The following is a 72,089-nucleotide window of genomic DNA, read 5'->3' on the forward strand; positions in this document are numbered from 1 at the left end:
ATAACCCATTTGCAATACCTTGGGTTGTCTTCTTTTGCAAATGGAATGACGTCATGGGGGTAATTCTCATTCTTGGGCTACCATACGCTCTCAAATGCAACATAACTAATCTGGCAAATTTCAATGAGAAAAAAATGGCCTTATATTTGACCCTGTAACTTTCAAGACCACTATACAACCTGTACATGGGGATTACTGTTATACTCGGAAGACTATGCTGAACACAAATATTAGTGTTTCAAAACAGTAAAACGTATCACAACAATGATATCATCAGTGAAAGTGCCGTTTGTGTGTAAAAAATGCAAAACACGTCACTTTCACTGAAAATATCATCGCTGTGATATGTTTTACTGTTTTGAAACACTAATTTTGTGTTCAGCGAAGACTACCAAGTAAAACAGTTGCCCCCATGTACAGGTTTTACGGTGTCTTGGAGAGTTACAGGGTTAAATATAATGCTAGCAAACTAAATTCTCTGTACTTTCGGCTTGGGTTTTTAGGCAGGTCACCCAAATTGCAATAAATAAAATTACTTAATTATGTAAAAATATTACAGAAATGTGCACGTAGAATTTAAATATATATACATATTTATATATTTGTAGTCTAGGTGTATATTTATGAAATGATTTATGTAATTTTGTATATGGACATATGTATATTTTGTATTATTTTTATTTATTTATATATGCATAGATCTATATATACAATTTCATTCTAAGTGTATTTTGATATAAATATATATATATATTAATATCAAAATACAGTTAGAATAAAATTTCATATACATATGTAAATTTTTATTTTTATTTTTACATTGTTTATTTAATTTAATTTACTTATTATTTGTATTTTATAATATATATATACAATATATATAGTTATTATATATATTATATATATATATATATACGTGTGTAATTTAATTCTAAGTGTATTTTTATATTAATATATGTATATATTAATATAAAAATACACTTAGTATGACATTATATATATATGATATATAGACATATATTATAAGTATATATATATATATATATACATATGTCTATATATCATATATATATACACACATATATAATTAAATATTTTTTATTAACATTAACCTTTATTTTTTTTATTTTACACTTGCAGGGAGACTGCCTGTCAGCACAGGCAGTCCCCCTGCAGGCAGACACTAGGACACCTATTGTGACCATGTGACCGCTCTGTTGAGCTATCACATGGCCCCTGGGGTCCTAATTCGCCTTGGGGAGACTGCCTGGGCTGCAGACGGTCTCCCCACACTGTGAGCACCGCCTATCGCCGCCGATCGCCGCCGGGGGAATGACGGCGATTGGGTAAGTACATAATACCCTTGTGCCGGTTCAGGATCGCCAGCGCTCGGCATCGCTAAAATGCTGATGACGGTCCTGAACCATCCGCAGTCGTTAAGGGGTTAAGCTTCTACAAATCTCGAACATGACAGGACATGCAGGCGTCCCATAATGCACTGAACCAGCCACATTTGCATTATGATTTCTAATACAACATGTGATATCACCGATTGTGTGATATGGGACATGAAGTCAAAATCCACCTGCTGAGTTATTATTTTAATGTCATATATAATTATTTCTACTACATTTAGAAATGTAAAGTTAATAAAAAAAAATTCTACATAACTGTATTGGTTAATTAAATACATTAGAACACGTGATTTTTGCAAGTGCAATAATAATAAAGAGGATAACATTTTAACGGAGCTCATATTACATGTCCAGTGCACAGATATTTAGTATTTTGCACTTGTTTTTGAGATACATAATAACTATCTTTGACATCAAAGAAAAATGACTAAGTTGCTACCAGTTCCACACCACTTCTTTGTCACAGCTCAGAAAACAATGGCGTGGGATCGTGTTGGTTTACTCTGAAAATATTTAAGGCATCCAGAGACTCAGATATTAATGAGTAATCCATGTAAAAGCTGGGATTTTCACAGCAAAGACATGTTCCGGGTGCTGTGTGATTACTGCAAATAGGAGAATGAATAGTGAATGCTTAGGTTGTGTAACTCACATAAACCAATGTCAAAACTTGCAAAACTTCAGAACAAAGCCTGTTTCCTTCAGTACTAAGGTAAGCCAAACAGTATGTAAATGTACTTTTATAGCTTTAGGGATAGTCAACCTTATTCCTCCCAGCTACTGTGAACTGCACCGGTTTTATGATTACATTGCATTTTTGTTTAGTTTAAAATAAATGAATTGTACGAGAATGTCTTTTACTGAACTAGAGGTGTGCCAGATATCAAAAATAGATATACTGTCATGGTTATCCACTAAACTGTGAATTGTTAGAGAATCAAAAGAAGTTCTTAGAGGGTTTTCACTACAGTGAGAATTGCTGTGTATTCAAAGCAAATTTCAAATTTGGTGTCAAATAGTCAAACTGGAACAGAATCTCCAAGTTAACTGTTTCCAGTCAGCCATTTGTTTTACTTAAATGTTCGATGCACTTTTAATTATGATCAATCCTTACTTTAAGGAATCATCCTTTAGATTTGAGGCCAAAAAAAGTGAAGTTTAAAAATATTAAAGTCAATTATGTGTTCGGTTTGTCTATTTTGGCTAAAGACTAAAATGTTTTTAAATGTATTTTTACTCACTTTGAATATATATATATATATATATATATATATATATATATATATATACGTAATAATTTGCTCAAAGTACTTTCAAAATCGATGTTTCACCCCGTAGGGTCATTATCCAGATTATATATATTTATACATAGAAACATAGAATGTGACGGCAGATAAGAACCATTAGGCCCATCTATTTCTAAATACTTTCATTAGTCCCTGTCCTTATCTTATAGCTAAGATAGCCTTATGCCTATCCCACACATGCTTTAACTCCTTCACTGTGTTAACCTCTACCACTTCAGCTGGAAAGCTATTCCATGCATATATATTTCCACTGGGATTATTGAAGCATCTAATTGCAAGTTATCATTATAGTCACGCATGTGTTCAATAAACAGTTAATTGACAAGTAAATTAAACTAGTAAAGTAATAACTGCCAAATTAGAAAAAAATAAAACATTTTCTTCTCAAGTAAGTTATTATTACTTTTTAAAATTTATTTTCTCAATTTTGGTCCTAAAAAGCGGTTAAGTTACCAATTAGGTAAATTAAGAGACGCACTTGAAATGATATTCCAAAATAGACACGTGGTAAATGTCTATATCTTACCTATCGTTCCAGTTTGGGTATTTTTGACCACATTCTAAATAACTGCATTTTAATTACCGAAAATCACTATCGGGTTTATTAAATTGTGTAACTGAACTGGGGTTTAATCAAAATAGCCACACTGAATAATTTCTCAAGCTCAGCTGAAAAAGTACCCAAATAGCGGAATGTTCAGCTATTTAAGGCTACGTGTTTCAATTTGTTTTTCATTTCAATTCAATTTAATGTTTGTAATCATTGTGTTTAGTCAATAACCCACAAAATGTATAATGTGTATTCTCTTTATACGTTGAAACATTACTTTTATCTGATTATTTTTTTTCTTGTTTAGGCCTATTATTTTTATTAGTAGTACTGGCAGGCTTAATTACTAAAGGGCAAATTGTCAGAATCGGAAAATGCCTGCAGGTCGGCTCTGTTGACCTAACATTTGAAATTCATTTTGAATTCTTGACAATTCTTACTATAGTAAGTAATCATATATGTTTGCTTCACGTTCACAATTCAATTGTGTGTTCTTCAGTTTTACCCCATTTTATTATTGAGATCATAACAAGTGTCGTCAATACCATAACTGATAGAAAGGAAAGCCTCTGTCTTGTAAAACATGCCAAGTAAATCAATGCAGCAACTCTGAAGTTTAACAGTGTTTTTTTTTCAGAGCACTGCTTGCTGTAGCGTGGAGTTGGGCAGAGCTCCAAAGGTGTAACATGAACACAAGTTCAGAGCAAGCTTAACTAGTTCATTCAACTTCCTCCTCCTGTGCTCATTACTGCTTTGTAGCAGTTACCATAGACCTGCATAAAGACACAGAACAGGGCTTTGCTTCATTTCTACAGATCATGGCTCCTTTCGGGAAAAAAAATTGTTGAAAACACAGCATAAGCCTAGGTAATACTCTATATTAATAGATGGGAAAGAGCACTTCTGCTATATAGCAGGTAGTGCTATTAAGTATCTTTCCGATATTTATCTACATGTATTTTTTTTGTACAGCTGACTGCAAACTGAATGTATGATTGAGTAGTAAGTAGTATGATGTATTATTTTTGTATTTAATATAGTGGGAATGTATTGGGGCAATTAGTTACACTTATTGTGATGGCAGATAATAGCCTGTGAATTATGATTTTCAAATGCCGCCTATTAGCTGAAGATTTATAATTTATTAGAGTAATATATATATACAATATTGGGTTCTGTGCTGGGTTTTTTAAAAATAGAAACGGAATCGTTGCCTGCATTGTTTTACGTGGGTAAATAATGCATACCTCTCTGGCTTTTACCCTTTAGCATGACTACAGATGGATAATATTCTTTCATTTGTAAAAAGTCTTGTGTACTGTTAGATATATTTCAAATTATGTTGATATTTTTGATATAAGATGATTTAAGTTGATGCCATATTATTTATATTTACTTTATTCCTATCATGCCGGTATTTGGAGTGTGTACTTGGGATGCCTACTGCACCAACACAATATTATTCAAAAATGAATTTAGGATTGTAGATAACTTGTTCTACTCATTTCAGTTGGAAAACTAAATTCACTGGAGTTACTGCCAATGTCAAATCATAGATAGAGCAAATAAACTAGAAAGTTTTCAGATGTGCTCAAGAAACCATGAAATCGAATTAAAATAATGCTTTCTGAGTTTGACTTTTGTACTATATTTTTGTCTAAGCCCACAGGTTGCTCAATGTACAAAAACTAGGAAAAATTCCTTAAGCAATCCTATTACATGGCAGCTTAAATTGTTTATTCTTGAGGAATTAACAACCCTCTACTAACCTGATGGCAGAGGAACATTAGGGAAAAAACTAATTAGACAAATAGTGTCTGCTGATAGCCAAACAATTTTTTAAAAAGCCATCATATTCTATTGTGCTATAACCAGGAATGATCTTAACAAAATGAACAGTTAGCCAGAAGGGACAACGGTAAAATCAGGAGGGACTCAACGAGTGACCCTTACTGCATATACTACCATAGTATAGAATGGAGGATGATATATATGTATATATATAGATATATATATATATAATAAAGTTAAATATAAACAATCATATATTTGGAATGTCCATTTTCCAATTTCTTATAGACTAGGTAGTGGTCACAGGCGACTGACTCTGATATTGCAAACATCGCATGTGAAAACAGATATGAAACAAACAAAAAAAATTGCCAATTTTTAATATTCTACTTGAAAATTGTGAAATGGTTCACAATGAAATAAAAATATGCTGAACAATATGATTTTATATGTCAAAAGGATTGCAACTAAATTCACTAATTAGTGCAGCATATGGTACTCCATAAGCATTGTGGTTTCAATGGCTCAACAAAAAGCCTTTTTACTGGTGTAAGTATTGTCTACTTAGGACCAGACTAACATAGCGGCGGGTGAAGCTCCAGTTTCAAGCCAATCCTGCTCTGATAGGCTCACACTACTGGATAACCTATCAATCTTGAAGTTAGGTCCTGCCTCTTCTCCAGATTAAGATCCAATAAGAGCGCTTTTAGGAATAAAGCTGAAGTGGGCATGCCGTTGCAGACTTCTTTGAGAAGGTGAGACATATATGCTGTAGTGATGCTGTAGTTGTTATGGTGCCCATTTTAAGCCTTTAAACCATTTTAGTTTGACTTCTTACTTGCGTCTGCTTTCACCACCACTACATCAGCCAGAGTGCCAAATTCCTCTGTCTGAGCTAAGCCCTGCACTGCAATCAGTGTTCTCAGTCAACGAGTTAACCCAGCACTGTAGGGTTTAGCTTAGGAGAGCAAATGGAAGCTCTTAAGCATGAGTCTGCGGCTTTCTTCCTGAGGTAGTGGAGGCCGGGAGCAGCACCTGGCAAACCCAGGTAAGAAGCCAAACTGTTGTTTGTCTACATACAATGAGGAGCACTAAGGTACTCCAGTCACCATAAGCACTATAGCTATTTACAATGGTTATAGTGCTTGGAGTGTTACTTTATATATTTATGCAACTGGGCCCATCAAAACTTTCAGTACCAGACCCATTATGCCCTTAATCTGGCACTGGGTCTAGTGAGACCAGGGGTTTGGTTTGGTTCCCCCACTTTGTTCCTACTAAAAATTTTAAATTAAGAACAACATATATTGTTTTTATTGTTTATTTTTATTATTAAGCTAATACAGATGCTTTTTTTCTTGGTGAAGCCTGGTTTCTTGCTATCTGTTGTTTGGGTGACAAATTGCTTTTTTCAATTGTTTAAAAATAGGTTGAATGGGCTTTTCATTAAAGGATCAGTGGGCTGTAGTGGTTATGGTGTTTGGAGTGTTCCTCCTGATGAACCCTTTGATGCATGATGCATAATATGCACAATGAGCAAGGCAACTTTGTAATAATGACCATCTAAACCGTGTTCCCTTGCATAGAAAAGTAGACTTGCTTGTTAGAGTTTGTATTATTATTATTATTATTATTATTATTATTATTATTATTATTATTATTATTATTATTATTAACTTTAGTTATAGTTTAAATTGGTTTATTTTTGTAATATAATCTAATTTAGCCATAGGATTTATGTAAATAAAGAAAGGTTTGCACTTAGTCTAGGCATCTTATGTTATAATTCCAGGTAATGCCATCCCATGGTAAATAGTACAACTATTTTTGAATTGTTTGACATGTACCTGGGTCCCTCAGATGCCCACAATCCAGCTTTCTTTTCTGGCATATCTAAACTAAAAGTTTGGATGGAATTAATTGAAAAAGAGCATCAGTTATCACTTTAGGACAATGAATCCAGAAATGGGCAGATTGGACTTCACTAATGTACCACTCTGTAGTGGTCATGGTGTCTAGACTGCCCCTTTAATAATATGTAGACATTTTCCGCTCATAGAAATATCATAAATATGCATATATAAAAGATAAACAAATACAACTGTTGATAAATGCAAATGTCTTTATAAACACCATATATTTTCCAGCAACTTTTCTAGCAATTAAGAAAACTCCTACAGAATCCAGTTATTTTTCATAATGTTAAGTCAGTTATATTCCATAAAAATAATACTCACAGAAAAAGCAATATACAAAGTTACTAACAAAATGCACGAAGGAAAATTCAATAGCAACATAATGACACGATATCATAGAGGGAGATTTAAGAATTCACCTTGTAACTTAATCGTTTGGTTTTAATGCATGCATGTTTCACTCTGTTCAGTTTAACACAATAATTTTTTTTCTCTGACTCACACCAAACTAACCAGTCAGGGGGCAGACTGTATAACTCATTGAAAATAAATCTTTTGTAGAAAATAATGAATGACATGAACCAATTGAAGCTAAATAATTGAGTTTCTCTCCAGCTCAGAGGATCATATTACAAAGATATCATTCCTTCATACGCAATAAGTTAATTGCAGCACAAGTACGTTTTCTTTAAATATGCCATGTCACTAGTTTTTGTTCTATAGTTTAATTTTTCTTATATTAAAGATTAAATTCAGTAAATAAATATCACAGGTAACATCGTTCAATTATGGAGACTACAGCTTAGAAATGTTAAGAATCACATATTCCATAATATTTTTTTCATGGCCTCTGGACAAAATCTAATCACCTAAATTGGTGTTTATATTGTTATTATTACTTATAAATATATCTAATATCATAAATATGATATTTTGTAAGGTCTAATTCATCTTGTGCCACTATCGCCCCCATTTTGTTATGCCACCCCCAAACAAAGAGATGTGCCATGTTGTTATCCCCTCCCCCAAAATAATATATATATATATATATATATTGGGGATAACAACATGGCACATCTCTGTACCGACACACATAATTAAAAACATGGGGAGGTGGAAATCATCCGCATACAACAGATATATTCCCAATCCAGAGAAAGAGATAAGGCTGGCTTTCTGTGATATGACTAAATGATGTACCGCTTAATAAACGCATTTTGTTTTTAATGGTTATTATTTTTGCCCTCTTTTACAGGCCTAACCTTACGTCAGTTTCGGCACACCTCAACTGACTTGCTATTAAGGAACTACTTATTTTAAACCCTGTTTTCCTTACGTCCTCGGAATGTGCCGTACACAAATAGAAGGCTTGGCCTGTAATTGTGGGAGGCACTTAATTTCCCTATTTAAACCCAGTGAGCCCCTGCTTACCTGTCTTCGACGATCTCGGAAGTGCCCCTCCCACCGCACCCTCAATTTTATCATTTTCCTAGGTGGGCCCTCTTTTACAGGCCTAACCTTACGTCAGTTTCGGCACACCTCAACTGACTTGCTATTAAGGAACTACTTATTTTAAACCCTGTTTTCCTTACGTCCTCGGAATGTGCCGTACACAAATATATTTCATATGATCTGTCTGTTGTTTAAAAGTGTTTATGTGTTTGATTGTATATATGTCTATGTAAGCGTGTCTATGTATAAGACTGTATGTGTAGTTTAATCTCTTTGTATGTTTGTGGTTATGTGTGATTACATGTCTATTTTTGCAGGTGATTCTTTGTTGTTGCATACATGTGACTCTCTGTGTGTGTGTGTGTTAGAGACTGTGATTGATTCAGTGTTGCTGTGTACATTTGACTGTAATTGTGGGTGTGTATATATGATTGTGTGATTGCATGTCTATGTATGTAACCAACTGTGTGTATATGTCTGTGTGTGTCTCTGTATGTATAAATGATAATTATATATAAATGTGCAAGGAGCATGTTGTCTGGCAGCAGAACAAGAATTCTCACCACCTTGCCATTCTCTTTCTTAATGATCATGCCTTTCCTACCCTTCAGACTTTCTTCCCGGCTACTGAACAAGAGGGAGCTGCGCTTCTCCTTTCCTCTTGCCCCACCACTTGCCCACTCGATCCTGTCACATCTCACCTTATCAGATCTCTCTCCCCCTCTTTTGTGCCTTCCTTAACACACATCTTCAACTGCTCTCTCTCTCTTCTGGTGTTGTCCTTGCTGACCTTAATCATGCCACTGTAGTACCTATCCTGACCTCTTGACCCGTCCTCCCCCTCTAACTACTGTCCCATATCCCTGCTGCCTTTTTCCCTCAAAGCTTCTGGAAAGACTTGTCTTTACCTGTATGTCTCACTTCCTCAATTCCAACTCTTTGCTTGGCCCTCTTCAATCTGGCTTCCGTCCTCTCCACTCTACTGAGACTGCACTTATCAAAGTTACTAACCGCAGCTAAATCTAAAGGCCACTATCAGGGCCGGACTGGGGATACAAAGCAGCCCTGGAAAAAAAAATCTATGCCAGCCCCATAAGTCATTGCGCCATATATTGTCACATGTAATATGTAGGGCTATGTCTTGCCACCCCAGATGATTGAGTTATATATATATATATATATATATATATATATATATATAAACAATTGATTCCTGCACTCACACTAATGCATCCCTTAATGACCGGGTGCCAGCCATACACAGCTAATGTATCCAAAAAATCCAAGTAGATGGCATGCACTCATGGTTTTGTAAAAGTCCAAAGTTTATTGTAGTAGCATAAAAATATCTGCGATCAACGTTTCAGTCCTTCCAGGAGGACTTTCATCAGGATCATGATGTCTGTCTGTGTCATGACTCCATGACCATGACACAGACAGACACACAGCATGACACAGACAGACACACACAGCATGACACACACACCATGACACAGACACACACACACACCATGACCCAGACAGACACACACAGCATGACACAGACAGACACACACACACACACACACCATGACCCAGACAGACACACACAGCATGACACAGACATACACACACACACACACCATGACACAGACAGACACACAGCATGACACAGACAGACACACACACACACACACACCATGACACAGACAGACACACAGCATGACACAGACAGACACACACAGCATGACACACATACCATGACACAGACACACACCATGACCCAGACAGACACACACAGCATGACACAGGACACACACACACTATGACACAGACAGACACACAGCATGACACAGACAGACACACACAGCATGACACACACACCATGACACAGACACACACACACACACCATGACCCAGACAGACACACACACACACACACACACCATGACCCAGACAGACACAGCATGACACAGACAGACACACACACACCATGACCCAGACAGACACACACAGCATGACACAGACAGACACACACACACACCATGACCCAGACAGACACACACAGCATGACACAGACATACACACACACACACACCATGACACAGACAGACACACAGCATGACACAGACAGACATACACACACACACACCATGACACAGACAGACACACAGCATGACACAGACATACACACACACACACACACACACCATGACCCAGAGAGACACACAGCATGACACAGACAGACACACAGCATGACACACACACACTCCCACTGACATACATAAGTTTTGGTACCTGTGGGTGGGCAGACTGATAGCTGTGCTGGCGGCCGCAGGGGAAGCTCTTCATGCGGCCGCTGGGGGAGCGGGCTGTTCTGTCTCTGCTCCCCCTCCCTCGCGTGCAGCTTAATGAGACCGGGGCCGGAATATGACGTCATATTCCGGCCCCGGTCTCTTTCTAGCGCGCGAGGGAGGGGGAGAAGAGACAGAACAGCCTGCTCCCCCAGCGGCCGCATGAAGAGCTTCCCCTGTGGCTGCCATCCAAGCTCTCCATGCGGCCACAGGTCACCCCGGCCCCAGGTGCCGACGGCCCACCGGGAAATTTCCCGGTATCCCGGTGGGCCAGTCCGGCCCTGGCCACTATTCAATACTAATTCTTCTTGACCTCTCTACTGCCTTTGACACCATTGATCATGCTCTCCTTCTTCAAACTCTTCAATTACTCAGTCTCTGTTACTCTGTCCTCTTGTGGTTTTCCTCTTATCTCTCCCAATGCTCATTCAGTGTCTCCTTTTCTAATGATACCTCTTCCCCTCGTCCTGTCTCTGTTGGAGTCCCCCAAGGCTCTGTCCTTGGTCCCCTTCTATTTTCTCTTTATACTAACTCTCTTGGCAAATGTATTACCTTATTTGGATTCCACTACCACCTGTACGCTGATGACACCCAGATATATCTCTCCTCCCCGGGCCTCTCCCCTGCCGTCCTGCAACGTGTCACTGCTTGCCTTTCTTCCATCTCTGACTGGATGTCCTCCCACTTTCTGAAACTCAATCTCCCACTTTCTGAAACTCAATCTCTCTTAAACTAAGCTCCCTGTCTTTCCTCCTCCTAATACTGATTCTCCTGTTTCGCTCTCCCTTCAGGGTAGTGGTACCTGCATCAGTACATCCTTGCAAGTGTCTTATCGTCATACTTGATTCTGGCCTCCCCTTTGAGCTTCACATCCAGTATGTTGCCAAATACTGTAGATTCCATCTTAAAAACATAGCCCGCATCCACCTCTTTCTTACACAAGATGCTACCGAGGAGCTTGTCCATGCTCTAGTAATTTCCCGCATTGATTATTGTAACCCTCTCCTAATTGGTCTTCCCAAAAGGTGTATTGACCCGCTACAGTCTGTAATGGATGCTGCCGGCAGACTGATTTTCCTCTCTAGTCACACCTCACCCCTCTGCCAGTCCTTACATTGGCTTCCTGTATCCTATAGAGTCAATTCAAAGTGCTAACCCATACCTATAAAGCACTGAACAATTCTAGCCCCTCCTATATCTCTTCACAGATACATAGGTGTGCCCCTTCTCGGTTTCTCTGCTCTGCCCGTGACCTTATCCTGTCCGCTGCTCGCACCCGTACTGCCAACTCACGCTTGGAGGACTTCTAGTGGGCGGCTTCCTTCCTATGGAATAGCCTGCCTACCACCATCAGCCTCTCACCTAGCCTTCAATCATTTAAGAAGTGCCTTAAAACCCATCTCTTTAGGAAAGCTTATGGCCTCCGAGAGAAACCTCTACCTCACATACCTGTCTCTTGCTCTCCTAAAGGGCAGCACTTTACTCTCTCCTCCAGCTCTGATTCACTCCCACCTTATTTGATTTTATACCCCACCTCCTATAGACTGTAAGCTTGTTTCAACCTATCGTTCCTGTAAGTTTTCTTGTAATCGTCCTATTTATAGTTAAATCCCCCCTCTCATAATATTGTAAAGCGTTATGGAATCTGTTGGTTCTATATAAATGGCAATAATAATAATAATAATAATAATAATAATAATAATAATAATAACTCCAGTTGTAGCAATACCAAGCAGTCTTGATTGCAATAACCTGCCTCTTTCAAAAAAGCTCATGGCAAAATCCATGCATGTCATTTGGGACACACACCTTATATGATCTTATGCTGTCAGGGAAAAACAAAAGCTCCCTAAAACAACAAATCAGAGTTGGAATGAGGCAAAAAGTTGCACCGTAAAAGTACCATAACCTGTGCACTAAGCATTTGTAGTTATTGTGCTTGGATTGTCCCTTAAAATGTGTAGTTACAAAGAATGCAGACATACCTTCTCTGCACTCTCATGTGTTTGCCCTTTAAACTAACAAAAGCAATACATAGAACTGCCGTGAATAATCTCTCATTCGTTTTCAGAATGTTTCCCAGAAAACATACCAAAAGGCAATGTTATATAAAACAGACGTTTGCAGTCATCAGTCCTAAAAAAAAACATTTTTTATTCCATGTCTGTGAACTTTATTCAAACTATTTTCAAAAAATGAAATAAATGACTCATCTCCAATATCAAAGTGTCAGGGCAAAAATAAAAGTAGCACATTTTGATGCATATTAAAACTATAACCATACTAAAAGATAACTAATTTGAAAAGGATATGCCTTTTATTCAGAGCCAAACATACTTAGTGATCATGGCAACAGAGGGATAGGCATGGCACAAATATGAGGAAGTAAAATAATAGAAATATTAAGCAAATACAGTTGAATTCCTTGGCAGACTTTTCTCAGGAGCTAGAATACATGAAATAGAGTTACATATGATTTATTCATAGTTTTTATTATGGAAGAAAATAGCAATGTACATTCAAGAATTTTTACCGCCCTTAAGCAAATTGATCCCTTTTCCATGCTTTAGCAAAATCAATGTTAAATATATATTCCAAGCTGGCAAATATAATAAAATGAATAAAGATTTTCCTGCCCTATAAAAACATAATAAAAGATAAAGCTTTTCAGTTCTTTTCAATAATCTGTGACATGACTATATAATATCCATTAAATAAATATAGCAGATTTTTCATTTGCTGATTATTATATGTTTAATGTAGAAATGTAAACCGTTTAAGGAGGGCAGAGAAGGCAGAGGGCAGATAGCTCCAAGTCTAACATCAAAAAGGAGTCTTTCACTATTATTTTGAGATAACCAACTTGACCTATTTAGTTTACAAAATTTGGGAGAAAATAATAGGGAAGAATTTAAAGTAAAATAAAGTTGGTGTCGCCTCCAGTACTGTAGCCATTGGTATTTACTTGCAAAAACCCTTTTAAAGTACAACTATCACCAAATGTGACGTTTTTTTATTCTTGTTTTAGTGATGTGTCTTTTTTAAAAAAAAAAAAATGATTTACATTTTTTTTTATCTAGTTGAGCAGCTATATTGGGTCAGATTCTACTGTTATCTGACCAGCTGCTGATAAGAAAAGTTGGGTTACCAAGTACATTACTTTTGCAAGGTAGAAAATGGTACCTTAAAGGACCACTATTGGCACCCAGACCACTTCAGCTTAATGAAGCGGTCTGGGTGCGAGGTCCACCTAGGATAAACACTTTCTGCTGTAAACATAGCAGTTTCAGAGAAACTGTTATGTTTACTTTAGGGTTAATCCAGCCTCTAGTGGCTGTCTAATTGACAGCCGCTAGAGGCGCTTCCGTGCTTCTCACTGTGACGCCAGCATCCATAGAAAAGCATTGAGAATGCTTTCCTATGAGACTGGCTGAATGTGCGCGCTCTTGCCGCATGCGCATTCAGCCGATGACGGGGAAAGCCCGGCACTGGAGAAAGGTAAGTGTTTAACCTCTTCCTCTCCATCCAGCCCGGCGGGAGTGGGACCCTGAGGGTGGGGGCACCCACAGGGCACTATAGTGCCAGGAAAATTAGTATGTTTTCCTGGCACTGTAGTGGTCCTTTAATGGAATCTTGGTATGCACAAAGCTTAAGTAGCTGAAAGATCAAAAGTAAGAAAAGCCCTTTTCAATGTTGGTATTTCAGCTGTGTTTAAGACACTGCACTCCCTAAATGCACCTCTAAGTCAACTAGTAGAATAATAATCATATAACTTTTTATTTTATTATTATTAATTTATTTTATTATTATTAATTTATTTTGTAATATTTTTAACTTTTTTATATATATATTTTTTAAATGTAAGTTTTTTTTAAAGTATATATATATATATATATTTATATATATATATATATATATATATACAACATAATTTAACTATTTTTAATTCTTTTATTTTTATTGAAAACTTTTAGATAATTTTGAGCTTCCATTTTCAGAACTCTTACAGACATTATATGAGTGAAAAGTGAGTTCAGGCAGAGAAATCAATTCCTCTACAGGGTAGTAATCATTCTTGAAGGTGAGAGAGGCTTTACGGACTATATTTCAATCTGCATAGGATAAAAAGAAAAAAATATTCCGCAGGTAAGAAGCAGTAAGGAGATCCGAGATACCACTGTGCTGATATCCTTTCGATGATTTAACTTGCTCAACCTATTTTGTCCGTAACGACTTCTTCAGGATATAGATGTTTACTCTTCCATGTCCAATGTTTAAATAAGCCGATTGACGTCTCTTCTGTGCGTCTTACCTGCGGAGTAAATTTTTCTGGTATTCAGAGGTACAGACTGCAATCTGGTATTACTGGGGACTGGAGACTAATTGTAGGCAGAAAACACTTTTGCACAATGAATGTTTTTAATTGTGCCAATATTGTTGTGAGTGTTCCTTGTATTGGCTTTTACCCACCATTGTAATTAAAGTTTGCACTACGATTCTCTTTATGTTTTTCTCTTTCATGTGAGGTTGCTGTGAAGAAATGACTCTTGCATTCAGTATTTCTTCCTGTTCCTGCTGTTTATTCATGTTTTCAGTCGGCAGATGGAACTGCCGAACAAAGACCACCCCTGGCTCACTTAACTTCAAAGCCGGCATCACTTAAACCCTCCACGTATGCGGCCAGCGTTCGTACTGCCGAACGTCACGTGGCAGAGAAAACCGCGGCCATCTTTTTTTCATTCAAACAAAGGCAGCGGGACTTGGTCGTCGAGTGTCTGGAACTAAAATCGGACACTCGACTTCCCGAACACCGGTCTCAATCATACGAACGCTGGAACTATATATACCGATTAGCTAGAAGAGCGCTATTTGGTACAATTGTGCATACGAATGAGGGGAACAATCGCTGCTAGGAGCCAGGGGAATCCATTTGGTACTTTTATTCGTTTTTCTAACTTTTCTAAAGTGACCGGCAAAACCACCCAAACTTGTGGAACTATTTTGGGCAGCCCACCCACGGTGACCCGGTCACAAAGGACTTCCATAGTTTTTGAGAACCCCTGAACCGATCTGGGTGAAATTTGAATATGTTGGTTACCCAGATCGGGGCTATCAGGGGATACCCCATGTATAAAGGGGTGTTCCAGAAATTGGGGAAACTAGTGATTTTTCTGCCTGGAGATAATTAGGTTGCTACTGTATCAGACCTGATTATCTCCAGGGCTAGGGGAGGGAATGACATGTTTGTGTTGGGTGTGTTTTATATTTTTACTGTACAGGATTGGATAAATGTTACTCCTCCCTGTGGGATGTCCCCTTGCATGGGGACCTGCATAAAAGGCTGTGTGTGTGTGTGAATAAAGCTCAGTTCTACTTGTATCCTGATCCTTGACTCTGGCTGTTATTTGGAATTTGTATGCTTTATTAAGGGAATTATCTTGTGAAGCTATTTGTATTTCGTATGGATTTCGTTCCTTGGAACTACCGAACGGAGGTCTATCTACACAAGACCCTGGCGCTTCGGGAGGAAACTACCGAAAGAGGTTTGACTATACTTGGTTTCCTTACAGTTGCATTTTCCTCTCCAAGGTGGTAACTATAATCTGCCTCACGTTTGTTATTGTGGCGCCCTTCACTGTATTTTAACTTTGGGTTTTGTACAGTTTAAAAAAAAAAAAGTGAAATTATTTCAAAATTTACCCTTTTTTAAATTTGTGAAAATTCACTCAATAGATTATTCTTTGAAATGTACAAATCCATCAGTGTGAACAGTAAGATAGTAACTGACCCTTGGTAGTCCTGCAGGTAAGTGATCACATACAAAGGAAGAGACCTGTATCAACCAAGAGAGAGCTTCAGGCTCCTTTAATTCCCACATAAATTGAGCATAGATTACATTCTCTCTAATTCACCTATAGACAGTCAGAAACCTAGTAATTGTTCATTAACCCTTCACTCTTCTAATATGTTTAAGGGAATAGGGCAACCATTTAGGATTTAAAATTATAAGTCCATAGTACATCCTTAATTCTTCAAACCACCAGCAGACACATTGAGAATGAAAGAAGAAATTATAAATTAATATGTCAAGGATCAGTTTAAAGGGAAACTCCAGTTCCAGGAAAACAATTCGTTTTCCTGGCACTGCAGGTCCCCTATCCCTCCCACCCCCCAATCCCCGGTTGCTGAAGGGGTGAAAACCCCTTCAGTAACATACCTGAGGCAGTGAGGATGTCCCACATCACTGCCTCTTCCTCCGCCACCGCTCCTCCTAGTGATTGCGTCGGCCGGTGGGCAAGACTGATCCCGCCCACCGGCCGGGGAGACCTAGTGCGCATGCACGGCAATGCATTTCAATGCTTTCCTATGGGGAAATGAGCGACGCTGGAGGTCCTCACACAGCGTGAGGATGTCCAGCGACGCTCTAGCACAGGTTTCTAGGAACCAGGAAGTGACCTCTAGTGGCTGTCTAGTAGACAGCCACTAGAGGTGGAGTTAACCCTGCAAGGTAATTATTGCAGTTTATGAAAAACTGCAATAATTGCACTTGCAGGGTTTAGTGTAGTGGGAGTTGGCACCCAGACCACTCCAATGGGCAGAAGTGGTCTGGGTGCCTGGAGTGTCCCTTTAAGGGAAACTTTGGTGAAGGAGTTAGTGGAAACTTGGTAACTCATAATCCTAGAAACTAGTTAAAATATTTAGGCCGAATGAAGAAGTGAAAGTTCCTCATTACCATGTTAGCAACAGAGGAAGTGGACTTTGGATTCTGGTTGCAAAAAGATTGCAAAGGGCAATAAGACTGCCTGTATTTAAAAAAAATAATTAACATCTAAACTTAGGCATGTCTGGTTTGTGAGTATTTCATTTGTACTGAAGAAATTATTAAAACCGTATTTAGGGATAAATATCCAGGAATATATTTTGGTCAATATTATTTTATGAAGGACTAATCGTGTCATATTAAATTGCACTCTATAGAATGGCAAGTCGCATATAGATCAGAATTTTTCAGTGCATATTTTCCAAAGAACCTGATACTGTGATACACAAAATGTTACTGTACAAATTGAAAGAGAGAGGTTTATAACATGTTGTGCTGTGATTGAAAACTATCTTAAGAATTGACTGCAAGGAGTTGTTAGGTTTCCCTCTTAACCAGCTGATATATGCTTTCACTGGTGAAATGGGAAAAAAAAGTCGAGAGAACCAAACATCATAGGCAATATTTGCTTTAGTGCTCAGTAACTTAAAAAGACAGGCTTTTATTCTGCCTAGCATAACATAAATTGTTACAACCATGGGACAGCCAAGGGTATCTGATATTATCACCCTTGGCTTCCCAAATGGTTCCCCTCTTTGAGCCCTGTCTGGATTCAATCTTCCTGTCCAGATTACTGCGCACATTGTGGCAAAACTAGCCACTTAATAGTATTCAAGACTGAGTTGGTTCGACTATTTGGGGTTCCGAACAGAAAGACATAATGTTCATCAGTTGAAAAACTACCGAATAGTAAGACCACCCAGGGGAGTAGTGTGCCTCCAAATGACTATGTTCATACCGAGGAACCGCAAGATTCTAAATGGTCGGATGGGTGGCCGTCATTCGTATGACCGAACATCTTTGTTCATGAACAGACAGCAGTGTGGTCTTCGAGCGCATGGAATTATAATTAGACACTCGACGGCGCAAACCATGCTGAACTTAACAAAACAAATTAACAAAACGAACGACCACAAGGCACACGACCACCTATTACATGAACAGTTGCATTCGTTATTGTAATGGTAAAAACTGAAAGAAGAACGGTCAAAGCATACAACCACCTGGAACTATTTTGGGGCTTCGCCTCGTGGTTGACAGGTCTAAACTGTACTCAAATGGCGTTCTTATTCTACCAAACAGATCTGAGCGCTTTTTTGACAGAGTTCAGATCACTGCTATTCGGTGAAGTATCTTTCGTGGAGTTTTGACTAATATTATATGAGTTATTATGGTTTGAAATATTGTTTATTGTTCTGTACTTGGGAGATAATCTAATTAAAGAATTGTCCTTACTCAATTATCTTCCAAGTACAGAGAAGGAGTCTGGGAAAGGTGACTTTGTTCCCTGTCCCCAACAAGGTCCACCAGGGGAAAACCCTTGGAATGTAATTACAGAAGCCCCTTGCATAGGGAATTGTATAAAAGCCAGCTGTGGCTCAATAAAAAACAGTTGACTCCCAAAGCTGTGTATCGTCCGGTTATTGGGGAAATTGGATAGGATTCTCTTGGATTTTGTACAAGTCTACCAGCAGAGATATTGATGTGAATATTGCAGCTCCGCTACACACATATATTTTTAGATTTGACTATCATATAACAATCATTGTTACACAGTTTATTTTAATTCATTTTGGTTGTATATCTTATATATCATTTTACCTGATGGTTTCTTAAAGAGGTCATGCTAGGTCAGAAAACTATCTGCCTCATCAATTAAAGTACTTCTACAATTGTTATTTTTTATATTTAATTTTACATCTTTTTTATTTTAAAATGTTATTTTAGTTTTCATAATTTTTTAAAACATTTTTAACAGCTTATTTCTTTGAATATACAAATATTTGTCTTTATGCCACATGTGTACAGTTTTTATCATATGTTAATGAATAAGGATGTTAATGTTTTGATTGTTACATATTGTAAAACATCTTGGTGACAATGAAATATACTTTTTTTTTAAATACTTTATTTTGTTTGTGCAGATAATAAACATGGAGTGTGCATTACCACAACAGCTGGTGCGAACATATTTGCAATCACATGTGTGTACATGGCATCAAAGACATTGCACATTTTTATGTATAGAGAGATAAACAAGAGTATAACGTAGGCTTCAAAATAAACGCACATAATCAGATGTGTGTCACGCTTACTAGCTTAATCTGCGCGGCTAGTGCGTGAGCTAGAGTGGACTTAACTATAAGTTCAGAGAGCTGTACTAAGTAGAACTAAATAGAAATGGTCCCAGAAAAGCACCCTGAGGGACACTACTTGCCACCTTGAAAATTTACCATTAATGACAACTCTTTGTACTCTATTTTTAAGCCAATGTTCTACCCAAGAACAAGCATTTTCATCTAGACCGATTTCCTTAAGTTTGAACACTAATCTATAGTGTGGAACTAATTCCTAGAAAATCACTTAAACCCTGCTATATGTATGAATTCTATTTGTGCAGATGTTAAATCCAAATTATTCTTCCAAATAATAGCAAAAATGTTAATATACTAAATGGTCGTGGTCTGTATTCACAAATCATCACCAATCAAATCAAAAGCTAACAAAAGTTTTTTTTTTTAAATACAGAAAGATATGGCTCATTTATTTGTCCATATAATGTTTGATCAGCTGTGGCATTGTGACCAATGCTGTGACATCAAATATAATGCAATAATGATATACTCTTTTTTTCTGTCAATCATTATTTTATCGAAATATACTTGAAACAAGATTAGCAATTTACAATAGAAATAAAGCACATAGAATGCATAACGTATGTTTCAACTGTAGTAAAGAGATTAGTAATACCTCATTTTTTTAAATATTCTCAACAAACTCATAAAAACCAAAAAACATGAAATAATAGTCTTTAAGGGAAAAGTATGATGAACTGCAGTGGAGAGAATGAGAGTTTGAAGTGACCTCTCTATCTCTCAAAAAAAAAAAAAGTAAACAGGAATTGTTATAAAATACATCTTAGTTCTAATTACTACCTCTTGCAAACATCATCAATTATTGTTAAATCTAATAATAATTCATTCATTTTTCCATTGTATCTACTTTTTTATCCTTAAGTATGATTGTCTTGTGGTCCAATCTGAGTTATTCACCAGAGCTATTTTAATCATGAACTCTTATTTTTTCTTTACTTCATTCAAAGTCTGCAAATGTTAGCTTTGGTTTGGTAGGAAAAGAAAATTAAACTCTCCACCCATGGAAAATAAAATCAATGATTTTAGCCTTACTGTACCAAATTGTTTAAAGTAGTTAGCACAGCACATAATTAGTACAAGTATTTTAGCCAATTACAGGTGTTTGTGAGGTTTAAAACTTGAGATAGTTCTGGCTTTGTAGATCATGTATATACAAGTAACTAAATACCATATGTTGGATCTATAGATCAGCAAATATCATATGTTTTTGTACTAAGGAGCCGAGGGTGATAGGTATACATATACCAAAAAGCAGGTAACTACAATGCAAAAAAAGAGAAAAACATAGGGCAATATAGCGGTGTCTAAAATATTTTTAAAATTGGTTGATAGGTGATAAGTGAGGGTGATAGGTACAATGGTTCGGAGCAGTGCTTAGAGCTGAGCGTGATAGGTACATTGACCAGAGCAGTGTTCAGGAGCTGAGGGTGATCGGTAAACTTGTTGTGAGCAGTGGTCGGGATATTTAGGCGAGATTTATACTAGTAAGGAGGTGTAAGACAGGAAATCTGGGTGATGGGTACAATGGTCAAATGCAGGGAATAATGAGTGAAGGTGGACGGTCAGATGAGCAAAACAGGAATTAAACTGAAATTAAGGAATTAAACAGAGATCAAGGACAGGTTTTTAACTATTAAAGGTAAAATATATATTATTTGTCAGTAGTTGACTTTTCGTTAGTTGTATTACAGTAGTGGATAGCTTGGAGGGAAATATATTGGAAACAGAAAGGAACAACCAGAACTGAGACATGGTATACACCTTATGGAATGGACATCAACCTAAATTAATCTACAGAAAATAAAACATTTGCTTAATTGCCCATTGTGAAAACATTATGACATTAAAAGAAAAATGACAGAAAAAAAATAAATCATATTTTTTTCCAGGAAAGTTATATAATATTTTATTAAATTATGACAGTAATTAAATAATAGTAATAAAAAAGCAAGGTACTGGATATTTTCTAAAGGCATGTAACTAAAACAATTTTAGTTACCTGCCAACATATATTTTATTAAACATAATTTAAAGAACAATCTCGATACTTTAAAGGACAACTTACACAAAGTAATAACCGAAGAATTTTGAATGAAGACAGGTTTTATGCATTGAGGTTCATGATTAAGTACATTGAGGCATGAAACTTGTCAGACTGGTGCCCTGCTTTTGAGAGTTTTCTTCCCTTGTGCTATCTGTTATAACATTTAAAATGGCCTAAAATAGAATTCATTTTTGCTCATGCCTTCTGTGATTAGAATTTTCCTTTTGGCAGTGGAAGCTAACATCTCACAATATCAATACCTTTCGTTATATCATGGCTTGTTTTGCTGAGAATTTTTTTTGTAGTCTAGTGTGTATGTTGTTGAAAATATCAAATACTATTTTTATGTTTTATACATAGTGTTTCTTTCCTTTGGCTAAGTAACTTACACATTTTTTTATTCTTTGGTATAGGTCATCAACTGAAGTTATGGAGCATGAAGAAAGACAAATTGTGGTTTGGACTGGTCAAGAGGAAAAAATTGTTTGTGGACTGACAAAGCGTACAACCTCTGCTGATGTAGTACAGGCTCTTCTTGACAATCATAAAGCTACAGCATCGAATAGCTCTTTTATTTTGGGTGACAAGCACAGAGAATACTGTATTGTTGAGAAATGGAGAGGGTTTGAGCGTATTTTGCCTCCATATACAAAAATATGGAAGCTTTGGAAAGCATGGGGAAAAGAAAAGGTAAACCTAACATTTGTTCTTGTGAAAGCAGATACCTTTCTTGGAATTCCAATTTGGAGAATGTCTGAAGCCAAAGTAATCCCATCCTCAGAAAAAAATAATCTTGACTATTGTTCTACCCATTATGTCAAATCCTTACCATTTGATAAACAAAAAAGAATTGTGAAAAAGGCATTTAGAAAATTAGCCAAAATCAAAAAGGAGATTGATTTTACAGATGCAAATAATGCGGAGACACTTATTCACATAATTGTTTCTCAAGACAACACTATTAAACAGCAAATATGGAGAATGCATGAAATAGATAAAGAAATCGAGGCATCTGAAGCTCATCCACATTTAAGAAAGGTAGAGGACAGTGGTATGAATGATGTCCACAATTGTGACTTAAAAACATTTGATTCTAGTACTACAAATTGTAGTCCCAAAAAAGTGTTTCCCCTGGAGAAGAAAACAAAACAGAAAAAACTAGAGCTAGACGAACAATTAATATACCATCAAAAGCTTATTGACAGACTCTCTGCTGAAATTGAAGAAGAGATATCATCTCTATGCAAGAAACAAAACGGTGATGGAATTATTTTCTCTAAAGAGGGTAGGAAGAAATTGGATGAATTTAACTTGGAAAGTGTGAAAGATGAACTCGAAGATAGTTTGCAAGTTGGTTTAAAATTACATACCATGTTTAACAGTGTTCAGAAAGATATTAAATATAATGACTCTTTGCTTCTCAGCAAACAGAAGGAGTACAAGCACTTAGAAGAAGACTTGAAATCATTATCTATCACGGTTGAAACCAGTCCTTTACATTTTACACCTTACCTAGCAGAAAGAGATCACATGGTTCATAGCAGTAAGGCAAAAAATGATTTTACCATGAAATTGTCAAGTTTGAAAACACATGATACTGACTCAGACACCGGCATAAGTTCCACTCATAGCCAAGATTGAGTGTGTTTTCTGATAAGTGATGCTATTTTGCACATTAGAATTTCTGGTTAAAATGTATCAATAAATATTTTTACTGTAAGAAGATAATTATTACTAATATAAAATAAAAATCTTCCCATCTTGATTTTTTTTCTTATCATTTGAACACCATGCCTACTATAAAAAAAAAATAACAAGTCATAAAAAAGCAATTTATTTTATAGATTCATGTTCAGAGGTACATGAAAAATTTTAATTCTATCTTTTTATTCAGTTTTAAGTTTTGATTTATTCATTGATCATTTATGCAAATATTAAAGTGGAGAATTTGTTAAAAATAATATCGAAACCTCTATATATGTTTTGTTTTTAAGACCCCTAACACCTTTCATTGATCATACCTGTCACATTTACTTAGAACATAGTATTTACCATCATTACTGTGAATTCTCTTCTCTCTTGATTGGATTTCTTATATCTTTATAACAGTAATTTATTACTGCTATATGACTCAAACAAGAGAAGTGGAAGGATAGATAATGCATTTTCCAGGAGGCATGATGTAACCCATTTAAAATTAATACCAAAACAAAAACACAGTTCTATATGTTTTATTGATTACAATTTTTGGTTCATGACGGGTTCCTTTTTAACTAATTTTAAGAAATCTGTATTTATGACTGCCCATACCAGAAAAGATTGCACACAGTTATTATGTGTTTATCTACATTTTAATGTAAACTATATTTTAATGAGGAGTGAACTCATGGTTCATAAAGTTCATAATTTACACAGCCAAATATTTCAAAACGTTTTACATAGTTCGTTTCATATATAATAATGTTTTACATAACAAGAGAGTCCAATTTCACAAGGTCTTTCGCAAGTGACAATTTTTGTTGAATGCTAATTGGTTTTGTTGCTTTTTTATATTTCAAGATTTGTATATTTATGGAAGAAATGCTGTAATAACTAGCTATAACCTATTCGGCAAAGCTTCTAATGTAATATTTGAGATGGTTGTCATTTTTTCCATTTTTACTTTTCTTTATTATATTTTTATTAAGATTCAACAAAGATACTAGACAATGCTACGATTGCAGTGTAAAAAACATGGTCACATATATCTGGTCTTTCAAACTCAGTCTCAATGTTAACCAAAGTTTAGATCTAAATCAGTTATGACTCATCAGGAGAACTGACAATGGATCTGGTCATTGGCAATGAACGTGAACGGTCAGGGAGTCGCAGAATAAGACCACTTGGAAGGGAGGCAGAAATGCCTTTGGGTGTACAATAATATGCATTCATTTACTCCACCATAAATTTTGTAAGTATAATTTTGCTGCAACATGACTTTCAATTCCTCTAGCTCTCGAATCTCATTGACACTGGACACCTAATTCGACATTGTTGGTGGGAAGGGTTGTTTCTGCATATTAGGAATCAATGACTTAGCAGACATAAGTTAGGGCAAATAATATATATTAAGAATAGTGATGTCGCGAACATGAAATTTCCGTTCGCAAACAGCGAACGAGAACTTCCGCAAATGTTCGCGAACGAGCGAACCGCCATAGACTTCAATAGGCAGGCAAATTTTAAAACCCACAGAGACTCTTTCTGGCCACAATAGTGATGGAAAAGTTGTTTCAAGGGGACTAACACCTGGACTGTGGCATGCCGGAGGGGGATCCATGGCAAAACTCCTATGGAAAATTACATAGTTGATGCAGAGTCTGGTTTTAATCCATAAAGAGCATAAATCACCTAACATTCCTAAATTGTTTGGAATAACGTGCTTTAAAACATCAGGTATGATGTTGTATCGATCAGGTAGTGTAAGGGTTACGCCCGCTTCACAGTGACAGACCAAACTTCCCGTTTAACGCACCGCAAACAACCGCAAACAGTCCATTTGCACAACCGCAAACTCCCCATTTGCACAAGGTTGGATACCAAGCTAGCCATGTCCCGTTCCTTGTCCTCACTGATGTCATTGAAGGTCTCTTCCTCCACCCAGCCACGTACAACACCAAGGGTGCCCGAAAGGTGACAACAAGCCCCTGTATTTTTTTTTTAAATGTACACTACTGTTGCACCAGATATGAGTTGCACTGGTGTGACACTGTGCCCTGGCAGGCCCTGAAATGCACATGTGTGAAGGAAACTGACTGCTATTATTTCACAGTAAAATGTCTAGTTTTTTTTTTTAATGTACACTACTGTTACACCGGATATGAGTTGAACTGGTGTGACACTGTGCCCTGGCAGGCCCTGAAACGCACACGTGTGAAGGAAACTGACTGCTATTATATTACAGTCAAAAAAGTTTTTTTTTTAAAATGCAAGCTATTGTGACACCAGATATGAGTGGTGGCACTGGGCAAGTGGGCACAATATACGCTGGGAGCCTGACACACACGCTGGCAGGCAGGCAACTGCAATTAGATTACACAGGAAAAAAAAGCAGACTGATGTTCTAGCCCTAAAAAGGGCTTTTTGGGTGCTGTCCTTACAGCAGAGATCAGATGAGTCCTTCAGGACTGTAGGGGACACTGAATACACTAGCCTAGCTATCAATTTCCCTAATAAATAAGCAGCAGCTACACTGTCCCTCCTCTCACTAAGAATGCAGCTTCAGAATGAACCTAAAATGGATGCTGTCTAGGAGGTGGGAGGGTCTGGGAGGGAGGGCCTGCTGCTGATTGGCCGGAATGTGTCTGCTGACTGTGAGGTACACGGTCAAAGTTTACTCAATGATGACGAATAGGGGGCGGACCGAACATCGCATATGTTCGCCATCCGTGGTGAACGCGAACACGCTATGTTCGCCAGGAACTACTCACCAGCGAACCGTTCGGACCATCACTAATTAAGAATATAACCTGTTTCTTGGCTTATCACCAGCAAATAGGGGAAATGCTGTGGTCAATTGCATGAAGACTGTGGTGTATAATACCATGTTGATAGAGATGTGTTATTACATTACCTATATCTACTGTTACTTTTTAAATAACTTACAACACAGTAGAGATGCCTGCTAGGGGTTCCACAGTGAGACAGTAACAATATCTTCCTCCACTGTGACAGAGTGAGAGAATTATTGATGTCTGATTCCTATTTAGGTACGAAAAATGAAGGGGACAAGAAATCAGTAGAAATCAAAAGGCTATACATGGTGGAAAAAAAATAAAGTGGGAAGGTCGATGCAGCACAGAGAGTTTCAAACTATCAAAGGGGGGGCATTGCGAGTGTAATGGTTGGTCAAAGCAATTATATAATGGTTCATCTGCATGTACTGAAACTGATCAAACATAGTCAGAGACAAGAGTGTCAAAGGGAATTGGAGTACCCTTTTGGGGTTGACGTTCATTTAATACATTTATTCAATGTAAGGGTTAATTATAATTGAAACGTTTATGGTTTTAATGTTTTGCACCTCTGTGATCTTTATTCTGTTTTATTTCATTTTAAAACTACACACTGGTTAAAAATGCATTTAAATACCTTAAATAAAGCTTTGACTAAATTGTACAGTTAACATATATGTAATCAAATATTTTTCGCAGTACGTGAGCCAAACCATACCATTCGTCCACTTTTTGAACTGTTAGTTTGAAAAGATGTGTATTCATTTTAAAATTATGTTATCAAAAGATTTCTGATTATGCTTCCTGTTATAAATTGTGTATTTGATGTAGAATAATGTTAAATGTATGTAATAAAATATATATTATTTTTTCCATATCCATAAATGAAAGTCGGTGCATAGCTTAAATTAATAAACAAAAATATATTTTGGAACAAAGAAGTTGTTTCAAGTTGACAACCAACCTGAAAAATTTAAATGAAAAAAAAAAAAAAAAGGAATTGAATAACACAACCCAGAACTTGCTGAGTTAACCTTAATAAAATATGATGTCAGTGAAAAACAGATGCCTTTGAATACACCACATGGCTGCATTAGGGCATCAACTACATGAAAATACTCCAAATATTAGTGGATATTAATCTAACATCTCACAGCACCTCACAGAACCACAGCCACTTAGTACTTATTGTAAGTAGTGAAGCCATATACATGAATTTATTTCATGAAAAATGTAAAAATATCTGTATATAAGATTTGTTAATTACAATACAATATTACAGCAGTTGTGCCAACAATGTTTCCTAGCATACAGTACATAAAAGAAAATAATTCTTGTCTAAACATGACAACATTTATTTGTGCACCCCTGCACATTTACAGTAAATAGTACAGGAAAGACATAAATTTGATCATCATAACATATAGTCTATGTCCCTATCGTCAGGTGTCACATTGCACATCTATTTTAAACATTGCATCACAAGGTTTCTGATAACAAAAGAATACTTGTGGTGTTCCCATTTAATGCACTTGTGACTGAAATTGTATAGCCTGTACTGAACATATATATGAAATTATTTCACAGAAAACCCACTTCTCTCACATTAAAGATCTTTCCTTTGAGCTAAAAGTAAAGTGGACAAAGTGACTTATAGAAAGCAGGTCTGCTTTGATGTTGCTCTGTGAGCTTACACTTTAATGGCCATTACAATGGAGCTAAAAATCAGTTGTATAAGAAAAAGTACAGTTTTGGGTTAAATGTAGGCAGCTTTTTTTGGTTGGATTAGGGCGGAATACCCTAGCCAATGTAGCATTTGCAGCTCTTTTATACAAACTATTAAAGTAGATGGCTAGTCAGTGTACAATCTAAAAGTTATGAAGGGGACTTGAGACAGATGTTTGAAATATGATGGTACTAGACAGGGAGCCATGTAGAGAATTTGCACAGACTGCTATGATGTGATTGAGGAGATAATTGGAGAAGATTCCTTTCACTGGGAAGACATGATAGAAAGTAAACACAGAGCAAGGTGGGTGGGATAGTGCTTCGTTAAAATGAAGATTGATGCTTGTAGTGCATATATGGTGTGTGAGGCCTGTAGATGGTGTAGAATTAACGATAACAGATGGAAGTATGTTCTGCTAGGAGGGAGCAGGGTAAACCCATAGGAAGAGAAAGCGGAAACAAACATGCATTGTCTAAAATATAAAACTTTTCCAAATATATTCTATCGTCCAAAAAATATAAATCACAAGTACAGAATATGGATAGACTGGGGGTCAATTATAAGGGCAACCTGATTGCAGAGGAGGGGGCGGGCGGCGTGAGGTCCCGATCCCCGTCGGGATCCTCAGCCTCTCGGCTGTCAGTTGCGGTGCGGGGGGCCTCTGCCGTCCTGCCTAAAATGTTTAAAGATACAGCCAGGGCTACAGAGAGCCCAGAAGAGCCAGAAATGGAGATGGGAGCTGACATGCTTCAAACATTTACATATTCAGCACTACCACAAAGAGCCAAATATGATGCCAGAACAAATATGGCTGCTACTGTAGAAACTGTTACTGCCACCTCCAATATGGCCACCACTGCACCTAAAGCTGCAACATATAACCTCACTATGCCACCTGAAATGACTGAGGATTTTCCACCACCAGCTGGCATGTTAATTGAACTTATCCAAAACTTAAGAGTGGACCTAAAAAAATACTTTAAAAAAGATTTTAAGACAATTTATGAAGTTGTGGAAGGAATTAACCAGCGCACAGAGGAAGTGGAAAATAGATTGCATTTCAAAGAAGAATCTTATTTGGATTTGGTAGACACAGGAAAGGCGCTTCAAAAGCAGGTGAACCAGCAGGCGGAGAAATTGGCGTATGCTGAGGATAGAAGGAGATGCAATAGTTTAAGGATCGGGGGGATCCCTGATAATATTGACACTGCGGAACTACCAAACTACTTTCAGACTATGGTGAGGGCAGTTAAACCGACTGCCACTAACTCAGAATTATTGCTGGATCATATCCATAGGCTCCCCAAGGAAGTAATAGTGCGATTTTCATATAAAAGAGACATTCTTGGGTGCAGTGCACATGTCTGGCCTCCCTTGGGACTATAATAAAATGAAGGTCTTCCAGGACTTTTCAGCCCACATGATGAGACGGCGTAGGGAGTTCCAATCTTTTACATCAGAGTTGCGTCGAAGAGGGATAAGGTACAGATGGGGATTCCTGGTTAAGGTATCTTTCCGCATATATAGGTAAAGTTTCATCATCACGTCGCCCGAAGAGGGAATAGAAGTTCTTAACTCTATGAGCAGATGTTCATTACCATCTCATAGGCTCTCACCCTTGACCTCTGTGCTGGCCAGCAAGTGGAGTAAACCAGATGCTTCATAAAGACCAACGCAGTTCCTGAGTTTCTAATTTAAGAGTTCCAGTCTTCGGAGTCCTAATCTTTGAAATTACTGTTCACACGCCGCTTGACGGATTGCTTTAAGGTGTGGCATATTTCATCGGCTCTATTTTTGTTGCTTTTGCTTTTATTCTTATTTTTTTTATGAGTTTTTTTATTTTATTTTTATTTTGTGTTACTCCAAGAAAACTTTATCTTCGAACCATGCTACGGATTCCTGCTCCAGTCTTGGAATATGTCGGGATTACTTGAAAATTTGCTTTATTTTTTCTTTTGTGATTGACTTCTGGGATTGAATAAATGTTGTTCCTTGTTGTGTGCCACAACTGTTTATCCCAGAATTTGACTTCACTATTTAAAACTTTTTTTTACTTTGAATTAACTATTCTCTCTTAAACAATGGTTTAAGATTGATTTTTTGCATACAATGGTTCCCTTTGTCCCCAGTAAACTTCCCTCCCCCCAACCTAGGCCTAACACCCTGAGATGGAGAACGTTTTTTTATTCTCCATAATGGCTTTTTTTAAGATTGTTTTTTTTCTCTAATAGGGGTAAACACACAAGTTTTTTATTCCCTTTTTTATTTTTTTTGTCCATCCAGTTTTTTGATGCATATGAAAAGTTTCATATAATGGAATCTACTTTAATAGAAAGCATACAGTTCAACTTGCTTAACTCAATATGGTTCTTAATATTTGAATTGGTTTACAACTACCTTATCTCTGTTTACACTTGTAAGAAATCTGATTTCTGTGTTATAGAAATATTGGACTTGCTGATTCCCCCTTGGTTCGTCAGTGTTCGGTCTCTCACATTTCTATTTTCTTTTTTTTTTCTTATTTCTACAGTAATTACTGTGGAATGTGGTTCTGACATTTTTATCCCTTAATGTGAGGGGTCTGAACACTGTGCACAAGAGGAGATTATTATTCAAAGAGATTAAGAAATGCAAGTCTGATGTTGTATGTGTACAAGAGACGCATTTTAAGGCAGATAAAGAATAAAAGCTAATGACAAAGCTCTTCCCATCCCAATTCCATACTGTGTATAAAACAAAATCTAGAGGTGTATTGATTTTTTTTTAATAGAAATGTGGCCTGCTCAACAGACAAGGTGGTAACAGACAATGATGAGAGATATGTGCTATGGATAGGCAAAATTAATAATATAGAGTATACTATAGTTGATGTACCGTATATACTCGAGTATAAGCCGACCCGAATATAAGCCGAGGCCCCTAATTTTACCCCAAAAAACTAGGAAAACTTATTGACTCGAGTATAAGACTAGGGTGGGAAATGCAGCAGCTACTGGTAAATTTCTAAATAAAATTAGATCCTAAAAAAAATTATATTAATTGAATATTTATTTCCAGTGTGTGTATATAATGAATGCAGTGTGTGCGTATGAGTGCAGTGCGTGTATGAGTGCAGTGCGTGTATGAGTGCAGTGCGAGTGCAGTGTGTGTGTATGAGTGCAGTGTGTGTGCGTATATATTAATTGAATATTTATTTCCAGTGTGTGTATATAATGAGTGCAGTGTGTATGAGTGCAGTGTGTATGAGTGCAGTGTGTATGAGTGCAGTGTGTGTGAGTGAGTGCAGTGTGTGTGAGTGCAGTGTGTGTGAGTGCAGTGTGTGTATATGAATGAAGTGTGTGTGTGTGTGTGAGTGCAGTGTGTGTGTGTGTGAGTGCAGTGTGTGTGAGTGCAGTGTGTGTGAGTGCAGTGTGTGTGAGTGCAGTGTGTGTATATGAATGAAGTGTGTGTGTATGAGTGCAGTGTGTGTGTATGAGTGCAGTGTGTGTGTATGAGTGCAGTGTGTGTATATAAATGAAGTGTGAGTGTGTGTGATGCAGTGTGTGTTTGTGTATGTGTTGGTGGGGGTGGGCATTTAATATATTATTAATTATTATTATTTTTTATATTATTATTATTTTTTTAATTATTATTTAATTGTTATTTTTTTTATATTATTATTATTTTTTTTTAATTATTATTTATTATTTAATTATATTTGTTTTTTTTAATTATATTTTTTTTTCATTCCCCCTCCCTGCTTGATACATAGCAGGGAGGGGGGCTCCTTCCCTGGTGGTCCAGTGTCATTGGCAGTTCAGTGGGGGGGAGAGGGGTGCTGGCAGAGCTGTACTTACATTTCCTGCAGCTCCTGTCAGCTCTCTCCTCCTCCATGCGGTCTGTGCAGCTCCCTCTGTCAGCTCCCAGTGTAAGTCTCGCGAGAGCCGCGGCTCTCGCGAGACTTACACTGGGAGCTGACCAAGGTGCTGAACGGACGGCGCGGAGGAGGAGAGAGCTGACAGGAGCTGCAGGAAAGGTAAGTACAGCTCTGCCAGCACCCCTCTCCCCCCAGTCTGTATTATGGCAATGTAAATTGCCATAATACAGACTATGACTCGAGTATAAGCCGAGTTGGGGTTTTTCAGCACAAAAAATGTGATGAAAAACTCGGCTTATACTCGAGTATATACGGTATATTTCCAAACACCGGTCAGTTACCTTTTTCTAGAAAAATAATGGACTTAGTGAATGAGAATGTATGTGGACACTTGATAATGTGTGGTAATACAAATTTTGTTATGGATGGTGATCTTGACAATGTTAGGGAAGATTCCACTCAGTCTTGCAGAAGGGATGGTGACAAACTGGCAGAATTTTTTTCCAGATATATGATTGTATGTGGTTGGTATGACTCGTGGAGACTTATGCACGACGGAGAGAGAGACTTTACATATTATTCTGTTTAAAAAAATATGTATTCACAGATAGACAGGTTTATGGTTCAGAGTGCTCTGATCCCGCGCATCTTGAGATGCGATATCAACTGGTGGGACTATGCTCCCATTATATTGCATGTAGATGAGATTAGAGCTTCAATCCTGAATTGAACATGGAAATTAAGTGGCTACTTGTTGAGTGATGAGGAAAATAGGAAATTAGCAGAAAGGACTTTGAATGATTATTTTTCTGACAATGTTCTATCTGAAGTTCCTGGTGAGGTAGCTTGGAATCCACATAAGGCTGTGTTGCGAGGTCATTTCATCTCGAAGGCGTCTCACCTGAAGAAAGTTAACAACAAAGATTTGAGAACTTTAGAAAAATAAATATATGATTTAAATCAGGCAAACAAATCTGGTCCATCCACTTCCATATCAGCAATGATAGGGGATATCAAGTCAAAAATTACCTCATGGTGAAACGCCTTAGGAAAACATTTTATTTAAAGGGCAATAAGGCCTCAACCCTTCTGGCGTCTAAACTACGCCATGTGAACGCTCAATCCAAAATAGCATATTTGATAAATGAACAGGGGGAACAAGTTTATCATCCAACAAAAATTACCCCCTGGTCTTATATTATAAAATCTTCCCTGAAATGTTAATCTCCCATATGGTAAATTTATCTAATTCCTATAAGACCGGGGGGTAGATGCCAGACTTGTGTGCATAGATAGTTGCCTTACCAAAACCGGGTAAAACTCAGATAGATGTCTAAATTTCAGACCCATCTCTCTTATCAATAATGATTCAAATATATATTCTAAGGTTTAGCAAATAGATTGGCTGGATTTAATCAGTTCATTACTAATAAGGATTAAGTAGGTTTTGTACAGGGTAGACAAGCACCAGACGGTTTATCAATTTGATTCAACATGTTAATTCATTGAGGACACCATCTTTGCTTTTATCTTTAGATGCAAAGAAGACGTTCAACAGAATTCACTGGGGTTACTTGTGGAAGATGCTAAGCAAATTTAATGTTCCCTCATCCTTTATAAATGCAATAGCGGCACTATATATATAGCAACCCCACAGCTCATGTAACTGCTTCTGGTTTCAGGTCTGAGACTTTTTCTTTAACCAACTGAACCAGACAGGGGTGCACTTTATACCTACTTTTATTTGTCCTTGCTATTGAACCCTTGGCTGATCTAATCAGACAAAATTCAGAAATAGAAGGTATAGGGATTGGTGAATCAATTAACAAGATAAGATTGTTTGCAGACGATATAATCTTAGCAATAAAAAACCCGAAACTATCCTTAAGACACTTGAATAATACTGCATTAGTTTGGAGAGGTATTATTTTACAAACTCAACGAAGCTAGTTTATGTAAAAATGTTACAAAAATGCATACACATAATTTAAACAAGGCATGGCCCAATTTACAGAAGGAATTGGAGAGATGAAGTGCGATGGAGCTCTCATGGTTGGGTAGGATTGCGTCTATTAAGTTGACAGTCTTCCCAATTTTTTTTTTACAGTTTTAGGACCATACCCCTGTCTATCCCGTTATCGTTTTTTTCAAAAATAAATTCAGTAATTTTAAAGTTTATTTGGAACAAGAAGCCATGTAGAATCAAAATGACAACCTTACAACATAGTAAATCCAACGGTGGTATTGGTATTCCTGATATTCATAAATATAATTTTGCTACCAATGCTGCCGTTGCTGTTAGTTTTAATAAGAACATTAATAAGCCAAGATGGCTAGAAATTGAGGAGGCTAAAGTTTTCCCATTTATACTCAAAGAGGCTCTCTTGGTATGTCTGGAAAAGAGACCTAAAACTACCAAATTATTTTTCTCAACTAAAACAACGATTAAGGTTTGGGACCTTATTTTTAAAAACAATAAGCATGCCAGAGGTTTATACAGAGTGATGACAATCACATTGCTGAAAGAATATGTACCATCTTTAGACATAGACTTGTGCTTTTTCCATAACAAATCTAGATAACTTTTTTCATGGCAATGCCATACTGTCTTTTGAAACAATTAAAACTGTGGCCCCCACCCATCACTCAGGGGTGGGGGGCGGGGATGAGGACATGCTGCTCACTGTTTACTAGACACGCCCCTACTCGCGGTATAGCGAGTAGGGGCTGAATTTACTAATACTAAGTAATCTTTACTTAGTATTAGTAAATGTGGCTGAAAGACCAATTTAGGTCTTTCTGCCTTTTGGTAGATAGCTCCCTAATACCATGGGAATTAGGGAGTTATCTACTAAGCGGCTGCTTATTTTATGTATTTTATGTTATTTTAAGTGATTTCCCTATCCACATTTGTTTGCATGGCACTTGTCCTACTCTTACCCCCATTTTACTTCCTTTTGCAGCCCTCTAGCCCTTTCCAGGACTTTTTTGAGCCATTTTTGTGCCCAAAAGTTCCGATCCCCATTGACTTCAATGGGGTTTGGGTTCGGGGTCAAGTTCGATCCCGAACCTGGACTTTTTTTCGAAGTTCGGCCAAACCCACCGGACCTGAACATCCAGGTGTCCACTCAACTCTATTTATAACTACTGTTTTGTACAATATTTCATGTGTTTACTAATATGGATGGATCCCCTTTCCTATTTTCAAGTTTACCTTTCCTTTCCTACCCCGAATAGTATGTTTGACTATCCGTTATTATTTGTTGTAAAAACATTATAACTTTAATAAAAATTATTTGAAAAGAAAACTAATAGACTGCATGTACAGAATACAAAAAAGAAAAATAAGCAATAGTAAACAAAGTAAAACTGGAAGAAAAAAAAAAGAATAAGATACATAGCCAAAAAGGAAATGGATATTGGTAATTTAGTGTCTTCAACGCTGCCTTCAGTACCTCAGAGCTTGCAAGAAGTTGCCAGTGAAAATGGAGGAATATGGAGTTTGTAGTGGACAGACCTCAAGCTGGGATAGAATATAGGCATGTATATGTGTGACTATGTATGCTCCTGGAGACCCTGTTTGCAGCAGTGGTGCTGTATATGTGTGTTTACTTTTCCCTGTTACTGTGTCTCTAATTGTATTTGGGTGGCTCTCTAGCTGTGTGTGTAGATGTGCAAATATAATAGCACTTGGGACCAATTTTAGAGACAATATGAAATAAAAAAAGGTTTAGATAAATGTCAGGACATCTGGAGCAATGTTGAGCCCATATGTCAAAACATTAGGCAAAGAGAGTGGATAATAAGATGACATATTGAGCAATATGGAGCAAATTTTGATGTTACTCTGTAGAACATGCCATTGTTTATGCACCATGTGTTTTCACATATCATGTCCGTAAAGTGTGGTGACAAAATTAATTATATCAGAATTCTTTTGGTCCTACCTGTATTTAGGTTTCAACAAGTCCTCTCTTTCAAGGGCCTGTACCTTCATGACTGTCTGCTCAAGCATTTTGGTTTCATGGCCCCAGGTGCAGATATCCTGGAGCAGTTTTTTTTATTAAAATGTGAGGAAGGAAAGATTCTGCATGTAGGAGAGCCACCTTATCGGTAACTGTTAGAAAAAAGATCAAAAGCAAAATGCATTATTCACAATACTTGCCTCTACAGCTAAAAAGTGAATTGATTTCAGATTTGCTAAAGCTAAAGTTGTTTATAAAACCATATAAATCTTCCTTAAATCATAAGAAAGTGTCCAGATCATCATGTCACAGGAAGAAAATATAGACTATGTTCCCGTCGGTCCATAGAGGACTACAAGAAATAAATGGCTAGTGTTATAGTAGTGTGATGTATGAATTATGTTTCTTTTTTTTCACTTTTCAGTTTTATATTATACTCTTTATTTTGTATTTCTTATTGTACATTTTTAATTGGTTTTATTTTTTTATTATTTCTATACTTTGCTTTCTTTTTCTTTTTCTGTGGCTTTTACCGAATTTTTATTATGATTTTATTATATTTGTGCATTTGCTTTTTTTAAATATGTAATTTCTTTATGATTTTTCATTGCTGCACTTATCTGTTTGTTTTTAGTTCTTGTATTGTCTATTTAAAAATTAAAGATATTTAAAGCTAATAGTTAAGCAGTTGGTGGTAGCAACAGAGGAGGGTTATCCTGCACTCTTAGTTTTTGTTTTGAAAGCCAATGGGAGGCAAGTTACTAAGATCCATAAGATCACTTGTTGAAGACTTTTTTCAATACAAATCAACAATAACCAGAGAGGTAGAGGCCCTACATCCACCTACTCTGCTAAATATTTGTGATTATTGAGTATGTGTAATATTTTCCTAAAAAAATAAAGGTTTGTATACCCTGGCAGAAATTGTGAAATTTTGGCGTTGATTTTCAAAATATGACTGATCATGCAAAAAAATGTCCTTTATTGAAGAATTGTGATCATATGAAGCCATTTATTATCACACAGTTGTTTGGCTCTTTTTGAAATCATAATGATAATAGAAATCACCGAAATGGCCATGAAAATCAAAATCGAAAATCAAAAGTTTACATACCCTTGAATGTTTGACTTTGTTACAGACACACCAAGGTGACACACACAGGTTAAAATGGCAATTCAAGGTTAATTTCCCACACCTATGGCTTTCTATTCTGTTTCATATTCAGTGTTACCATCTGGATGTCCATGTTATTGTCATCTTCAGTTTAATAAAACATGATATCTTTGGGGGGAGAAAAAAACATATATACAGGAAAAATAAATATCAACTTAAAAAAATATATATACATTTTAACTGCTTCTAGACTGGTTTCAGGGCTTCCTTTCAACTACTAAGGTGTCCTGATGATGCATACAATTATATGTACGGTAGGCAATAATTTGCATAAATAACTTAGATCACACAATAAACACAGACACAGTTTATTTTATTTCAATGGGCTTGGCCGTGGTGTTTATTAAAGCTTGAACAGGGGGCATACTTGATAACGGTAACATATTCACATAAACTTTTCACTTTCACCATCACTTAATTGCTTGTCAGTCATAGCTAACCTGACCGCCTTTTATATACTACCATTTAACACAAATCTTTCCTTAGAACTTGAACCTGAGGATGACTTTGCCCCAAGCTTCCAACACCACAACATTACTTACAAAGAAAGTTCGAAAATAGGGGGAGGGAGGGAGGGTGGGGGTCTCCTGTCCAGTAGAAAAACAGCTGACAGGGATTGCCTAGTGCTGTCACCTTTTTATGCTTATCTGGGTTCCCACTTTTTTGCTGGCTCACTGCCAGCAACCAATCCTCAGCCAGCTCTTGTCCCCAGCAACAGCTGTGTCACCTAATCTGCCCAGCTACTTGTCCCCACTCTGCCCAACAACCTGATCAGGGTCATGAACTTACACTGAACTTTTCCTATAGTATTAACTGGACCTATTAACCCTCTATTGCCACCATACATATATGCCACAGTGCTTAATGCCTGTGGCCTCTTTTTTATCCACACTCCTCTATTTAGTGGGTGTTGTGCAGGTTCATCACTGCAAGCAATGAGGGCAAAGTTATGAAAACCTTTCATCTACAACACTTTACAAACACACAACCACCCATCATGGTGTAGGGAAAGGGGGGGGATAATTTATCTTTGCCCCTCCCTTCCTGAAAAAAGCCCAGGCAAATTGCAGATGTTTTTCTTTATTTACATGGAAAATCTTAAAGGGAAAAACCCAATTAAGTGCTTTAAAGGTCTATAATGTTCCTTTAAGGATAAGGTTAAAGAGTATAGATGATCCATATTGTAAAAGAACACACACCTAGGTCTATGTGTTAATTTTTTGTAATTACAGACAGACAATTAGATAGATTGATAGATAGATAGATAGATAGATAGATAGAGAGACAGACAAACAGACAGACAGACAGACAGATAGTTAGACAGACAGACAGACAGACAGACATATAGATAGATAGATAGATAGATAGATAGATAGATAGATAGATAGATAGATAGATAGATAGATAGATAGATAGATATCAAACCTTACAAGTAAAGCATAAGGAAACAGATGGAACAAATGTCTGTTGTTCTCTGAGAGATGTCCCTATGGGGATGAAAATGTATTTCTTTCCTGCTGATCTCTTGTGCTTCTGCAAATCTTTTTAGTCTCTGTTCATTTTGAAATCTTTTATGCTTAGATTCACTTTAGTTTGTTGAGCCAATTTGGAACAACAGAGTAAAGAAATCCATGACCCTGCTGCTCTGCTTTGCTTAGCCAAGAAAGAAGTATTTTCTCCTTTAAAAGCGACTTACACAAAGTCATTTATAAAACATTCATTAGTTAAATGTTCAGTTGAGAACCAAAAGGCAAAAAAGAAAAAATAATAATGAAAGCAATACAGACAGTGACATATTCAAAGAAAGTTGAAAGGGCTAAAATAGAAGCAAGATCTGAGATCTGAGATGACCATGTATGTGTCTGCATCTTGACGGAAATGATAAATGTATAAAATACGAAAAACACATTTACAAATAAAAATGTAATTATTTAACGCCTTAAGGGTCACTGCTCTTTTGAAATGTGATGCGTTTCTGACCAGGCCTTTTTTGCACTTTCACAATGCATTAATTCTACCACAATATCACCCTTTATGTTTAAGGGCACACGTACATACGAGGTCTGTCCAAAAAGTATCCATCCATGTAATATGAAAAATAGAGACAATTAAGAGACATTTAAGATACAAGATATAAGAAACATTGTACATAGGACAATGACGCCTCGGTCCCCTTCAAGGTGTTCACCTTGGGATCTCACATAGTTCTCCCGCATTCTCCCCACTGTTAAAAACATTCTGAAAAATCCTTTGTTGGTATCGCCATCAGCTGCCTCCTCGTATTTACCTGAATCTCATCGACGATCTGAAATCTCTTACCTTTCAAAGGTCATTTTAGTTTTGGGAAAAGACAGAAGTCACAGGGTGTCAAACCTGGACTTTAAGGGGGTGCTGTCACCTGGGTGATTTTATTTGCATTGCAATCATTGCATCATCCCCGAAAGCCTTCTGAATCATCCATATAGTTTCTGTGGAAGAATGTTTGAGCTTAAAAACTGAAGCAGATTTGTTGCTCTACTCACTCAGTCATTTTTAAAGCGACAGCCACACAGTACACATGCTCTCTCAATGGCGTATAGAGCCATCACTGACTAGTAAAAGGAAGTCATCATTGTTCACACCTGCGCATTCCAGTCCACTCTCCTTGGCTGCCAGGTTACATTGATGTTGTGTAAACCATTCTCGTTATATTAACAATGACTGAATACCGGCCTTTATAGAAACCTGTAGCTGCAAGCTAGTAGATGATGTAGTTATGGTACTTTGAGTGCCCCTTTTTGGTAATATATGCTCTTAAAAAAAGCAAATAATACATTTTTGTACTTTTATTTTTTTGTATTTGCAACTCATTTTCTGAGAAATGCGAATAACTCTTTGACCAATGACATGCAATAAGAACTGAAGAAATTAAGTTGCTAAATTATATGCTTGTAAACCAAAATAGACATGTTATGCATTCAATGATAAAACAATTGCATTGATTTTCCTTTATACTTTAAACATGCCAATGTGTGTTACAAGCTATTTTAGTATTGACAGTTTTCAAAAACTTTACCATTTCAGATGGGTTTTCTCAGTAATATGTTCTTGGCAAATTTGGCTTGGCATTAACATGCATCTCTGCTATTCTGTTAAACAAGCTATGTTTGCTCAAATTCTCATGAAATGAATTAGTATGCAAAGGAAATCTCTATAAATAATGTGCGTTTTATGAATGATTGTGACGATGACTGAAGACACATTTCCATTGATGCAAGGTAGAAATGTATTTGCTTTGTTCTCAGCTAAAACACAATGATATTGTAATACATATAAAATTACAGAAAAATGGGATTTCTCCATTTGGAACTCAAAAGTGTACTTCAACCACCATGACCAATTTTGCTTTTAGAAGTGGTTATGGTGGTAATAGTCTAAATGTGCAGCATTTCTGCTTGAAACAAACCACATACAGAGATATTTGTATATTTATACCGTTACTCCCCAAGCCCACGTGACTTAGGCAGCCTAATGCCTAATAAAAATAATGTGCAAAGCTTCATAACCTGATGCCTGCATTCATCTAGGAGCATTTTAGAGTCAATATAGTTGGATCAGACTCATCTGCTCTACATTTGTGAGTGGGAATGTTTTCAAACACACATATTATTGAATGTTACACTATATTTTCTTTTTTTGTTTCTCTCTTTTTTTATGCATAAATCTTATGAACTCATTTGATCACATGCTGAGATATTCCATTGAATGATCTGATAAAAGGTGGTATCCTGTAAGTTCACTAACAGTGTGATTATAAAAGGACAGCTCAGTATGTACTTAAAATTGCACTTTGCACTTTTGTGTATATGTAAGAGTTTTGTGCCAGCACTAGTGCCATATTGAGTTTTTGCACTTTATTAAGGCATTTGCACTTTTGCACAACAAGTTTAGTTTGCATCATATATTTGGTCTTAAAGACACAGAAAAACACTTTTATTTGTTGGGTTCACACTTTAATGGTGCAGCTTTTTGTTTAAGAGTAATTTGAGATAATGTTTGGCACCATTCTTTACACTTGTTTTAGATTTAAGATAGCTTTGTTCCTGTCTCTTCTCTTTTTACCCCATTCTTCTATACTTTATGTTCATACTTAACTAGTTCCTTCCTTTTGTCTTCCCTTTTCTGTCTACCCTATGGAACTTTTTATGATGTGCAAATAACTAACTGAGATTTGTTTTTTGTCCTTGTCACTACTATTTTTCCTGGTTATACTTTATTTAATATATGATTAAAATCTGAACAAAATAAAAAAATATATAACTTCCTTGATTCCTAGAGGCTGGCAAATTTCATCAGAGTTTAGTTCTGTAACATCTAAAGTACCATTTGCCTGTTTGCTAACTCAACGCTAAACACTTAGTATCTTTCCAATTCTACTTGAGACAAGAAATGAAAAACTCTCTATCAGGGATGAATGCACAACATATTAAATGCCAATTTATTTTAGAATACATACTTCAATGTAATAGCTCTTTCATGAAAACATCTGCTATATTTTCATGCATGGTGGTATGATCTCGGTGCATATTGAAGGCATTAGCAGCTTTCATACTTTATTATATTTGCATTCCTTTTAGAATATTATTATCAAACAAAATGGTTATCATCTTTGCATTATTGTCAACGTAGCCAACAGAATAAGTGAATTTGCCGAGAACAAAATTATTCTCACAAAAATGAATCAGATGCTTTAAATGCAATTAAAATGATAAATGGTTAGTGTAAAGGGTCTTTAAAATGCTATATTATCACTAACATTACATATTATACAGCTCAGGAATAGCCTGCTACTATTAATTTGCAGAAGTGGATACAAATATGAAATAATCTCAGCAGAAGGCCAGTAGTACCTAAGTAACTATTTCAATAAGGTTGTTGGACCTTTCAAGTTGCATTTGTCATAACTATAAATATTTTCATTTCCCTGAAAAGCAAAGAGTAAATTGATAGATTTATTTCAAATTTAGTCAGTGGTTTTCTGACCATTAAAAAATAGCATTTGAGTTTGAGTCACTTTTGTCCATGAAGTCCTATTTACTGGCTCCATCTGTTTGATTTTTGAAAGACGTGAGGTGTGCATTTCCCTGCCATACAGTCTATTCCAGTCAATCTTCAGTCATCTTGTAGCCATCTGTTTGAAGAAAATGCTTTTGAAAGAGCTCAGGGTTTCAAATGCTTTCTCTGATTGATGAACCTTAGTGCAATAAGTGCCTGGAGAATGGCCCTCGCTTGCAGTATCCTCTCATCTTTAAAACTTACTCTTCTTTTTGCAGATCACAAAGAAAATTTAAGTAAACCTTATCACGTATTAGCTGAGGATGGTCAAAAAAATATTATTTTTCATTCAGGTAACTTTCATGAAAAGGTGACCAAATCCCTCTGTTAGGTAGTGACTGTGTAATAAGCTGCTTTGAGTAGTAGTTGCCTGAAAGATTTTAAGCAGAAAATACTGTACAACTGGAGTGCAAAAACATAATTGCATAAAGCAGTGGATTATTCCATTTTCTATAGGTCATACGTAACAATAGAAAGGACAGTGACAGAACGCACAAGAAATGCAGGTAATTAGGAGATCTGGGTATATAGCCCGATTATCGCTACATTGTGTCTTCTGGCTATTATGATATAATAATCGGTAACTTTTCTCTCCTTTCTACTCTGATCTGCTCTAGAACTGAATAAGGATATCACGCGCACTTAAAGGGATCCTATAGTGCCAGGAAAACAAACCTGTTTTCCTGGCACTATAGGTGCTTACAGTGCACTCCTCCCTTGTGACTCTCCTCCCTCAGGGCTGAAGGGGTTGAAACCCCTTCAGCCACTTACCTGAATCCTGCGCAGATGTCCCTCAGTGCTGGGTCAAGCTCCGCCCACACTCCCTGACGTTGGTGGGGGAGACCTAATGCACAAGCATGGCATTAGACCTACCCATAGGAAAGCATTAATCAACGTCCAGCGCCAGATAATGGACCAGAAGTCAGTTTGGATTCCTGATGCGCACCCAGTGGCTGTCTGGTAGACTGCCACTGAGGGCAGACTTAGAGCTGCAATGTAAACATTGCAGTTCTCTGGAACGGCAATATTTTACATTGCAGTACTAAGTACAATAGGGAAACAGCATCCAGACCACTTCAATTAGCTGAAGTGGTCTGGGTGCCTACTGTCCCTTTAATATTTAGCTGCAGTTGATGGGTGGAAGGTAAAGGTAATGCAACGGACGTGAAGAGACTACCTACCACATTTGACTCCTATGCCTATATCAATAATGGTACACTAAATGCAAGTGGCCTCATTGAGCTATTCAGGTTGTCCATAACTGTTTAAACAGTCTGTTTTTTACATTTAGTTTTTATAGTTGCAGTAGTTGCAGTTAGAGTTTTATTTTGTTTTTGTAGGTACCAGTGGTACCTGTACCACTGGTGAAAAATAAGAACATGTAAGACTAATTTGATTATACTGGACTAATATAAGTACACAAAAGTATTTTATTTCAGCTGTATTTGTAGGGAAGAATTATGAGTCACCCCCCATGGGCTGAGATATAATATTTTCACATGGAAGTTTAGAAGGTATTTACACTGTTTTTGATTTATTTTGTTTGTTTGTTTTTTAGGAGAACTAATTGATCTGATGGACATCATCTCTGGTATTCTCGCTTGAAGGAAAGTAGGTAGCCAGATGTGATGGACCTATGGATTGAGGAGCAGGAATTATATGGCAAAATACAGCACATCTTTGTATTTTATTTTTATTTTTTTTAGAATTAACCCACCAATCTCCTATGGTTTGGGGGTGTACAGAATAGTCTTAAAATGATTAGTATCAGTTTTACTTGAGGTGCTATAATTACATGATTATTTTAATATTTTATTGCTTTCTAGTTATCTAATGATGCCAGTGGAATTAGACGAGAACATCATGAGTATCCAATCTAAAAGATCACAGTTTTTCTAACCTGTCATTAACCAAGCTAAACAAGTGCTTGGCTGTGTTAAAAAAGAACTGACTCATACTTATTAAATGAGTGATTTGAATAATTTCACTAATTCCATTTGATATTGTACAAACTAGTTACAATATTAGAACAAATCAGACTTTTGTGAATACACCCCATGCTTCTTCTATGACGATGAAAAACAATGAACATTAATTGTTTTGATTCTAATTCAAAAGTGTAAGCCACTCGCACTGATTCATTCTTTGGCATATTTTAAAGCGTTTTATTTTTGTCTCTGACATGTAAACAGAACTTGGCTCAGTTTATTTTATATTGAATGGAAATTAAGAGATATCACTGATTTCTATTACTTTGATAACATTATTTGAAATCAGAAATGCGAAGGTAGCCTTCTGATAAACATTGGTAATTAATATAGGTCTATTTATTTTGGCATTTCATATACATTAAAACATTTTTTTTAGCAATAAATAAGCAAAATCAAATGTGTTTTATTGTCTAGATTATTATTCAAGACTATTCATACAAATATAAAAGGGAAAAAAATCAGTTATATATTTTGCTTTAAAACATCTCAGGCCGTTCAAATAAAATATTAATTGTGGATTTCTGTGCAGATACATTTGAAAAGTTACATGTATTTCTCTGGGTTCAGGTGTTAAAGTGAGTTCTTTTGTTCAGAGGAAGATGAATTTGTTGTGTTATGACAGTTATTTTTAGCAGAACTCAATTTACAGCTTTTTATATATCAATTTGTGAGTGGTTCCAGCGACTTTATCTTACACTCTAGAGGTATGGGTACTCCTCATCAAAGAAAACATACATCAGAAAGGTTTTTGTATCAGAGCTGGTTTCCTTCGTTTTAACAGTAATTTACTCTTATGGTGTCTATATCATTTTTTTCAAGGGGGTTAACCAGTAAAATGTTATTGTTGTATAGCAACTTAAAATTTAGTTTTGTTTTTTTACAAACAAAATGCATTGTGATCTGCAAGTGACCAAATTACAAAAAAAAAGTTTACTGAAAAATGATTTCTGATACACAGGTATAATCTTAAATAAGAAAGGTAGACCACATTTTGCTCAATAGAGTGCGGATGAAGGTTTTAATTACTTCCAGGACACATAAATAATAATTACATAAATTATGCGAATTCTACTTCTACACCTGAGTTTTGTCTATTTAATGTTATTCTAGTTCAACTTAAAAAGCTTCTCAGGACACTTGACAAACATGAACGTAAAGCATCACCCATAGCATATACTGTTTAATAATGATTATGACATATCAATAAAATAATTTAAAAAATTGTGCACAGTAAAATATATGGTTTATTTGAATCGTGTTATCCGGAAAAAAAAAATGTATTGTGCGATTTGGAATTTGTCTATATTCCATCTCATCAATGCAATCATTTTGGGAAAAACTATTTGGATGAATCAAAATGGCGTGTAATTTGGCCAATCAGTAAACTAAAAAATATTAATATTATATATATTGCAGTATACTGACAGGTACATTTTTGCCCATTTGGTTCACTGATCAAATGATTACCAGTAACCAATAGAGGAAAAATGAGGAGGGGCAGTAAAAAAAAATCTATATTTATATGTGTATTAAATATATAGCATATACAGTTGCAATCAAAATGATTAAATTCCAGTTGAAAATCAGGTTTATTGTCAAAATTTACAGACTTTCAGCTTGAAACTCATAATGACTTCTCCAGTCTCAAAATTATTCCACACACTGAACAGCAAAATTATTCCACACCTCACAACAGCACACATACGCAAAACATGTATTGTCTTAAGCACAACCGATGCAACTGATCAAGGCCTTCATTAGTTTCACCAGGTGTGCTTGAACTGGAACACTTGAACTACCTGTACTGGCTATGGGTTTGTTGAGTGTCACGTTTGACTGCATGTAAAAATATGACTAAGTTAAAAGAATTGTCCACAATGTTAAGAGAAGAGATCATCGCCCTTCACAAACAAGGAACAGTACAAAAAAGATAGTGAAGGCACTGAAGATTCCTAGAGACACACAGTTGGAAGCATAGTTCACAAGTTCAAAGTTGAAGGAACAGTGGTTACACTACCTGGATGGTGCAGAAAAGGGAAGCTATCAATGACTGCAACCACATTTCGGGGAAGGCAGGTTGCAAAAAACACTTGGAGTGAGTGCAAAATACCTGGAACAAGACTTGGTGGCAAAAGGCACTGAGGTTTCAGTAAGCACAGTAAAGCGCGTACTAAACGCAAGTTGTTTCTATGCCAGAACTCCAAGACATGCACAACTACTAACCCATAAGCCACAGAAGTTTTGGGATTTTGTTCTGTAGAGCGATTAAACACAACTTGAACTTTTCAGCCCCATGGATCAGTGGTATATCTGGAGAAATATGCTGAAAAGAACACTGCCTACAGTTAGGCATGGTGGTGACTCAGTGATGTTGTGGGCTGTGTTGTATCCTCTGGCATTGGAAACCTGCAGTGTGTGGAAGGCAAGATGGATTCATTGAAGTATCAGGAAATCCTTGGAGAAAATGTCATGACATCAGTGAGGAAGCTCAAACCTGGGAGTCAGTGGACCTTTCAACAAGACAATGATTACAAACATACCTCAAATTCCACCAAGGCTTGTTTGCAGAAGAAGTCCTGGAAAATTCTACAGTGGCCATCACAGTCACCTGACTTGAACCCCATTGAAATTCTCTGGTGGGATTTGAAGAAGGCCAGGCAAACACAAGAATATTAATGTACTGGAGGCTATTGCTCATGAGCAATGGGCTAAGATTCCTCAGGAGCGCTGCCAGAATCTGAGTCTGGTTTTGTATCTCATTTGCAGCAGGTTTTAAATGCAAAAGGGTGCTCTACTATGTACTTAAGATGCTTGCAATGAAGGGGTTGAATAATTGTGAGACTGCATTTGCAGTTGAATTTGGAGAAAACACTTGAAGCATCTGTTGTTTTGAGGGTTGAAAAATGAGGTTGAATAATTTTGATTACATCTGTACAAATATAAATGTTTCTTTTTTTGACTTTAAACTACGGATAAAACCCTCTAAATTCACCCCCAACCAGAAAAACTGACCTGACCCTACCTGGCAAACGAGATAGCAATGGGCAGGAAAAGCAAAAAACAAAAACCTGACCCACCACGACCTGGCACAAGCATTGGGGACCTATGGCGACGAGCACATGGCGCCCTGGAGCCTGAAACGGCCGCTTACTTGGACGACTTCGACTCCGAGGATCAACTCTCGGAACCCGAGGATGCTGTCCTACCCACAGCCCAGGCTCCAGCGCCACCCGCACCGCAACCGGACTCGGCCCCGGTCACGAAAGCGGTCATGCAGGAACTGCTGGCGGACCTGCACCGGAACATAAAGGCTGACGTGGCAGACATGCGAAAGGACATCCAGGGCCTGGCAAGCCGCACTGAAACCCTGGAACAAGACTCTCGCAGCCACACACGGCAGCTATCCGCTGTACAACAACAACTAAAATCACTGCAACAGCAGCACCTACTTATGGAGTACAAAATGGCAGCACTGGAGGACTCGCGGCGCGCTCAGAATCTTAAAGTGAAGGGCATAGCGGAAGCGGTCCCAGACACCGAACTGCCTCACCTCATGAGGTGCCTGGTGAGCTCAATAATCCCACCGAAGCAGGCCAAGGGAGTGTGCCTGGATGGCATGTTTAGGATCCCCAAGCCGATGACGGCCCCAGCAGATGCCCCGCGGGACCTAATAGTTAAATTTCAGAAAATACAAGATAAGGAAGCTGTGACAACAGCCGTCAGAGGCAGCACACCGTACGCCTTTGAGGGCATGGCCCTTACGTTTTATGCAGACCTCTCTAGAGGGACTATGGCAAGGCGCACAGCCCTGAGACCATTCACCACCCTGCTCCGCGCACACAACATCAAATACCAATGGCGCTCATCATTCAAGCTCCACGTAACCCACGGAGGCACTACGTACTCAATAGCAGACCTGCAGGAGGCGAGGGGACACCTCTCAGCCTTAGGCCTACCGCCAGACTCTTTGCAGCAATCCCGCTTATCCTCTAGGCCCCATGTGTGGAACCCAGCTACCTCCGAGACATTTGTCCCAAGGGGGCCCACCCACGCCTCTCAGAATGAGGCCCCGGCCTGAGCACCACTTATGGTCCTGCAGGGCCAAGCCACCCATGCTTACCGCTGCTTTGGTGCCGTTCAAAAATGACTATGTGTTATGGTTAATGTTCTCACTTTCTTTATGTTTTTTTTTTTCTCTCTCATTATGATGGCATCTGCATTAATACAGCTTACAAGCACCAGATGTGACGCCCCGGTAACTGACCAGCTATAGTAAAGATGTCGGTTTATCTATGTCCTCACCTCCCTCACACAGCCCCCATACCCTACTAGGGATACCTCAGCTATCAGACGACACCGAGCCACACACACTTCCCGCGCAACTACTCATGCATATGAAGTCTGGGCGGCACAGCCTCCTATCCCACCCATACCCAGGGACGACAGCCCTAACTGCTGTAACTCACCCCAATACCGGGGAATGTACCAGGCCACAAGTGGTAATAGTCATCCACACAATGGGACGCAAAACCCAGGTTTGCGTTACACACGACCGGGAGAAATCACCCCTTCCCCGCCTAACCGCAAGCTACGATCAGCATCCCTCGCGATCGCCCCTCTCACACGCCGACCGCATCAAATGGCCCAAGCTTTCCCACACTGGTGTCCCTTACTAAAACCACTCGGGGTATCATGCCCTCAAGCCAAAACCTAAGGTATGCCCGCCTTGTACAAATGTGTACCCGACCAGAACACCTCCTTTAATCCCTACTAGGTGAGGACAACGTTTAAACAAAGTTAAGCTTAATAAGGGATAGACCAAAAGTAATTATTCACTCAATGCAATTACTCCTTCACTCATGTTAGCGACACCCTAAAACACATGGGCAGACTCTATCACCAGCCCTAAACTGTTAAGCTCAGTGCCCAATTTGATACCTTTAACTAATACCTACCATCGTTATTGACTTATATTATGTTACGAAAATACCTCTGCAAAGTTATTCTGTACTGTTTCATAACCATATAAAAAAAAAAATGTGCCTGACATACCAAGTACCTATTAACCAAACTGTGTTATTGCGCTAGGGGATTACCTTTGGGGTACCTCATAAGCGACTGTTGTAAACCTGTGCACTTCAAAAATAAAGAATTAAAAAAAAATAATATTTCCATTGTACTTATGCTTTTACTTATTACATGAAGTGCTAATCTTGGACACATGGTTTCACATATTATTAGGAACTAATTGTTTCTTTTCATTTGGAAATGCAGTGATTTAGGGAAAAGGACATTGGGTTTTTTACATTTACATAACTTTACTTGCTGTTCGATCAAACATTAGAAAGTGGAAAATACCTAAGTTACTTTGGTAATGGCAATGGTAAAAATAGTGTTACCAGAAGCAGTGATTCTAGCATCCACTGAAGAATCTAATCTTTTGGGATTATATAACCTGCCTGGAAAAGGAGCAGGCAGTAATAATGAATATCAATAGTATAAACTGGTCTTTGCCAACCATATAAAATGTGGTACATTGAAGAAGGGGCTTCAGGCACTCACAGGGTCAGAGATAAAGCAGATTTATTGAATAAAAAAATACAACTGAGCAACTATTTCAACCTAAACAAAGATGGTTGTCCTTGACCTTTCTTTCATTTGAAGCGTTCCTCAGTTGGCATATATTAGTTTAGTGGTTAGCTAGCAGAGCTCAATGGCCAATAGAAAATAAAGGCAAATGAAAAAAAAGAGATTAAAAAGTAAAAAGCCTACCATATTCCGTACTCCAGAGAAACTTCTCTATGCATGCGTGTAATTCAGAGCTGCAAAACAAATAAATATGATAAGGAACATGAATCCACATCCTAAACCTACAACAGCAACCACACGTGCACCCAAATGCATGAGTACATATTAATAACAAGTAGAATTACAAACTTTATACCTTTGCATTTGCCTCCAAAGCTAAATAATGGATGTAGAAAGCAGTAACGCTATAGAAAAAAACAAAAACTCAATACATCTATTGTTCTATTGTTCTACTCAAATGATTCATAAAGAGGGCTTGCATAAAATATATTATTAATATTTTACATTCTTCCAAAATGAACATTAAATAATTAATTACAAAAGGATACAAGAATGTATAGAATGATACTTGAAATGAATGTGCGAATTGTTATATAAAACCACATCACTCTTGAGATGCTTTAAAAAATGAAGCGATTGCTCATTTTCTGACATAAACTGGAGCGATATCTATGTTTTCTTTTCCACTACATTTATTGTTTATCTATTCCTTTCAGTGACTCTGTATTATGAAGTGACACATATTTGATATAAAAGAAATCCCACAAGTATTGTTTTCTCGACAAGGGTATATTGAATTCACATAAACATTCTGTACACATTACAGAATTGATTCATTGTTTCTGTTTCAAATACGTAGTAAACACAGCATTCCATGAAACCAGTACCCAGTGACTCATATGTAGTTGATTCAATAACATTCATAATATCATCAGTGATTGTGACGAATGGAGACTCATGTAAGTTCAGCTATTTATTTCTATATCATCGAACGCTCCATTAAAGTATCCGTAGTATTGTTGTTGGGCCCCACCAGCAACAGAAAATTAATGCTGCCACCTTTATTATTTATGTCACCATCATCAGCATTTACAGTCACATAATCCAAGAGCAAAATTTTAATATTTTCTTATATATTTATTTGCACATATATGATAAAGTCACACTTACTAAGTGCTATAATTGATATTTCTCAAAAAAAAATTGTAAAGTGCAAAGGATAGGATTTGAAATAGATAACTACAATATGTTTAATTTATCAGTACTTTGCTAAATTAATTGATCCAGTACTAGACAAGAGAGTCTTCAAAAATTCAACACATAGAATATTTAAAAAATATTATTTAGGCCATCTTAATCTAGTGATAGGTGTGAACATTCTCAACCTGTCACCCGCAGCCAATCCAAGACTTGGTCATTCATCGCCAGAAAAAGAGGTACCATGCTGATGCGTGCCATGTACTCAAATTTAGGACTTACCAATACATAAATTGCTTAACTTCTTAAGGTGAGACAGTGTCTCAGAACCACCAGGCACCATAACAACTTTATTGTTATTAAGTTTGTATGGTACGCGGAGTACTCCTCGGCAATCTGTACTCGGGTGATCCCTAAAACAATCTTTAAGTGTATGAAGTAGACAGCAACTATGTATTAACTAGTTTAACTATTGGCAAATAAGGACAGCTATGAATGCTAACCATATCATAGTATATATATGAACATATATATATATATATATATATATAAGGTGAGTTATCAAAAATACATCAATTGGACATGTTAACTGTGTACCAATAAAGCTCCTTTATGTACTAAGATACCTGTGAGCAATTATTTTCTGATGGTCCCATGCATGGTCATTTATTGTTTGTCTATTTCTTGATGCGTAGTCAGTTTGATGCTTTTTGATTGAGTTTGTCCTTATGTATATCCCAATAAATATCTTAGCCCAATATCGTAAGTAAGATAATGCCTGGTATCTACTTACCTATCTGTCTTTTGTGAAACTGAATTTTAGCACAACATCTCTCAGTTTTTCTCCATCCACTTTTTAAATTATATTGTAGCTGCAAGGGACTTCAATAAATGTTTTGAGTTAAAAACGTTTAATGATGGGGGCGTGTCCTGACATCCGATGTGAGCGGTCGCAAGTGCTGTGAGCTCCCGGTCGGCGGCAATAAAACTGGCATAAACAACTGAAAATATCTACTTAATGGGCAACAAAAGGAAACAGACTCAGCCCTCACACACCCAAGAATCAGGCACGCCAAGAAACTCGAACGGTCTCGATAAGTATTTCCGAGATACAGTGAAAGTGCTCGGTGGAGGCCTAACTGACAACATGGCGACGCCATCTTGCCCGCGCAAAACGCCCGACCCCAACACGACAGGAGAAGAGATCTCCCCAACTACCAGCATTGCAGATGGGCTAGCAAACATAAGGGAAACCCTCGCACATTTACCTTCCAGGGACGAGCTGGCTAGCATGATAGCGAAGCTAGAATCCTCAGTGCAAGATCAAGTCTCCGCCATTTCTGCAGACATCAGGCAAGTAAACACGAGGGTGGGAGACCTGGAAGAGGACAGAGACCAAATTTTAGACAGACTCCTCACCCTAGAACATCAACAAAAAAACAGAGACACCAGAACCCACTACATTATGAGAAACACTGAAGACCTCGACAATAGAGGCAGAAGAAACAACATTAGGATAAGAGGGATCCCAGAATCACAGGAAAATCCTGAAAACCTCCATAATATACTACAGTCTTTGTTTAACAAGATTCTACAGAGGCCAGAAGACACCCCAATTCTACTAGATAGAGCACACAGGGCTTTAAGACCCAAAGGCCTCCCACAAGACTCCCCCAGGGACATTATATGCAGAGTTCACTATTATACCGTAAAAGAGGACATTATGAGAACCGCCAGAGACTCTTCAGACATACTGTTTAACAATGCGAAAATACTGATCCTCCCTGACCTGGCATGGCTGACCCTGAGGGGCAGACGGGCGCTGAGACCATTAACATTAGCCCTGCAACAAGCCAATATAAAATATAGATGGGGATTCCCCTTTGCTCTCACGGCCTCCCACCAAGGAATACAAGCCACCTTAACTTCAGCAGATGAAGTAGAAGCTTTCACCCAACGCCTAGGCATTCCTAACATAGAGATACCAGACTGGTACGACATCTCAGAACCTGAAAAGACCAAACCACAAACCACGAGACAGACGGGACAAGCGATGGACACGCGAAAAAGAACGTCATGGAAGACCCCGCCAGCCTCACCATTCTTAAGATCAAGGAAAAATCAAATGACTCCTAGGAAAATAAACTGAAACGTGCCCAAGAAGCGAAGAAGAAACAACTTCTAACACTTAAAGAGACATATCATTGACTAAAGTAATATTGAACTTACTCACCCGCCTAATCACCGACTAAGGGAAGGGTAACTATACTCTGTAAATGCCGAATAGTATTGTGATAAATCAAAGTATATAATAACTATGCCTACCCGTTACACATGATTATGTATGTAACGACATTATGATCAAATAGATAGCTGATGACTCACAAGTACACAGACTAAAACGCATACAATAGACATGATGTTATTACGTTGAAGAATTGTTTAATGCTATCAAACAGAAGGTACAAAACACCATACCACTTTTAATACCTGTCACAGGCATACCTATTTAAGATGCCCACCCAATCTACAAATGTTCATAGCCAGTTAAAGACGACAAGCGTCAAATGGCCGCCTACCGGAGAGTTTACTCAGCTACGGAGGCACAGAATTAGAAGCACTATACACAGTAATATAGTGCTCCAGTTCACTTAGGACACAACCCACGGCCTTAACGGCCAAGAGCGGTACAAACACCTACTTCATCCCTCCATCGCAAATCTATGCATCATCTGGGCTAGCCCCTAGCGCTAGACGAACCCAGAGGAGAGTACCGTCTCCTATCTAGAGATCTACCCATAATCATTCCTCACATTTTCACGCAACCCACCGAAAGGTAGATTTCTATACCCACACGAAGGGTCCAAAGTTCGTCCAGAACCCCCCATTCGTGATACTCCTTACCTACAACTTTATCGAAAGATACCTGTAAATAGTTAATGTTATATTGTTTAATCGTTTATGTACTTGATTTGTATGCCTATATACTAGCAGTGTTACATTCCCACACAAGCATCCACAAACCATTAATCCACCTCCCGATCATACCCAACGTACTTACACAGTACTAAACTCCCAAAAAGTCACCCCACCTATCAAACAGATAAAATATAAATAATAATACACTCCGTAATGGGCTCACTGAAAATATGTTCCATTAATGTAAGGGGGCTGAACACACCAGAGAAGAGGAAGATGGTTCTAACGGACTTAGCAAAAAACAAAGCAGACATAGTATTTCTGGAAGAAACACATCTGAAAGGTGCAGAAGCCCCAAAACTCAAACATCATCAATTCCCCCATGTATATTACAATAACTATAATCAGAGCAAGTCACGAGGCGTAGCAATATTAATAGGGAAACAAGTCCCATTCACGTACTCGACACATCTCACGGACGAATCAGGCAGATTCATTATTCTACAGGGCACAGTGGGGTCGGAACCTATTACCCTAGTAGCAATATACTTACCCAATAAACATCAATGCGGGGCAATGAGGAAGATAATGGCAAAAATAAAGCAAAATACTAAAGGCATTCTCATAATAGGAGGAGCTTTTAATGTATCACTAGACGCCACTAGAGACAGCACTTCAACACATAGTACTCACCTTAACGCCACCAGAATCCAAATGCAACACATCATCAAAACCCACCAACTATCAGACTGCTGGAGAGTATTCCACCCGACGACAAAAGATTATACTCACTACTCCATCCCAAACAAATCATATTCCAGAATTGATTTTTTCCTCATAGAACACAGAGACTTAGGTCTGATATCAGACACTTCGATAGGCCCAATGACATGGTCTGACCACTCGCCAATATATCTTACAATATCCATCCCCTCACTCCCACGTCCTAAAGGAACGTGGAAATTAAACCCCTTCTTATTACAGACACCAAAAGTGAAGGACTCAATAGAAAAATCGATAAAACATTACTTCCATGAAAATAAAACCCCAGACACCTCCGCCTTTACACAATGGGAAGCCCACAAAGCAGTAATTAGAGGGGAACTGATCAAGTGGGGCGCCCAACTCAAAAGGGAAAAAAACAAAAAAATCAATGATCTACATAAAGAAATCTCACAACTAGAGGAAGAGCACAAACTATACATGACAGACAAAGCCTATTGCAAACTTCTAGCCCTTAGAGCCGACCTAAAATCACTCCTCCAAGACAAAGCGAAAAAAGCGATTCTGTGGACAAAACAGCTCCACTACGCTCAAGGAGACAGAAGTGGAAAATTTCTAGCACAAGCCTTAAAACAAAAACAGATGCTCACATACATCCCCAAAATCAAACGCTCAGATGAGACCTACGCACACACCACAGAAGACATAGCTGACACTTTTCATAGCTATTATACATCTCTTTATAACCTAAAAGACAAGGAAGGCAATGCAGAAGAAATTAAATCATACCTAGAAACCAAATTCGACATTATCCTCCCAACAGCTGCCACGAGGTCCATAGAAGAACCATTCACTATAGACGAAATTAACATAGCTATAAAACAGACCCCACATAATAAAAGTCCAGGCCCAGATGGGTTCTCAGCCTCTTATTATAAACTGTTCCAAACGGAACTAACCCCACACCTACTAGAAGCAATCAACTCTATCCCACAAAAAGAACATATTCCAAGACAGGCCTTAGAGGCAACAATAACCCTCATACCCAAACCAGGGAAAGACATTGAGAAATGCACCAGCTATAGACCAATATCCCTAATCAACGTGGACATAAAAATTTTCACCAAAATGTTAGCGACTAGACTCAAACCATTCCTACAAAACCTCATTCACCCAGACCAAGCAGGCTTCGTCCCAACTAGAGAAGCAAAAGATAATACATCAAAAATCATAAACTTAATACATAACACGAAATACGCCAAAAATCCAACCCTGCTCCTAGCAATCGATGCTGAAAAAGCATTCGATCGAGTTGATTGGTCCTTCATGTTCAATACTCTAGAAATGCTGGGATTTGGGCAAAGATGGATGAAATGGATTAAGGCAATTTATTCCGTCCCAACAGCCAGACTAAAGGTGAATGGACAACTTTCCAGACCATTCACGATAAGCAATGGCACACGCCAGGGGTGCCCGTTATCCCCATTACTATTCATCCTGACATTAGAACCTCTTCTACAAGCGGTAAGAAACCACCCCGACATTAAAGGTATCACAGTTCAACAAACTGAATATAAAGTATCTGCGTTTGCAGATGATTTACTCTTCACCATTGAACACCCCGTCAGCAGCCTTCCCAAATTAATCCAAATTATAGAAGACTACAGTACACACTCAAATTTCAAAATCAACACAGACAAGTGTGAAATCCTCAATATCACCACACCTCTAGATCAAACAAAGAAACTAAAACAAAGATTCCCCTTCCAATGGGCCAACCACTCCATCAAATACCTAGGGATCAAAGTCACCAATACCCATAAAACCTTATATAAAGCGAATTTCCCAGACCTATTAGCTGCAATCCAAAAAGATTTACAAAGATGGGACAAACCACACTTCAGATGGATGGGCCGGATTGGCATTATTTCGATGAATGTCCTCCCACGCATCCTATACCTCCTGAACACCATCCCCATACACATCCCAGGGATTTTCTTCAGGAATGTACAATCGCTGCTCACCAAATTCATATGGGCCCATAAACGGCCGAGAATTGCATTCAACCTACTGACCAAACCTAAAGAGGGCGGTGGGCTGGGATGCCCCAATATACATAGATACCACAAAGCAATACACCTGGGAAGGGTTTTAGAGTGGTCACGAGAGGGGAAAGCTAGGAAGGCTTGGGTGCACATTGAACAAGCACAAGTGCAAACTCCACTACGATCACTCCCCTGGTCTCTACCCATAGACAAAGAGACCTCAACAAAAGACCTACCAACCATCACAACCACCCTGCAAGTCTGGAAAAACATTTGCACGAACGAAGACTTTGTCCCGACACCTTCACCCTTCTTTCCAATATCCCACAATCACAGATTCCCCCCAGGCAGGAATAATACACTATTAAATAAACTTCAAATCAGACCTGCAAACAGGGAAGTTATGTTAAAAGATATAGTCACAACAGAAGGACTCCTACCACTAACTGACATTACTGGGGTACACCAGCCTACGCTATCACAAGCGTTCCAATATCACCAACTTACTCACTTTCTATCCAAGGAAGGCTTGCTACACTGGCAACCCAGAGAGGCCACTAGATTTGAGAAACTGTTCACACGCCCACCAAAAACTAAAACTATTTCCATATGTTACAAGTTACTACAAGACAACACAAATGGCGCACTCCCTTGGTACACAATCAGAAACAACTCATGGTTTCCCTCCCCAGTGGAGGAAAAGACCTGGAGGGTGATCTTTATGAAAATGTTAAAAGCCCACTCTAGCGTAACCATCCAAGAAATAAATTATAAATTTTTATCCCAATGGTACACCACTCCAATAGACGTCAACAAATACGACGCCAATGCACCAACAACCTGCTGGAGATGCATGAAGGCGCTAGGCACTTACCGCCACTTATGGTGGGACTGTGGCAGAATAAAGGGTTTCTGGAAAGAAGTACAGAGAATCACAGATCTAGTAAGCAAAGTCTCACTACCACTCACCCCAGAGGCACTACTTTTCTTCCACATCCCACTATCCTTGAAACAATTCAAAAACTCAATAATACTCTATCTTTTAACCGCGGCCAAACTGGTAATAGCAGGGCTATGGAAAACTGATGTTAGACCCTCGAGACGAGAGTGGTATCAAAAAATCGAACACATTCATAAAATGGAAGAATTGAGATTGTCAGCACTAGACAAATACCTCACTTATTACACAATATGGGACCCATGGAACTCCTATCTAAGGAACCCCAGTTAATTACACTTAACTTCATGTAAAATAATCCAATTTCAGAGGGCAGCAAGTAGTGTAAATTGACACACTAGTGGGCTCTACCTGCTCAAGAAAAGCTCAACTGCGCTCTCCTCCCAGAACTCACACATATACACATGTCGATAGGAAATGTCTTGTTATGTTGATGACAGTTTTATTCTGTGTCTTTATAAAACAACTGTTGGGAATTGTATCACAACACCAGTATGTTACATTGCAAAACCTTTTGTATTATTGTCACATCTAAGAATCTTGAATGTACACTGCTAAACCCTTACTATGTATACTAATACTGAAATGTGAAACTGTTTATTCTATATGTAAAACCAAATAAAAAGAAATTACATAAAAAAAAAAAAAAAAAACGTTTAATGATAAAACATGTCTGGTTTCTGTACCATATAAAGGAGACTGGTGCTACAACATGTACGTTACAGTATAGGTAGGTACACATCTTATTTAGAATAAGACAACCACTTGCCTGACAGAGTTTGTACCAATTCCTTTTTGCGTTCATGTGAAATGAATAAGAAACTCCAACTAGACAAATCAAAGGTATTATTTTACCCAATAACAATGAATTTATTATATTCGAAGACTAACTGAGCTTTTGTTGGTTGGAGTAGTTATATACAGCATGCTATATAAAGTAATCCAAGCAGAGATTCTCTTCTAAATCACTAGCTTTATAACATAAATTTGTTTAACCCCTTAAGGACACACGACATGTGTGACATGTCATGATTCCATTTTATTCCAGAAGTTTGGTCCTTAAGGGGTTAAAAGAGTTCTATGTGCATTATAAATAAACTATTGCACTCACTGTTGGTGAATTAGTATTTTAAGATGCAAGACATTCGTGTGTACATCAATTAGTAATCATGCAGCTAATTTTTATATTCTGAATCTTTTTCTTGGTTATTATGAAACATATCAGAACTGTTGTGTATAGGGTATTTAAACCATTTTCTTATGTTGTACAGAAATATGTCAGATTATTTATTTAAAATATATACGGATATATTGTAGAGTTAAAGTGTAAGGATTTGGTATTTGCCTTATGCATACTTACAGGTTATATAACTCAGTAATTATTGTGTTTTCAGTGAAAGTATGCATTATACATTGAGCCTATATGAAACAGTAAACAAACATTATATAACAAAAAAAATACAGGAATTAAATTATTCTTAGCACATATGTCTCTTTCAACGCACCGGGACAAATGTAAAACTCAGCTATCCCTAATGTGTTAGTTTCTGAATTGGTATTAAACGACTGTTTTTTCCCAGTGGAATAACAGCAGCTGAGTGCATCTGTTAAAACTTTAAGCTTTGATCTACGACTGATGTAGAGGTTTTAGTGGAGGTAAATTTGTGCTTCTTTTCCCCAGGAGGAAAATGGTTACCTTGTTCTTCAGTTAGATTTCGAGGACACCTAATCAGAGCAGGTGTATGAGAAATTTCAAGTCACATTTTGAGCATCACAATATCCTTAATTTCAGACTAAAAGTCCCATTTCATAGACACATTTAGACATTTTTGATGAGTTTAGTCTTATGCAGAAAATGTTAAGTCCACTAATAACTAAAACAATATTTTTAAACAGACTTGTTTTTTTTCGAGCAGATTGAAATTAATGCCACCACAGAGTGATTAACTCAATACAATTCTAAGAGAAAATTATCCGCAGGGGAATTATTATATCAATATTTATAAAATAGATTAAGCAACTCACATGTGAAAATTGGTAGTAAACAGCTTAGTAGAGTCCGCTGTCAAATGGACACCCTGATAACAAAGGAAGTGTGGGTAATCTGGAGGTTGTAGTGGGAATGAATTAGTTTTGTGTCAAACTTCAAAAAGCATGGAAGACCCAGCCCAAATCCAGTTTGGCACTAAAACATAACTTTTAATGTAAACACAATAAAAAGACACATGTGTGAAGCACAGACAAATAATATTAAATTTAATTAATAAAAAACAGTCTTAGGGTATGGATGTCCGAGAAATCAACCAGTGACTCTGATATCATCTAGTATGTAAATCACTAACTAGCAATCAAACCAATTCCAAAACTTAAGGGGAAGATATATAACGTCCACTTGCCAAATGTAGCTTGTATTTAAAGGTTATCCGAATATATAGATAAATCTTTACATGTCAAGGAAAATTCTAAATAGTTTGAGTTTAAAGCCAGGTAGAAAATTAGATTATAAATATGAGGAGGAAAGAGGAAGAGGGGATGGGAGAGGAGTACAATACATCTCACTCGTCCCTGCACTGTCCCTTCGAGGGCACCTATTTCCCTCTTCCCCTTGTCTAACTATACCCTAAAACTGTGATAGTTGCTGTCAGCAATCCATGACGAAAAATATATGTACAAATCGAAAAAAATAAACAAAATAGACATCTAAAAAATTAATATGTCACTGTGTGTGATGGAATCTCTAAATCAGCCTCTAAAAATGATATAAATCTGACGGGGAGTAAACCGCAATAAACACTACCCTATGTTCTAATTCATCACACACAGAGGCTGGAAGTCCTCACATGCATTTTGCCACACGACCGGGCTCTTCAAGTCCATGTCCATGACCAGAATGCTGAGGGGCATTGTGCTTGATTTGCCCTATAAGGCTCTGAAGGTGGTCAGGAGCTTGTGTATCTAATAGGAGAGAGAGTTAGAGTGAGAGAGTACATTGCATCTGTACAGGCAAAAAAAACAAAACAAATGTACAAGAGGAGTTGAGTGCCCCAATTCCAATGGATATGAGGGGTGAGGAAAGCAATTGAATGTTAATTTGTGAAAGTTCATCCTGTTTTACCTTTTGCCTCCATGCAATCGTTGATAAATGTCAGATTCCTTTGCTTTGTATTGGTTTGGATAAAGATATTAGTGACTTCCCAAAAACCTCTGAAAAAATATTACAGAATCAGACGGACTGGCCGAATTCTGACCGAATTTGGCTTTGGTTATTTGCCAATTGTTAATGCGCTTGGACTTTGGGAAATTTAACTGTGTTTAGTCCTCTTGGACCAATTATAGTGTTTAGTGAATAATCCTGTGTGTGCAGGGAGGATTAACTTGATCAGGAAATTGCCCACACTGAATAGCAATTTGAAAAGCATAAACAGTGGCACCAAAGTCAACTGCACATCAAATGATCGGTCTCTCACAAGCAATAAAATACAAATTAGTAAAATAGGTTAAAATCAGTAAAGTAAAGTTGGTGTAAGTGGCACTGGCTGTGGCTAGACACAGCATTAACCTAATCAACTGACCAGTTTCACACAAGGATCAATGACACGGACTATCTCTCACTTCCATACAGCAATGGTAAAAAACACAATCACTACTGGTCTGTCGTCCTCAATAGTTGAAGTCAAATTGTCTGGAAGAATCTTTCTTGGAAATATATAGATGTTTTACTGTGCCTCATTTTTTTTATGTCAGTCTTTCTTTTTATTGAGAAGATAGCGTTATACAAAAAAAGGAATAACAGTAAGTCATAGTATTTCGGTTTGGTAACAAGATTAACATACAAGATTAGTCAGATAATGCTCTGTGCAAGAGATTCATTTCATTTTTCTAGGCTAGGCTAGCAGTATGGCATATTCAGACACAGAGTTTAACTAACTAGACGGATGATAAGTAAAATAAGAACAAAATAAAATAAAATAAATGAGGATTAACAGTAAAGCGTTAACAAGCTTAGATACATAGGGAAACTGCAAAGCATGAACTGACACGTTTAGTTGCTACCCAGTAAGTGATGCATCTCAATTGGGCTCTGAGTGGTTCAGTCTGCCTTATTGGTGAACTTACTAGTTCTGAAGCATAATGCTACGCGGTCAGTGGTTCATGAGAGAAACCGAGTAGTGCCATGTCTCAGTGTTGGGAAGTATGTGATAACAAAAGAAAATAAAACAACTTAGGTGGTAGCAAGTTGGTGGTTATGTCAGCAAGTTAACATTAATTGGGGAGTAACAAGGTTAAGATATATTAACTTTAACTGACTCTTAGTCAACACGTTTGTGTTTAAATGAATCAAGACTGTGAGCCTGGTATGGGTGTGAGTATGTCCCTTTCTACTTTAAACGTGTCGCTTAGCATGAAGCTCCCTAGGGAACGCAAGCATGTTCAGGCTGTCTAGGCATCCCCCGGCCCTCCCACCAGCTTGTAAGATGGCATTATTAGGAATATTCTATTAATGTACGTGGCGAAACCGACCTCGCCACGTGTCCTTGGAGGGGGCTGCTTGCCCACTTCTTGCCTTCTGACTATGGCCCGGGAAGATGTGGCCTTTTAATTACAAGATTTGGGCATAATGGATTTGTGGTGTGCTGCTGCTGGCCATTTAACTCCCAGAGAAAGGGTTTGTACTTTTATATTGGCACTTCGAATGCTGTCGAAGTGCCGAAGTAGTCGAAGTGGCCGCCATTTGAAAAACGAACACTTGACAGTGGCCATCTTGGTTCCTTCCATATGGTCAGCGGTATGTGTAGCCAAATTCATGGAGCTGAAATCGGCTACACAGTTCCGCGATCACCGCTAAGCCTTACCTTCTCCCACAGTGATTTTGCAGCCGCAGAGACTATGTCACGGTCGAAGATTTGAACGCTCGTTGGAATGGGACTTAGTCATTTTTTCAGCCTGAAATAGACCGACCGCACAGCCCAAATCTATGGAACTGTTTTGGGCATGAAAATGTGCTTTTTAACCTCTGAACCGATTGCCCTGATTTTTGAGTATGTGTTTATTTCTCGCATGTTTTATGTTTGTGACATGTATATTTTAGAAGTTATAAATATTGTGTAAAAACTGTATTCTTCTGCCTGTGATAATAAGATTACCCATTGTGTTCAGTAATCATATCACAGGCAGAGGGGAGGATTTTGTGTAGGAGTGTCTGTGTGTATTGTACGGATTGATTGGTTGTTCTGTAATACCCTGTGGGCTGTACTGTGGTTGTGGATTGGGAATAAAATAGACTCTATGTGCCAGGACAGTCAGTTCCTGCTTAACCCTCAAAGTGAAGTGTCATCTCATTCTTGGGGGGAATTTGATTGTATGTCGATTGCCAGGAGTGTAAGCTGTTCATAGGGCTTTTCCTGTTCGGCTGCTTCCAGTGTTCGTGTGTCTCTTGTTCGGGAGTTGGTGAATTCGTGCAGTTTGCAGTTCGGGAGATTGGTAATTGCAGTAGCTGCTTGTTTATCTGGAAGGGGATAATCGCCTAAATGTTTTTTAACCTCTTGTATGCAAAACGGTCCGTTACAATGTAAACTATATGTATTTCTAAGAGATAAACAGTTTGTCCGTTATAGTGCTCAGCCCACTCCACAGGGTGAAAATGTGGTATGGCGTCTGAAAGCCTGTCCATCATGTTATGGGGAACCCCAACGGCTCACTGCTGGACTGTGGACCCTCATTGGTCCGCTGGGACGTCTTCTCAGGCTATTGCATTGACTGACTATCCCTGCTGCAGACCGCCACGAGCGGGTCATGGACTAGTTGCGCCTAAGGACCATGTGTCTGCGGCCTGAGGCCTTAGTGGGAGTTTGTGCCATTAGGCCATTGATACCATCATACGGATCGTGGGCCCAGGGTTCCACCAGGTCCTGATCATCCCCCTCTGTGTGTGGCTGGTGAAGGAGGGGTTCCTCCTGGTGAGCGCCCAGCTCAGATGAAGGGTGCGTGGTCAAGACTGCAGCACTGTCCACTTGGGGTGCGGGATGTGCTGGATGGCCAGCGCCCACCGAGTCTCTTGTTTTGAGGAGTGTGTTGTGGCAAGGGTAGCCGACTAATGCTGGTTGCCAGGGGTCATAAGCGGCTGCAATTGCTCTTCACGGAATGCGATCCAGCTCCAGAACGCTGCACAGATCCTGTCAAAGTCGGCTTGAAATTTGGCTTCCCAATCAGGCACTCAGGTTTTCTCTGCCGGGGCCGCAATTTTGGCTGTGGTTCGGTGGTGAGATATAGCAGGGCTAGCCGGTAGGACATCTGTGTGGCACGGCTGATTCTCCCCCACGGGGGACTGGGATAACCCCCACCGATCCAGAGGGGGGGGGGACAGATCAGCTGTAGCACTCTAGCGGTGTCATGATGGATGATCGGCCGTCTTTTCCCTCCATGCAGACCGCCTTGTGATTAGACCGCAGTAATTAATTCTGTCCTCAGATGGTGGAAAAATCTCCCATGTCGCTTACGAGGGATCCCGCCCGGTAAGTAATTGTGATGAGGGCCCTGAAGTTGCGTTTTTGTTGGTAGAACCTCAATCTTTTCGCCGTGATTATGTGAGGAGCTTGCCACAAACACGTCCGTCGGCCATGTTGGTTAGGCTCCGCCCCCTACTGTGGCTCATTTTTTCCCTCTGTTGGTCACTTCCCACTTGATCTTTGAATAATATCATTATTTAGTGGTTATCCCCTAACCATCAATCACCTATTTTTCCATCAGTCAATTTTATTTTCCAGCTCCTGATTGGGCAGAACTCCTATCCATCATGACAAACTAGAAAAGAATAAATACAGAGTCTAAGCGTGTAAACCAAAGTGTACCAAGTACTCAAACACCCGTGTGGTAACCTCTCTATCCACAATAAAATCAAACAGAATAAAATACATACATATAGGATGGAGTATCTTGGTTCACGGTAAAGGATGATACTTTAAAACACAGATGGAATAACTGTGAAGACAAAAATAATAACACGAGCACCTTGTGCAATATTGTATAATACGTAGATAATAAAGTGCAAAATGTGTAATTCAGTACTCACAAAGAAAGAGCCAGAGAAATATGGCTCAATCTGGACGCCTGTGGGATAGTTTGAAGGGATCCCACTCCCTTAGGTCGAGTGGATGGTTCTTTTGGAGCTCCCACAAAGGAATGTCCACACACAGGGTATAGGTGAGGACTGTATTCCTTTAATAAAGATATATTCAATAAAAAAAGCAAACCATAAAAGTAAAATAAAATAAAATAAAATAAAAGTAAGGTAGTGGCTTGCAAAACCACTCTAGCTGATAAAATAATAAGTCCACTTTGGGGTTCAGCAAGACGCGTTTCGCCTATGTCCTAGGCTTCCTCAGTTGCGATGGTATCAATTCTTTGCTGGTCTTTTTTATACCTTCCAAGTTCTGTTCATATCTGTCTTTTTCCCGCGATGTTTCCATTTCCCGTCGCATGCTGGTGACGTACTTCCGGTTTTTGGGCGCCCAATTCGTAGGTGGAACGCATATGCTTTACATTCGTTGAAAGAACTTTATAGATCATGTTATCTATCAGTGTGGGGGATTCTTCCACAGTGTGTCAAGGCATGTGTGTTCCAAATATTGAAAGAACGTTATTGTTCATGCTCAGAGTTCGTCAATATATATATGTCCATAAAAACGAAAATAAGAAAGTCATAATAACATGATTAGGTGTTTGTGTCCACCAAAAAGCCCATAATTCAAAGAAAGATGTTAAATTTCATGAAAATTATGCATAATATATAGTGCATAAAGTGCAAATAGACAAAATAAGAAAAGAATGGATACATGATAAACGTTCTTAAAGAGATGTTGTCAAAAGGGGGATCTATTCTAAAAGACACTTAATGAAGGGAATATAAAATATTCAAATATATTTATTACAAGTGAAAATATATTCTGATAAAAAAGCATATATATAGAAAGAACTATACGACTATTAAATGTATGAGTTGCAGAACATGTACGCAACATCAGGAAAGGTTTGGAGACACATTCAGTCTCTCAACAGTTTAAAACTTTTCACAATCAAGACCCCACAGGTCTGTTTTTCTGTGCAATTAAATTGGTCAAAAAGGATTGGAGGGGAGGAGACTATATAAAAAGTTAGGGAAGGAGGAGATGGAGTTCATATTTAATTTTAATACTCTCATACCATACGGTTTAAATTCTGACTTCGAAATCTGTCATTTTCTTAAAATATAAATTTTACAAAAGTTTTTATTTATGCAGCATAAAATGTATACATGATATTAATTTTTTATATGCTTTTTTATCAGAATATATTTTCACTTGTAATAAATATATTTGAATATTTTATATTCCCTTCATTAAGAGTCTTTTAGAATAGATCCCCCTTTTGACAGCATCTCCTTAAGAACGTTTAGCATGTATCCATTCTTCTCTTATTTTGTCTATTTGCACTTTAAGCATAGTGATGTACCGAACTGTCCGCCGGCGAACAGTTCCCGGCGAACTTAGCGTGTTCGCGTTCGCCGCGGCGGGCGGACACATGCGCAGTTCGATCCGCCCCCTATTCGTCATCATTGGGCAAACTTTGACCCTGTGCCTCTCGGTCAGCAGACACATTCCAGCCAATCCGCAGCACTCCCTCCCTTCCACACCCTCCAACCTCCCTCCCAGCATCCATTTTCGATTCATTCTGAAGCTGCATGCTTAGTGAGAGGAGGGAAAGTTTAGCTGCTGCTGATTAGATAGGGAAATTGATAGCTAGGCTATTGTATTCAGTGTCCACTACAATCCTGAAGGACTCATCTGATCTCTGCTGTAAGGACAGCACCCCAAAAAGCCCTTTTTAGGGCTATAACATCAGGCTGCTTTTTTTTTTTTTTTTTTTTTTCTGTGTAATGTAATTGCAGGTGCCTGCCTGCCAGCTTCTGTGTGAGGTTCACATTGGATACTGTGCCTACTTGCCCAGTGCCACCACTCATATCTGTTTTAACAATAGGTTAAGCTTTACATTTAAAATAAATTTTTTTTTTCACTGTAATAGAAGAGCAGTTGCCTGCCTGCCAGCTTCTGTGTGAGGTTCACATTGGATACTGTGCCCACTTGCCCAGTGCCTCCACTCATATCTGTTTTAACAATTGGTTAAGCTTTAGATTTAAAATAAATAATTTGTTTTCACTGTAATAGAAGAGCAGTTGCCTGCCTGCCAGCTTCTGTGTGAGGTTCACATTGGATACTGTGCCTACTTGCCCAGTGCCACCACTCATATCTGTTTTAACAATTGGTTAAGCTTTAGATTTAAAATAAATAATTTGTTTTCACTGTAATAGAAGAGCAGTTGCCTGCCTGCCAGCTTCTGTGTCAGGTTGGATGCCTTGCCCATTTGCACAGTCAGTGCCACCACTCATATCTGTTTTAACAATAGCTTAAGCATTAGATTTTAAAGAAATCATTTTTTTTCACTGTAATAGAAGAGCAGTTGCCTGCCTGCCAGCTTCTGTGTCAGGTTGGATGCCTTGCCCATTTGCACAGTCAGTGCCACCACTCATATCTGTTTTAACAATAGCTTAAGCATTAGATTTTAAAGAAATCATTTTTTTTCACTGTAATAGAAGAGCAGTTGCCTGCCTGCCAGCTTCTGTGTCAGGTTGGATGCCTTGCCCATTTGCACAGTCAGTGCCACCACTCATATCTGTTTTAACAATAGCTTAAGCATTAGATTTTAAAGAAATCTTTTTTTTTCACTGTAATAGAAGAGCAGTTGCCTGCCTGCCAACTTCTGTGTCAGGTTGGATGCCTTGCCCATTTGCACAGTCAGTGCCACCACTCATATCTGTTTTAACAATAGCTTAAGCTTTAGATTTTAAAGAAATCATTTTTTTTCACTGTAATAGAAGATCAGTTAGTTGTCTGCAAGCGTCTGGGTGTCAGGCCTACTTCAGCGTGTGCTCTGCAGACCTGTGCCAGCGTGCTTTGACAGTTGCCAATCATATCTGGTGTCTCTTTAGCGTGCTTTTACAAAGAAAAAAGGTTTCCACTGTAAGCTAATAGCAGCCAGTCAGTGTCCTTCAAGCGGCTCTGTCAGGCCTTCTTTCAGCGTGTGCCCTGCACAACCCTGCCAGCGTACTTTGACAGTTGCCACTCATATCTGGTGTCTCTATAGCGTGCTTTTACAACCAAAATTTTGTTTCCACTGTAATAGAAGAGCAGTTGCCTGCCTGCCAGCTTCTGTGTGAGGTTCACATTGGATACTGTGCCTACTTGCCCAGTGCCACCACTCATATCTGTTTTAACAATTGGTTAAGCTTTAGATTTAAAATAAATAATTTGTTTTCACTGTAATAGAAGAGCAGTTGCCTGCCTGCCAACTTCTGTGTCAGGTTGGATGCCTTGCCCATTTGCACAGTCAGTGCCACCACTCATATCTGTTTTAACAATAGCTTAAGCTTTAGATTTTAAATAAATCATTTTTTTTCACTGTAATAGAAGATCAGTTAGTTGTCTGCAAGCGTCTGGGTGTCAGGCCTACTTCAGCGTGTGCTCTGCAGACCTGTGCCAGCGTGCTTTGACAGTTGCCAATCATATCTGGTGTCTCTTTAGCGTGCTTTTACAAAGAAAAAAGGTTTCCACTGTAAGCTAATAGCAGCCAGTCAGTGTCCTTCAAGCGGCTCTGTCAGGCCTTCTTTCAGCGTGTGCCCTGCACAACCCTGCCAGCGTACTTTGACAGTTGCCACTCATATCTGGTGTCTCTATAGCGTGCTTTTACAACCAAAATTTTGTTTCCACTGTAATAGAAGAGCAGTTGCCTGCCTGCCAGCTTCTGTGTGAGGTTCACATTGGATACTGTGCCTACTTGCCCAGTGCCACCACTCATATCTGTTTTAACAATTGGTTAAGCTTTAGATTTAAAATAAATAATTTGTTTTCACTGTAATAGAAGAGCAGTTGCCTGCCTGCCAGCTTCTGTGTGAGGTTCACATTGGATACTGTGCCTACTTGCCCAGTGCCACCACTCATATCTGTTTTAACAATAGCTTAAGCTTTAGATTTTAAAGAAATCATTTTTTTCACTGTAATAGAATGCCTTGCCCATTTGCACAGTCAGTGCCACCACTCATATCTGTTTTAACAATAGCTTAAGCTTTAGATTTTAAAGAAATCATTTTTTTTCACTGTAATAGAAGATCAGTTAGTTGTCTGCAAGCGTCTGGGTGTCAGGCCTACTTCAGCGTGTGCTCTGCAGACCTGTGCCAGCGTGCTTTGACAGTTGCCAATCATATCTGGTGTCTCTTTAGCGTGCTTTTACAAAGAAAAAAGGTTTCCCGTGTAAGCTAATAGCAGCCAGTCAGTGTCCTTCAAGCCACTCTGTCAGGCCTGCCGTCAGCGTGTGCCCTGCACAACCCTGCCAGCGTACTTTGACAGTTGCCACTCATATCTGGTGTCTCTATAGCGTGCTTTTACAACCAAAATTTTGTTTCCACTGTAATAGAAGAGCAGTTGCCTGCCTGCCAGCTTCTGTGTGAGGTTCACATTGGATACTGTGCCTACTTGCCCAGTGCCACCACTCATATCTGTTTTAACAATTGGTTAAGCTTTAGATTTAAAATAAATAATTTGTTTTCACTGTAATAGAAGAGCAGTTGCCTGCCTGCCAGCTTCTGTGTGAGGTTCACATTGGATACTGTGCCTACTTGCCCAGTGCCACCACTCATATCTGTTTTAACAATAGCTTAAGCTTTAGATTTTAAAGAAATCATTTTTTTTCACTGTAATAGAAGAGCAGTTAGTTGTCTGCAAGCGTCTGGGTGTCAAGCCTACTTCAGCGTGTGCTCTGCAGACCTGTGCCAGCGTGCTTTGACAGTTGCCAATCATATCTGGTGTCTCTTTAGTGTGCTTTTACAAAGAAAAAAGGTTTCCAGTGTAAGCTAATAGCAGCCAGTCAGTGTCCTTCAAGCGGCTCTGTCAGTCCTTCCTTCAGCGTGTGCTCTGCAGAACTGTTCCAGTGCACATTGCCAATCATATCTGGTGTCTCTATAGCGTGCTTTTAAAACCAAAATTTATTTTTCACTGTTACAGATTGAATAGCAGTTACTTGTCTTCAAGCGGGTGTGTCAGTCCTTCCTTCAGCGTGTGCTCTGCAGAACTGTTCCAGTGCACATTGCCAATCATATCTGGTGTCTCTATAGCGTGCTTTTAAAACCAAAATTTATTTTTCACTGTTATAGATTGAATAGCAGTTACTTGTCTTCAAGCGGGTGTGTCAGGCCTACAGTGTGTGCTCTGCAGAACTGTTACAGTTCACATTGCCAATCATATCTGGTCTCACAGTAGCTTGCACGCATAGTACCATTAATCCCCCAAAAAATGACAGGCAGAGGCAGGCCACCCCGCAGGGGCCGTCGTGGTCGTGGTGCTGTGATTCCCTTTTGCCCTAGAATAATGCCCAGTTTTCAGAAGCCACGTACCCTGAACTTGAAAAGTTCTGAGGACATAGTTGACTGGCTAACACAGGACACCCAATCTTGTACAGCCTCCGCTCGGAACCTTGACGCACCATCCTCCTCCAGCTTAGCTTCAGGCACCTCTCAAGATACAACTCACCCGCCTGCCGCCACCACCAAAACTAGCACCACTGCCGCTTTACTTGGTATGTCAGAGGAGTTATTCACACACCCGTTTGAAGAAATGAGTGATGCGCAACCATTATTGCTAGAGGATGTAGATAACAGGGATATGTCTCAGGCAGGCAGCATTATACACATGGAGGTACGGTGTGATGATGATGATGTTGTACCCGCTGCTGCTTCCTTTTCTGAGTTGTCAGATACAAGCGAAGCGGTTGATGATGACGATGCGTCCATGGATGTCACGTGGGTGCCCGCTCGGCAAGAAGAAGAACAGGGCGAAAGTTCAGATGGGGAGACAGAGAGGAGGAGGAGACGAGTTGGAAGCAGGGGGGGTCGTCGCAAGGAGCAAGTGGCACAGTCAGACAGCATGCATCGGCACCCGGGGTCAGCCCGACAGCACGCCAATCAACGCATGCTGTGTCCACCACCAGAATGCCATCATTGCAGAGCTCAGCAGTGTGGCATTTTTTTTGTGTGTCTGCCTCTGACAACAGCGATGCCATTTGCAACCTGTGCCAAAGGAAACTGAGTCGTGGGAGGTCCAACACCCACCTAGGTACAACTGCTTTGCGTAGGCACATGATCTCACATCACAAACGCCTATGGGATCAACACATGAGTACAAGCAGCACGCCTACTCTAAGCCGCCATCCTCCTCCTGGTCCAGCATCTTCAGCCACGTCAACCACTGCTGTCCTTCTTGCCCCCTCTCAACCATCCGCCACTCCATCTCCCGCCTTGAGCAGTTCCCGCTCATCTGCCCACAGTCATGTGTCTGTCAAGGACATGTTTGAGCGTAAGAAGCCAATGTCACCAAGTCACCCCCTTGCCCAGCGTCTGACAGCTGGCTTGTCCGAACTATTAGCCCGCCAGCTTTTACCATACAATCTGGTTGAGTCTGAGGCGTTCAAAAAATTTGTAGCTATTGGGACACCGCAGTGGAAGGTACCCGGCCGGAATTTCTTTTCACAAAAGGCAATCCCCAACTTGTACTCGATTGTGCAAAAGGAAGTCATGGCATGTCTGGCACACAGTGTTGGGGCAAGGGTCCATCTGACCACTGATACCTGGTCTGCAAAGCATGGTCAGGGCAGGTATATCACCTACACTGCGCATTGGGTAAACCTGCTGACGGCTGACAAGCAAGGAATGTGTGGCATTGCAGAGGAGTTGGTGACACCGCCACGAATTGCAAACAGTCCTGCTGCCACCTCCTCTACTCCTCCTACTCCATCCTCTTCCATAACCTCCTCGGCTGAGTCCTCTTGTGCCGCTGCTTCTTGCTCCACATCAACGGCACCCCCCCAGCTCCCCAGGTACTATTCCACATCCCGGATACGGCAGTGTCACACCGTCTTGGGTTTGATTTGCTTGAAAGCAGAGAGTCACACCGGACAAGCACTCCTGTCCGCCCTGAACGCACAGGTGGAAAAGTGGCTGACTCCGCAGCAACTGGATATCGGCAAAGTGGTGTGTGACAACGGAAAAATTTTGATAGCGGCATTGAAGTTGGGCAAGTTGACACATGTGCCGTGCATGGCACATGTGTGTAATCTGATCGTACAACGCTTTGTGCATAAGTACACAGGCTTACAGGACGTCCTGAAGCAGGCCAGGAAGGTGTGTGGCCATTTCAGGCGTTCCTACACAGCCATGGCTCACTTTGCCGATATCCAGCGGCGAAACAACATGCCAGTGAGGCGCTTGATTTGCGACAGCCCTACACGTTGGAATTCAACACTCCTAATGTTCGACCGCCTGCTCCAACAAGAAAAAGCTGTTAATGAATATTTGTATGACCGGGGTGCTAGGACAGACTCTGGGGAGCTGGGAATTTTTTTGCCACGTTACTGGACACTCATGCGCAATGCCTGTAGGCTCATGCGTCCTTTTGAGGAGGTGACAAACCTAGTCAGTCGCAACGAAGGCACC

General features: G+C 38.6%; 1 protein-coding gene across 3 annotated transcripts; it reads left to right on the plus strand.

Moving 5' to 3' along the window:
• The first annotated feature begins 2,062 nt into the window (after window positions 1–2,062).
• Window positions 2,063–23,476, plus strand: RASSF9 (Ras association domain family member 9). Of its 3 annotated transcripts, none has more exons than XM_063445167.1 (2): window positions 2,063–2,127; window positions 22,198–23,476. In XM_063445167.1, the coding sequence occupies exon 2, from the start codon at window positions 22,214–22,216 to the stop codon at window positions 23,423–23,425; it is 1,212 nt and encodes a 403-aa protein (XP_063301237.1). In that variant the 5' UTR covers window positions 2,063–2,127; window positions 22,198–22,213; the 3' UTR covers window positions 23,426–23,476. The 3 variants fall into 3 exon arrangements, with proteins under 3 accessions (XP_063301237.1, XP_063301236.1, XP_063301235.1); XM_063445166.1 differs by lacking the exon at window positions 2,063–2,127 and adding an exon at window positions 4,037–4,139; XM_063445165.1 differs by lacking the exon at window positions 2,063–2,127 and adding an exon at window positions 5,769–5,818.
• Window positions 23,477–72,089: the final 48,613 nt, after the last annotated feature.

This window comes from Pelobates fuscus, chromosome 3 (assembly GCF_036172605.1).
Source record: "Pelobates fuscus isolate aPelFus1 chromosome 3, aPelFus1.pri, whole genome shotgun sequence".
Lineage (NCBI taxonomy): Eukaryota > Metazoa > Chordata > Amphibia > Anura > Pelobatidae > Pelobates > Pelobates fuscus.

Bases quoted from the DNA above. Each gene is read 5' to 3' on its own strand.
- RASSF9 (XM_063445165.1), top strand. From the start codon at position 5,793: ATGCCGTTGCAGACTTCTTTGAGAAG. The intron at 5,819-22,197 runs GTGAGACATATA...TCTTTGGTATAG, and splicing joins TTGCAGACTTCTTTGAGAAG to GTCATCAACTGAAGTTATGG.